This window comes from Electrophorus electricus, chromosome 21 (genome assembly GCF_041902795.1).
Source record: "Electrophorus electricus isolate QZ-2024a chromosome 21, ASM4190279v1, whole genome shotgun sequence".
Lineage (NCBI taxonomy): Eukaryota > Metazoa > Chordata > Actinopteri > Gymnotiformes > Gymnotidae > Electrophorus > Electrophorus electricus.
In genome coordinates, this window is record NC_137517.1 from 18,259,346 (window position 1) to 18,331,434 (window position 72,089).

General features: G+C 39.2%; 5 protein-coding genes across 5 annotated transcripts in view; 1 reads left to right on the top strand and 4 right to left on the bottom strand.

Moving 5' to 3' along the window:
• The first annotated feature begins 4,868 nt into the window (after positions 1 to 4,868).
• Positions 4,869 to 41,443, top strand: LOC145653021 (uncharacterized). The gene is made up of 7 exons (XM_081704895.1): positions 4,869 to 4,884; positions 7,574 to 7,609; positions 8,057 to 8,332; positions 10,577 to 10,852; positions 11,271 to 11,276; positions 40,226 to 40,327; positions 41,044 to 41,443. The coding sequence occupies exons 1-7, from the start codon at positions 4,869 to 4,871 to the stop codon at positions 41,085 to 41,087; spliced, it is 756 nt and encodes a 251-aa protein (XP_081561021.1). The 3' UTR covers positions 41,088 to 41,443.
• On the bottom strand, positions 18,526 to 27,668 carry LOC145643350 (Fc receptor-like protein 5). The gene is made up of 10 exons (XM_081704707.1): positions 27,580 to 27,668; positions 25,069 to 25,104; positions 24,488 to 24,763; positions 24,046 to 24,384; positions 23,469 to 23,747; positions 22,877 to 23,125; positions 21,001 to 21,279; positions 19,969 to 20,091; positions 19,789 to 19,863; positions 18,526 to 19,590 (listed from the first exon to the last, which is right to left on the bottom strand). Exons 1-10 carry the CDS (start codon positions 27,608 to 27,610, stop codon positions 19,517 to 19,519), a joined length of 1,761 nt encoding a protein of 586 aa, XP_081560833.1. The 5' UTR covers positions 27,611 to 27,668; the 3' UTR covers positions 18,526 to 19,516.
• Positions 41,444 to 45,602: 4,159 nt separating the features above from the next.
• On the bottom strand, positions 45,603 to 51,397 carry LOC145652896 (uncharacterized). Its single transcript, XM_081704722.1, has 8 exons — positions 50,096 to 51,397; positions 49,086 to 49,190; positions 48,888 to 48,962; positions 48,639 to 48,689; positions 48,352 to 48,414; positions 47,598 to 47,675; positions 47,324 to 47,383; positions 45,603 to 46,793 (listed from the first exon to the last, which is right to left on the bottom strand). The coding sequence occupies exons 1-8, from the start codon at positions 50,421 to 50,423 to the stop codon at positions 46,786 to 46,788; spliced, it is 768 nt and encodes a 255-aa protein (XP_081560848.1). The 5' UTR covers positions 50,424 to 51,397; the 3' UTR covers positions 45,603 to 46,785.
• A 25-nt stretch (positions 51,398 to 51,422) lies between these two features.
• LOC118240594 (Fc receptor-like protein 5) lies at positions 51,423 to 57,204 on the bottom strand. The gene is made up of 5 exons (XM_081704896.1): positions 56,855 to 57,204; positions 56,487 to 56,774; positions 53,673 to 53,951; positions 51,576 to 51,875; positions 51,423 to 51,451 (listed from the first exon to the last, which is right to left on the bottom strand). Exons 1-5 carry the CDS (start codon positions 57,147 to 57,149, stop codon positions 51,423 to 51,425), a joined length of 1,191 nt encoding a protein of 396 aa, XP_081561022.1. The 5' UTR covers positions 57,150 to 57,204.
• Positions 57,205 to 71,568: 14,364 nt separating this feature from the next.
• LOC145652893 (high affinity immunoglobulin gamma Fc receptor I-like) overlaps positions 71,569 to 72,089 on the bottom strand; it is a 5,787-nt gene continuing 5,266 nt past the window's right edge. The window contains exon 6 of the mRNA XM_081704719.1: positions 71,569 to 71,873. Coding sequence (XP_081560845.1) covers positions 71,830 to 71,873 — 44 coding nt within the window. The 3' untranslated portion in view covers positions 71,569 to 71,829. The remainder of the gene's footprint in view (positions 71,874 to 72,089) is intronic.

Here is a 72,089-nt window from a genome sequence, read left to right on the forward strand (position 1 = left end):
TTAAGGAAATTAATAAGCAGAAAAAAGTTTAGCTCTTGATCTAAAAATAGATTACCAACCCGTGAAAAACAAAATTCGTCTGATGACTAACAAACCCTATTCGCTATGGACTCAAGGAAACCTTTCACACATTCTGGGCTGGATTATAAACCTCTCACACGTGACGAGCTAGAAGCACCGTTCCCCGCCTACATTCACGCGGGGTTTTAGACCATGTTTATATATACGGATATTATACAATATCAGAGAGTAGGGGACAGTTTTGTTCCTTTGCTGAGATGTGTACATATATCTTATTATCGGGATGGTTGACAATGAGGCTTACAGCGGAGCCTGCCATAAAAATCCTTTTAATTTTATACACTACGACACAGTTTATCGCTCTCAATATCGACGGAATGCAGCATCCAGCAAAACCGTATCAACCCAATTTTCAGTCCGGGGATGTGGTCTGTGAATATTATTCATTAATTCAAGCTTCATGAAAACAGCTTAAAGATCAGGCTATGTCCATCAATCGGCAAGAATACGCTGCTGGATATACCCTTATAGCTTTTAATCTATCCCCAGATGATGATTGCGGGCAGCATTTGTCGTTAATAAAGCCGGGTAATATGAGACGGGAACTCAGATTTAAAGACCCGCTCCCGAGGACCATAAATCTCGTTGTCTACCCCAATTTTGACAGTATTTTGGAAAGTAACAATCGCCGCAACACACTCATTGATTATCAATAAAATAAATAACATGGACACCAGAGAGCTCACGAATGTAATGAGAAGCTGTCGTGATCTGGAGAGGATCTTTTGCGATATGGTTCCGTGCGACCAGCTGCCCAGGTTTAAGCTGAGACGATTCCCTGCTTATACATAGTGAACACTCACCCCAGTGACATGCTTGGAGAACCCTGGTTAGCTCTGCATCTCAACGACAAAACCTCAGGAGAATTTTTTGATTCATTAGGAAACTCACCAAGCTACGAACTTTTCCCTCATTTGACTTTAGTCGTGTAGACATTTTAAATTATTTTATTTTATTTTTTTTCAATATTTTAAAGCTTTTTTCTTAGGAATGTACACCGCAGGGGTCACCCAGGAAAACACGCTTGACCTAAGGCGAAGCTCTTCTGGCGTCTGAGCTTTCAAGTCAACAAATAAATACTCGTAAGGTCTAGAGGTGGCGTCTTGAAAACATTCCACAAAATATTTGGCATTTCCCGGATACATCTGAAAAGCCAATACGCTGATCTGTGACTTTTCTCCGGCGTTCTTAAATAAAATCATGTAGTTTAGGTTCCTGTGATGAGTATATTTTGTAAAAGCCTTTTCTACTTATTCGTTATTACTGGCGTTATTCATCAAATCTTCTAGAATTAGAAGGTTAGTCTTGCTGAAGGGAAACAGTTCATCATCACACAAAGATTCTAGTATTCAAAATTAATGTTTATTTTGTTCATCAGCTCATCATACAGAGGTGCCAACACGTATAACACCATACAATGTTATAAAGAACGTTAGACAATGTCTCATTCAAGTAATGTTTTGATGAAAAAAATATGTTCTGCTATTGCTAGGAATGCAAACGATACATGAAAATAGTACTTGCATTCTAGCATCAAAACAATGAGTTACAGACATTTTACAATTACACACACACACACACACAAAAAAAAATCCTATATACAATCAGATTCTTAATACCCATACAGCAGAGTCCTGAAATCGGGCAACAAAACAAGTTTGGCATAAACAATCCTGAATCTTTTCATTTGTGATTTGTTTTTCAAGAGAAAGCCTTTTTTTTTTTTATCTCTCACGATTTAATTTTGGGTGGACGTAAGTACTCTAGTGTGATGTGTGTTTTTCACACATTCGTCAACCAGATCTGTCAGAGATTTCAGGTTTACAAGTTTGAATAGTTTAAAGTGATACCTTTGGCTTTCATTGTTGTTTTACCTTTGAGTGTGTGTGTGTGTGTGTGTGTGTGTGTGTGTGTGTGTGTGTGAGTGTGTGTGTATATATGTTTGTGTGTGTGTGTGTGTGTGAGTGTGTGTGTGTGTGTGTGTGAGTGTGTGTGTGTGTGTGTGTGTGTGTGTGTGATAATCAGACCTTCTCTCATCACTGTAAGTAGTTACATTGCCATATATGGACACTGTTTGTTTCTGTACTCCAGCACACTAAATGTAAAATGAATCCACCATAACTGTTACCGTGCAGAACCTCGAGGGTATTTGCATCTACACTGAGTGAACCATACAGGAACCACACACCCTGTTTTCTCTAGTTTTTCTAATCAGAACGGTGTGGCTGTTCGGCTGCTTGTACAGTAGTCTACACCATGTGCCCGTGTAATATGTGTGTGGAAGACATTAGGAAATAAAATGATCTCTAGACACATTAACTCTTATTTACCATCACCTGTCTTGCTACTGACAGGTCAGACATCTCTACAGCAGCAGAACAGGGTTTTCTAACTCTGGAGGAATTATATAGTGACTGCTGTCCCTTTGAGGAACTTGGACTCAGTAGTGAACCAAAAGTCTATCGCACACACAACTTCATTTAAAAGCTTTTGATTGGTCACTTGTATTGTTTGTAATCAGGGTAATAAAAGCCAATACTATCACAGCCACTGCTACATGATGGAATATGATTTCTATATAACAAACATATTTTTTCACAGCATTTAGCAACACACAATTTTAACTGAGTACAGTTAACTGAGTATAAGTTGAGCCTTAAGGGTCTTGCTCAGGGGCCCAACAATGGTAACTTGGCAATGAATGTTGAACCAGCAACCTTCCAATTACAAGTCTACCTTAACCACTGAGCTAGATTTTCTCTTCCTTTTGTTTGATGTTCCAGAGAGCTGAAGACTGAGCTGAAGTTAAGGGGAAACAGAGTCAGCCATTTAAAATCTACCACATTAATAAGACTTAGAAAATCTAGCACACATTAACATTAACAACGATTATTATAAGAGAACCGAACACTGAGCGGTAAGCCGTCACTTCAACAGCATTTCGTACTTTTCTTGAGGTAAATCAGGATGTTATTTGGGTCGTGTAGCGCTAAAACGCTGTAAATGACGTTAGAGACGTCAGTTCATCCCCACGAGTTTGACTGAACGGATATAATCTGTATGGCGCACTGTGGTAAGAACAGGGTATTACAGGCGAGACGAGACAAGGCGTCAGTGGACAAGAGGGATATTTTTTTCTTTTTAATCAGCTAAAGCTATTGTGTGTCTACGGTGTACCAGCGTTACAGGCGTATTTAACTAAACAATATTTTCAAAAGATAATGAATAATATTATTAATATTATAATATGATTGCTGGTGCATAACCTGCTGGATGGAACTGGCTGAGAAAGACGCTTTACTGTTAACATTACTGTTAATAAAAGTCCCCATTAACATTACTGTTAATAAAAGTACCCAATAACTACAATGTTAAGAAAAAAGTCCCCATTACCTTCACCATTAATGAAAGTCCAGATTAATTACTATAATGGTAATATAAAAGCCCCCATTAACCATAATGTTAATAAAAGTCCCCATTACATTTACAAATAAAATACTCCATTATCTAAAAGTCCCCATTAACTATTTACTCTATTATCTTTACTATTAATTAAAAAAAACATTAACTATACCGTGTCCCCCAATTATCTATTTTGTAAATTAAAGTCTTGATTAACGATACTGTTAATAAAAGTCCCCAATTAACTATAATGTAAATAAAAGTCCCCATAAACATATACTGTTAATAAAAGTCCCCATTAACTATATTATTAATAAAAGCCCATTATAAGGAGCTTCTCTTGTGTTTCTATCAGCACTGGATCTGTGTTTGCTGAAGGTTCTCTGACTGTAACAGAGACTGGAGGAGGAGGAGGAGGAGGAACCAGGACCTGTACACATGTTAACTGTTAATAAAAGTCCCCATAAACATATACTGTTAATAAAAGTCCCCATTAACCTTACTGGTAATAAAAGTCTCCATTAATCTTACTGGTAATAAAAGTGCCCATTAACTTTACTGTTAATAAAAGACCACATTAACTAAACCAGTAAAAAAAGTCCTGATTAACTATATCATTAATAAAAGTCAGGGAATCAGGCCCTGTACACACGTCCGACCACTGAGTGAAACACACACCAGCTCTACATCACAGGGAAACAAGACGTGCTCACTCTTACAACACCTGTGTAAATGACATGAAAGGATTGGAATGATTTCATTATATAAAAGGCATCAAAATACTAAGACCTGTATGATAGAGTTGTACACCTGTAACATAGAGCTGTACACCTGTATGATAGAGCTGATGATATGTTCTATTCTAAGTTTTGTGAAGGGTAAATAGAAGGATATAAAATGTAGTACCACTGAGAGCCACAAGAGGCATCTCAGCACAGTGAGTTCAAGAGTAAATGGGGCCTCAAACAAGTGTCCAAATACTATCTTTAACATCAACCCTGCAGTTACCATCCATCACTCATATTTATGTACCTCTGTGTCTCAGAAACAACAACAAAGACTCTACAGAGATTATTAATACCCCAAAACATCCCCTGGATACACACACACACACACACACACACACACAGTCACACACACACACACACACACACTCACACACACACACACACACACACACACACACTCACATACACACACACACAAACACACACATGCATGCACAAACACTAATGCAACCAAATACGCACCCATACACACACACACACACACACACACACACATACACAAACACACATGCACGCACACACACACGCAAGCACAAACACACATGCACCCTAATACACACACGCACACACACATACAGAAATAACATAAATGGAGGCATGAGATCAGAGGGAGGTGAGTGTTGTGGTTTCTGTTCTATTTCAGCTGTGTAGCAGAGGCAGGAAGTGCAGGGTGGTGGGTGTTATGGACTGTTAGAGGTGATAAATAGTGACCTGCTCTCTACTTCATGTTACTGATACTCAGTGGTGTTTAATAATATTCATTTAAAGTGTGCAGAATCAGCCTTAATTCTCTTTTCTTTTACCTGCACATTCTCTTTTCTACTCTCCACAAACTTTGTGCTGAGTTTGCATGGATCTGGTGTTAAAGTGTTTAAAGTGTGTGTGTGTGTGTGTGTGTGTGTGTGTGTGTGTGTGTGTGTGTGTGTGTCTTTGAGATAGAGAAGTAAAATGTAAGATCATTATGGAAAGAGGAAAGAACTGGAACCACACAGTCTGAAAAATGGAAACCATGGCCTCTTCTTTCTCTCTCTCACTCTCTCTCTCTCTCTCTCTCTCTCTCTCTCTCTCTCTCTCTCTCTCTCTCTCTGCCCCCTCACTCTATGTCTATCTCTCAGTATTTCTCTCTTTCTCAGAAGTGTGCTTTGACTAGAGAACACAGGAAGTGATGAGTCTTTAACACACACAGTCACTCAGTTTGTCCATCATTACTGGGACAGTATGGAGCTCAGTCCACTCCCTGTGGTGCTCTGTGAGTAAATGTTCTCTTTATGTCTTCATTAGAGTCAGAGGTGCTGTATGAAGTTGGTAATGTGCAGGCTGAGGATCCTGACTGATGAGATTATGTTGGTTAGTTGTGTAGTTCCCTCAGGATGGAGGATCAGAGTTTCACTTCCATGTGCTCAGGTGTTCTCACTGTTTCCAGATGTGTTATGGAAAGGGTTCTGTTTGATGTACTGGACTGGAGAGCAGGAGGAGAAGTTCTTGTACATGTTTGTTCTCAAAATGGGAACAGACCAGTTACCAGTGTACTTCTACACATCAGTGTAGCTAATGAAACACGGAAGTGATATGGAGGCTTATGACTCTAGCAGATGAGTTTGTCAGAGTTTAACAGTAAGACCAGTGAAGAGAGGATTACAATGATCAACACTAGAGCTACTGAAACCATGGAGTAGAGTTTTAGAGGAGAAATAAACAGATTTAGTGAGGGATCTAACATGAGGTTCAAGTGAAAGTGTGGGGTGAAGAAGAACCCCAAGATTCATAACTACCTGCACAGGGTTGACAGCCATGACATCACTATCACTATAGAAACTTGACAGTCTGTATATTTGGGATTTGGATCATACCAACATAATTTAGGAATTGAGAAGTCCGTAGACTACAACAAACCCAAAGAATGACCACAGATATGAGTGGGAAAACCTACATGCTGTGTGGTGTTGAAACAGTTCAGTACAGACTACAAACAAACCCTGTAGAAAATCAGCAGATAACATCCACTGCTTGGACTGTTTTGTGTGTTTGTGTAAATTAATAACTACAACAGTGTGATGGAACAATGTAACCTACTGTGTATATTAAGATTTTAACAGACTAAATGTGTAAAAATACTGTAACTTCAACAAATGTAATGTGAGTAAACAATAAAGGAAGGTGATGATCAGCAGGAAATGACCAAAACATTTTTGTAATATAAACGGACACACTTATATTAAGAGAGGGAAGAATGATCTTGACCAACATAGTCTGGCTGTATGACACAAGAGAGACTCTTCATTTTATAGATATGAAAGGAAACCCTGTGACATGAACCACAACACACACAGCTGAACACTGACCCAGTAACTCAGCTGTAGCACCAACCTCAGTCTCGCTGCTGAACACAAGCTCAATTCACAGACAAAACCTCCCAACAAAGGACCCACTCCTCACACTCACTCAACCAGGAAAAACAACACCTACCACCCCTAACAAAGGACCCACTCCTCACACTCACTCAACCAGGAAAAACAACACCTACTACCCCTAACAAAGGACCTACTCCTCACACTCACTCAACCAGGAACACCAACACCTACCCCCTAACAAAGGATCCACTACCACACGAATATGTCATATTAGCAGAGAGACGGCGCACACACAACTCCACTGGATTCTTTTTCAGTGCTTCATGTTATCAGCAGAAATGGGGAGATGCAAAACAACAGTTCTACAGTCCTGGAACAGCTCACAAAACCTTTTATTTTCTCCCATTAATATGGCATGACTATTTAATAATTTAAGGCCATACATGAATCTCAGAAACAGATTCACAAATTCAGCAGATTAGCAAATCAGTGTCACGATCCCATCGCTGCATTCACCTGCTTTCTGTTTCTGTTTCCAGCCTGGATTTCATTTCCATGTGATTCCATGTGATGCCAGCAATAGTGAATCTGCTCATCCCACAGCACACACCACTGCCCACAGAAACATAAATCACAGACGCCCCTTTGTGTTCAAAACCTTCAGCACTCTAACATTCTCTAAACATGTTTTATCATGAAAGATTCATTTCTTTCACCTTTTATTGGAAGTTTGTGAAAACATCAGTCAGTTTCCCCATTCCCTTTGAAGCGGAGGTACGATGAACAATTATACACAGTGTTAACCAGCATGTTAAGATGGTTTTATTTAAATGAACAATTATAAATACTTTTTTTTTAATTGTGTCTGAAATGTTTTGCTCTGATGTGTTTTTTAATAAATTAATTATTTCATTGTTCATATTCATATGTTCCCTGTTTTTATGTTCATAGTGCTGACTTCATTTGTTCAAGCTGGACTTGCTCAAGGTGATTTATATTGTTTACTTTTTCTATATTTTATGTACAAGTTTGATTTATATGTTAATGTTAATCCACTCTGTGTAATATGATTTTAAAAACAGCTGTGAAGGTAAATAACTAAAGTGGAGTGTGTTATTGTTCTTTCTTCTGACATTGACTGTAATGTCCTTGGATAAAACCCAAACTGCCATTATTAAGTCTAGTCAGCTTTTTCATGAAACATGGAATGATGTCGTTAGATATTTTTGGAAAATTTGCTATTTAAAATTTATTCATTTACACCTTTACCATTTTATAATATGTATTTTATAATTAATGGATTTATTTAGTATTAAAAACATGTTCCGGACCAGACAACAGTGACATATGTGATAGATTTAGATTTAGATCTGTGCAATTTATTTGTTTTTAAAGTAACTGCATGAAGAATTCAAATGTTTAATGTTTCTGCAGGTCATCCTAAAGCTGTTGTGAGTGTAAGTCCTGATAATCACGTGTTCAGAGGAGAGACTGTGACTCTCAGATGCGACATACGGCTAGAAGGAGACACTGGGTGGACACACAGCTGGTATAAGAATAACTACAGTATCTACTCAAACGTCACATACAATCCATACATGATCAGCTCTGTTACACAGTATGACAGTGGTACATACACCTGCAGCGGGTACAGGGGAAGAGACTCTCAGAGCTCAGAGATCAGTAATACAGTTACATTAACTGTCTCAGGTGAGTTTGGACTATTTTTCTCATAGCGCATGATAAGACACTGTGATTTAATGAAAATTAAATTTGAACTAAATGTAAACCTTTTGTTCAAATAAACTCTTTGTAGTCAGTATCATAATACACACTGAGTCCACATGCATTCAGTCACTTGCTGAGGGCAAAACTGAAACTATAACTGTGCTTTTACACTGCTGTTACAAAACTGTTTAAGTGACATAAAAGAGCATCACAGTCCCAATTACAAGTTTCCCATTACTGGACAAAGTGTCCAAGGCGGTACTGGATGGAATAATTAAGTGACTCACACTCATGAGTTCACATTTTACTCTCCAATCACAATCAGATCCCACATAATCTCCAGATAATCTCCACAAAACACAGTGATTAACAGATTAGAATGCAGCATCATGTGTCTAACCTGTTTGTTATAATATATGTAAATACAGAGTAACTCCAGGAAGACACTGGGGGTCAGTCAGCTGTAACATGCAGTGTTCTCCATCTCTTTCCACAGATTTACCCACAACTACACTGACTGTGGAGTCTCAGAGTCCTGTGTTCACTGGAGAGTCAGTCACTCTGAAGTGTGAGGTGCAGGGTTATCTTTGGTGGGCATATCAGTGGTATAAGAAAAAAGCACAGAGTCAGTGGACTACAGTGTCTCAGTCTGTGTTTTACACTGTAAGCAGAGACACTCTCACCATCAATGGAGATGCTGTAGTTAATGGGGATCAGTACCAGTGTAGAGGAGCACGAAATAACAGACCAACAACATCACAGTACAGTAACACTGTTACCCTCACTGTACATGGTAAGATTACTGTAATTTAATAAATGTAATGTCTATTTTATTAACTTAAATTATTGTTTGTTAAATAATTTACACTATTTGTATTCAGCATCAAAATACATGCTCCATGTATTGTGTTTACTAGGCAAAAAGGAAATTATAGATGTACAGTAATTACAGTTACACTACATTGTATTAGAGCTGTACTGTAATTACAGTTCGACTGCATGGTATTACAGTTGTACCGTAATTACTGTTACATTACATGGTATTGGAGTTGTACTGTAATTACAGTTACACTACATGGTATTAGACCTGTACTGTAATTACAGCTACACTACATGATACTGGAACTGAAATGCAAACGTGCTTCTTTTCTTGTTACCTTAGTGTTCCGATGTCATTACAAACTTATAATGGATCTTAAAAGTGATGCACAAAATTTATAACAATGAGTGAGCTCTGTTAGAGCAGGTGAAACACTGAACAGGGCTGTACTGTGGTCCTACAGGACTTTTATTTTGACATCCCTACTTTAAAGGTATTTGTTTCCCACCTGCATTACAAGACCTGATCTCACTAATAGCGCCCCCTTCTGTGTTGAAGAAGAGAGTACACAGTGACCTTACATAGTCTGGAGCAGAGAGACGTGTACTTCTCAGTAACCAACACCCAGTGTTCAGTTTTAACAGGTTTATAAGCTTCCAACACATGATCATATTGAGAGGTGAACATAAAAGCAGAATTTAATTACTTCTACAATGGAGCCTGAGCTGGTTCTGAATGTGCAGTATAATTGTACAAAAATATTCAGTAGAGAGACCATCACACTTACATGTGAATGAGTTGGAGTGTAATCATGACCCAACCCCATCTCAAAGTCCAGAGGGGTAACAAAGACTAGGGAACAAGGAGGCTACGATAACACAAAGGCAAGGAGTGAAAACTTACGGGCTTTGCAAAAACATCAAAACACATTCAAGCCTAACAATGAACACCGGGATCAAGACAGGGTTTAAATACAAGAACCAAAAGCTAGAAACAAGGGACACGTGCAAGCAATCAAATGAGGGTAGGAGGAAAATTAAACTAAAGGTATGGAACCAAAACACACAAGACAGGGAAACCACGCTAGATAGAACCTGGGAGGGACTAATCATGACATTAACATCTACAGATATGAACTTGGACAATTTAAATAAAGTGAAAACAACTGAATTAATCAGAATATAAACAAATCTGACATAAACAGTTAATTAAAAGTCTGTTGATTAATCTACTGCTTCACTACTGCTACACCATGTTACTGAGAGTCTATTGTTTTTATTTTAAAATGTTTAAAATACTGAAATACTTCATCTATTTTTAATATGAGAATGTTAGTCATTTCATAGATATCTCTATGCACTCTGTCATTGCATATTTTGAACTGTGTGTTTCATCTCCATCCATAGTTAAACCCACACCTGAACTCACATCAAGCCTTACAGGAGCTGCACTGGTGGGAAACCCAGTGACTCTGCACTGTAAGATGGACCAGTCTGCTGGATGGAGTTTTTACTGGTCCAGACACACACAGAACCCTGAGAATGAGACCAACACTGCAACAAACTCCTACAACATCAGCTCAGTGGCGCCCTCTGATGGAGGCCAGTACTGGTGCAGAGCTGGTAGAGGAAACCCAGTCTACTACACAAACTACAGTGATGCAATCTGGGTAAACGTTACTGGTGAGGACCAGTTTACGGTCTATAACCACCATAGAAATAAAATGTATCAGTGATATTTTCAGCAAAAATATGAAATATCAGTAGATTGTCATTAGAACGTCATTAGATTGTCACTACATGTACTGGGAAGTCTTGGACATGTGCACATATTGGCCACTAGATGAAAGCAGTCAATAACATTTTAGTAGAAACAGGACAAACCAGATCATAAAATGTCTGATTTCCTGAATAACAGGAAGCTGTCAATATCTGCTACAGGACATGATTTATGTGCTTCTGAATTAATGGAATTATTCAACATTAAAACATGTACAGGACCAGACAGCAGTGACTTGTGTGGTAGATTTAGGTCTGTTTACTGGTGAGTATCAGTTGACAGACTATATTAATAGAAAACATGGTGTTGGTTATCTGTGAGATCTGAGTTGATATAATTATGCCTGACTGGACATTTTACTATATGAATCGTTATTATTCAGTCATGAAAGTGTTAAGCGTCCATTGTTGTTGTGTGATTCCCTTTTCTAGAAAACCTGCTCCTACAAACTCTTTGGATTTGTTACTCAGTTTAGTTTTAACTGTAGTAGAGCAAATATCCAGCACCACATAAATAACTCATCTCACTCACACACAGCCTTTATATTATTGCCCAGTTAAAATAAACAATGCAGCAGATTCTATGTAGTGTTGATATTACAATTTTTGTAAAGTGGTTGTGTGAATAATTAATTAATTAATTAATTAATTAATTAATTAATTAATTAAGTTATACAGCTTGTTTGCAGTGTGTCAGTTTTCTTTGGTTTATATTTTTATTTTTGTTTAATTTTATTTTTTTATCATTCCATTCCATTATGTTCACTTCCATGTTTCGTCATGTTGCTTCTCATTTGTAGCTGTCCATGTTTTCATCTGTGTTTAAAATAAACGTCTTTGTTCACACGGCTCACGTCGGTATCGCATCCCTCACCGTCAATGCTCCCCAGTGTCACAGAAGCACTGTAGCTCTTCAGCTGTGATTAATTCTGTGTGTGTGTGTGTGTGTGTGTGTGTGTGTGTGTGTGTGTGTGTGTGTGTGTGTGTGTGTGTGTGTGTGTGTGTGTGTTATCAGCTCTGTCCCATTCAGAAGCTCCATTCTCCATCCTCAGTTGGCTCAGTAGTCTACTGGCAGTCTCTCCATATCTGCTAATGTCCAACGTGCTGGGGTTCAAATGCTACAGAGCTCACGGTAAGAACTCTTCCTCTTAGACTCACACATTACACACACTGGAAGAAAAGAGGAGCCAATCTTACATTTGTTTGAATCTGAAAGCGGATCGTAAGGTTGGTCTTTCTTCTCTGCGTTTTTAAGACTTTCAACATTGTCATGACTCTTAATACCGCTAAGACAAGCAGGACACATGGCAGTAAAGTGTCTGTCATATGTAATCTATAAAAATCATGGTTTATAAAAGCAGCACATGGTCATGAAACCAGTAGTTAAAAACAAGAGTGAAGAGAACAATGACTGGAACCAGAAAATGTTACTTTAGGCAAGACAGCAAATACTAAAAGAAACATGAGTGTAAATACACACACTAACTAGAGCCAAACAACACACAGTCACGACAGAGCAGAGAGATCAATGAAAACAAAACAGTGCAGGTTACCATGGGAACCGCAACCACCAACAGCTTAAAGGTTTTATACATAGTTTATACTTTTGTAAACAGACATTAAAACTATTTTATATGCTGGTTTAATAAAATACTGATTTTCTCCCCACAATCATTGACAATGTCGACATGTTGCTTGCGTTGGAGACAAGACACGCTTTTTTTCCTTCTCTGAACTACAAGACCAAGACTGCAATAAACATTTATTAAATGATAATCCAATAACACCAGGGGGAGTTTTCTAACACTTACACTTTGCTTTCTGTGTTTAATGTTTTTCTACAGCTCTGACTGAAACCAGAAGCCAGAATGCAGTCTCAGAGGAGTGAGAGTCTAAAGGAAAATACTGAAGATGGAAGGACATTGTTCTGTTTGCTTGAAGTCATTTCACATGAGATTGAATGTTTGAACTCTGCTAACTTACTGCCAGCTGATAACCAGTTTATATGAAGCATCGTGCAGTAATGTTTTCACTTTTAAGCACATGTTACTATTGTGTGTCATTTATTCCAATGTTAGAATATTCTCATTTATTTTAATGATCTTTTACTTTGTTGGACTAGTTTACTTTTTTATGTTCTAGTTAAATAAATAGCAACCAAATAAATTGTGTTCATTATCATTACACTGATGTCAGATGAGATATTCAGCAGCCAAAGAAACACTAAGTGTATTTCATAACAGACTTTAGATTTTAAGTAATCAACAACTAGACCACAGATTAGTGTTTTACACATTACTTCACACTGACTCTCCTCAGCTCTAATGTGAAACTGGTGTAGTTCACTGGGTAGTGAAGTCTACCCCTGCTGTAAGATGGAGTGGCACTGATGATCAGATACATCATCCCAGTAAGGAAATTCAGGAGGAACTGGGGTGGGTATATTAGACATCCAGTGAACAGGCAGGGCTTTACTTCCATGTGTTGGAAGCAGGAAAAATTAGCAAGTGTAAGGATCTGAGAAACTTGAACAAGGACCAAACTGTGATAACTAGACAGCTGGGTAGAGGGAACATCTCCAAAGGGGGAGGTTCCAACAAACCTCCTTCAGTCTTTACATTTATGGCATTTAGCTGACACTTTTATCCAAAGTAACTTACAATTATAACTGAGGGCCAACCTTAAGGGCCAAGCTGAGAACGTTTTGTTTGCCGCACGAGAAAGACTGGGATGTGGACCTCCCCCTCTTTCTGCATCACTGCATCACTACCTGGTTTGGGAACTGCACCGTCTTTGACCGCAAGACCCTTCAGAGAATAGTGAGAACAGCTGAGAAGATCATTGGGGTCTCTCTGCCCTCCATCAACACGTTGCATCCGAAAAGCCACCAGCAATGTGGAAAACCCCATGCACCCCTCACACAAACTGTTCACCCTTTTGCCATCTGGAAAAATGTAACGCAGCATCCGGTCCATCACCTCTAGACTGTGAAACAGCTTCTTCCCAGAAGCCATCAGACTCCTGAACTCTGGCTAACTCCAATTCCAAACAAATGAACACTTCTATACACACACATACATACACACATGCTTATATACAGTCATGCACCCACACGTGTGCACACACACAAACACACGCTTGTACACAGTTGCACACACAGACATGCTTATACACAGTCGCGCACACACACATGCTTATACACAGTCGCGCACACACACATGCTTATATACAGTCGCACACGCACACACAGGTTTTGTAATGGAGAAGTTGCTGAAGTCAAACTTCACACACATATGCACTCCTTTTGCACTCTTGCACAGAGTAATGTACTAAATCAGTATTGTACTCTGAACTGTTCTGGCTGCTACCAGTGACTGCTATGTTCAGTACAGCATGTCACTGACTCCTATGCACAACCCACTTTACATATTCCCAGTACTGTGTACTGGTCAAAATAAATGCGCTGTCTGTTCATTGTGTATTGGTCCTGTCCTGCGTTTATTGTATGACATTATTGCACTGTATTGTATTGTTTGCACTCATGTAGTGTGTTGTCTGTTGCACTTGTTTTATGTTGGATCCATGGTCCTGGAGGAACATTGTTTCGTTTTTGCTGTGTACTTGTATATAGCTGAAATTACATTTACATTTATTGTTACATTTACGACATTTAGCAGACGCTCTTATCTAGAGCGACTTACAAAAGTGCTTTGTCATTTACTCATAGAATATCCTATTACAGTACAGTAGGGTAAAATTCAACATACCAATGAACTAGAATATTGTAGAATACAGGAATCAATGCTGATAACTAGAAGTACAAAATACATAAGGTCTATCATAAGGTCTATCTAACCTATTTGTTAATTCCAATAATATGGAGGCTTATGTCTGAAATTTATTAGAATATCCAGTGCTTCTGGTCGGTACAATATCTTGAGTTGTCCTACTTCAGAAAAGCGTTGACAGGAACGCCGACGTCTCTATAACCGATACCAATCTGTGCACGAGCACAGTCCGCGTGAGACTCTACACATTTGCTCGTTCTAAATCAGAACACTTTTTAAAGTTCCGCGGGAAATTAAAGCCTCTGCTATGAACCACGTGGCATGACACCAATGGCAATTTGAGTTTATGTTTGACCGGTATCAAGAAATAAAACCATTGTCATGTCTGTGATGAAACTGATCATGAAGTAAACATAACCGAAACCACAAGGTGGTTGATTATACAGTTACACAAATCAGTGGAAAGTACTGAGTCTAATGACTGAATTTGCACTTTGGTAAAGTAGGAGACTAACACTTGTCTAAATGGTGGCTGATGGGTAATTCTCCATATGTAGGAGATCATATCTATGTAAGTTCAAATGAGATTATTTCTTTATGTATTTGACCAAGAACCGTCATACATGTTATACAGTATAAGAACTGTGTGTTAAATATTTATGTGAAATGGCACATGAAATATTACATTGTATATCAAAGGGACCCTAAGTTATAAATGTTTTATAACAATTTTATCAAATTCATGAATGTTGCTTTACAGAACATTTGCATCTGGTCAAGGTACATGAAGCACATCTTTGCCTTTTGCATTAACAGTAAATAATAATAAAACAAAAGAAAACACCAATTAAATTATTTGAAATATAATCTCTAGAGGCTTGTATTACTAAAACATCAATATAATGATCGAACCAGTTAAAAGGGTTTCAGATGTTTTGTTTTGAGTCTCAGTGCCCTCACACACATACTGAGACCTGACAACCAGACCTGACAACAAAGAGGAAAGTGACGTCCACACACACACACACACACACACACACACACACACACACACGAGACCAGAAAACATGTGAGGAACCAAAGTTTAACCCAAGTGAGTTTAACGTGTGGTGGATAAATCCTAAACACACATCCAGTACCACAATCTGAAAAAGCAGGCATAGGTCAAAAATACCATGATGCTTTTATCCAAAACAACTTACAATTACGACAGAATATAACTTCAGTAATTGAGGGTTAAGAGCCTTGTTCAGGGATTCAACAGTAGCAATTTAGCAGTGGTGGGGCTCGAGCACACAACCCTCAAATTACAAGTCAAGTACCTTAACCACTGAGCTACCACTGCCTAAAGAACTAAAATATCAAGGGAGCCAAAGCAACAGTAACAGACAAAGGTAAGCTCAAAAACCTGTTAGACTGATAAAGACTTAAAGAACGCTTCAGCATTGTATCAGTAAGACTCCCCAACTAAACTACACAACAAGAAATGCTTAATCACACTAATACTAATTACCAAACAAGGGTGCAACACGATGGAGTGATTGACAAGGGGGAGGAGCTCAGTACTGTAGTGGGGCTGATCTGTGGTGACCAGAGGTAGTGTCCTCCTGAACCAGTGGAGTAATAGTAATAGTGGTGGTTCTGGTGTCATTAGTAATGGTGGGACAGTCCAGTTCTGTGATACTGACTGTGATATGTATTTCATATCCTTCAGTCTGTAGTGTTGAGTCTCACTGGGGTTGCCCACTAGAGAACATCATTGTCATGATTAGTCCCTCCCAGCTTCCGTGTTCCGTCATTGTTGAGTCGTTGTAGCAGTCCAGGGTCATATTACCAACACGGAGAGTACAGGGATACATGATTAAACAAACAAAACACACAAAGGCAAACAGGGGAAGCAGGCTATAACAAAGACTAGGAAACATGAAGGCACAGAGTACAAAGAAACACAACCACTCAGATAAACATGCAATGAACAGCATCGATACCAGGAACACAACAGGGTTTAAATACATGAATTTAACAAGGTAGAAATGAGAAACAGGTGTAAGCAATCAAACGAGGGGTGGAGAAAACGAAACTATGACATGGAACTAAAATACACAAGACAAGGAAAACATGGAACGAGGAAGATGGGAGGGACTAATCATGACAATCATCAGTATTAGGATTAAGATTAGGATTAGGATTAGAAATTCAGCAATGAAGAGTCCGGAGCTTGTGCTGATCCTCAGAGTCTGATGTTTATTTGTGCACATATAAAAACTTCAGATCAGATTTTTCTTCATCAAAAAGAAGGGTGCTAATCTAACAATGAGTAGTTAATTCAACAACAGAAGTGAGATCAGGAGGAGATGAAGAAGTAGGATAGACAGAGACAGGAGGAGAGAGGATGACAGAGAGAGAGAGAGAGAGAGAGAGAGAGAGAGAGAGGAGGATGATGGAGAGAGAGACAGGAAGAGGAGAGAGGGAGGATGACGGATAGAGAGAGGTATGAATGAATCCAGAGTCATCACCTCCTGAGAGTCATCACCTCCTGATCTTGATACCTCACAGACAGACACCACGGCACAGAAAAGTTACAGAGACATTTAGAAAAGTACAGAAATACAAACAAAATATAAAACTTAATAAAAAATAATCTCAAAATAAAACAAATACATATTGATTCCTTCACCCTAGTGAGGCTCACTACAGAAGATCACCCGGATTAGGGTTAGGGTTAAACCCTAGTGAGGCTCACTACAGAACATCACCAGGATTAGGGTTAGGGTTAAACCCTAGTGAGGCTCACTACAGAAGATCAACAGGATTAGGATTAGGGTTAAACCCTAGTGAGGCTCACTACAGAAGATCACCAGGCTTAGGGTTAGGGTTAAACTCTAGTGAGGCTCACTACAGAAGATCACCAGGAATCTCCAGGTCTTTAATTTACAAGGTGGTGCAGTTACATAACACTGCAAAAAAAATCTTGGATCAAAGTTAAAAAGTGGATCTTAATGTGTCTCTCTAAGTGACTCTAGTAACAAACACACAAAGATAAACAGTCGCTCAATCACAGAACTCATACACTCATCTCCTCTACAGTGAAGAAACTCCAACACCACTGAATCTGATTATCTTGGAATTTTTATGCTACAATCAGTACACTTCATATTTAGATTCACATGATAAAACACACAAACAAAACAATTATAATCTTATCAAGCATTTCTACACTAAGAGTGAATCTAGTATGTTCCTTATGGTAAAACTACACTTTCACTGTAAGAGATTTTACCTCCAACCTGTTACATCTTCATCTGTTATAAAACACCTTCCTGTTGTAGACATGAGTATCTGACATGATCATTTAAAATGTGTTTAAACTAAATAAATGAATGAACACTTGGATAAGAGGGTTTAAACTCCTGGTCTTGTAGAAGCTTGAGTGAGTAACACAGGAGAATGAACTCTGTTTCCCAGCAGTCTCTGCTGTTCCTCAACAACCTTGACAAAGATGATTTGAAAACATTCATTAGGATCAGTCATTATTTCTGTTTAATGTACATAGAATCACTGTCAGTTCAGCTCCACTCTGCCTGTCTTCTATTTAACAAAGCTGGCAGGTTCAGTTCTGTGCACATAAACAGTAAAGGGCTCTTACATGTTTCATGATTGTTTATTAATTATTATAAACCTGAGCAGAAGTCACTTTGCATTCAGTTTCACTTGAAATAAGGTTTAAAATGAACACTGGCTCCTTTTTCACTGAGTCATGTTTATTACAGTGTCTGCCCCCACACTGCTCTTCTCTAGTAGGGACAAAAGAGCCTGAAGTACACCACAGGAAGAACTCCAACCCTCCAAATGATTAAACACAACATGACCTGAATAACCTACAGTGGGTAACTAAGCACACAGTTACTAAGCAGTGAATCAAAACGTAGAATCTTAAGAGGTCTTCAGGTCAGCTGTATCTTGATGTGTCACTGCTGTAGGTGACTAAAGTTTCTCCTTTTCATGTACCTTCTTTTTTCTTTGCTTTCTGTTTTGGTTTCAGTTCGACCTCAGCATAAGTGACTTCACTGGGTCCAGCACCAGTGTCTGCAGTAACAGAGAACAAAACCAAAGCAAACACAGGCGTGACCTCCCACTGACCTTTAGTGTTCTAACCAATCAACCAATAACATCTCATCATACACACTTCTTTCCAACAATGCACTGCTGCTGCTTTTGGAGACCAGCATGTGTTTCCTTTGTCTCATGTGATGATTATATAGGAGATATATATAGTAGTATATATACAGTAGAGTGATGTAGATCAGACTGTATTCTCCACTGTGTAGTTATACAGACCCTGATACTTATATATACAATAGTGATGTAGATCAGACTGTATTCACCAGTGTGTAGTTATACAGAACCTGTTACTTATATGTATAATAGAGTGATGTTGTGTGTGAGTTGTGAATTAAATCCCAGTGTGAAGGTGATGTGGCTGTACCTTTATTCCTGCTTTTCTTGTTATGTTTCATGACCTGAGCATAAGTGACAACACTGAAATCGTCTGTAGGTTCATCTGACACAGAGTGCAGTTTGTTTATCACAGAGTACAGTGTGTTTATCACAGAGTACAATGTGTTCATAACAGAGTGCAGTGTGTTTATCACAGAGTACAGTGTGTTTATCACAGAATACAGTGTATTGTTTATCACAGAGTACAGTGTGTTTATTACTACAAGAGGTTTCTGGGCTTTACTGTATAGCTGCATTCTGACCAAGTCTTTCACTACTACACTCAGTGGGAAATGAAATCGTTACCTGTGCTGCTCCTGTCTGCTTGCTCAGCTGTGTCATATATGTGGGCAGCTTCTGGGGTTAAAGGAAAAGACCATTTAATAAATGCTAAACTGAAAGATTACTGGACACAGTAGAGAATGAATCACAAGTGATGAAGGATTATTTCAATTGTCTTAGAGAAGATAAAGCTTTAAGTTAATTGTTAATAAGGGAAGTTGTTGGTGTCTCATGGTCTGAGCAGTGTGCAGTGGTGTGACTGACACCCCTCACCTCCTGACTCTCTCTGGGTCTGATCTGATGTCTGATTGATGTCTGACTGACTCCCAGTACAGCGACACAGAGATTCTGCACCAGGCAACATGGAAATAAAAGAAAAGTGTTTAATACTGTAAACAGGTTTCATGATTTGTATCATAAAAACATATAATATTTAAACTATTCATAAATGACCTGCAGCTGATCTCAGACCTTTGTTGTTTTTGTAGCACCAAAGCAGGGTCAGTAAGATGAAGAACACGACCAAACTCTGTCCCACAGCCAAACCAACCAGGCCAAGAGAGGAGGAATCACCAGCTGAACTCATAGGAACCAAAACATCACATGAATCAAAATGATTTGTCACACGTCTCTGCTCAAGACTATGTAAGGTCACTGTGTACTCTCTTCTTCAACACAGTAGGGGGCGCTATTAGTGAGATCAGATCTTGTAGTGTACGGTGGAAACAAATGCTTTTAAATCAGGGGTGCCAAAACAACAGTCCTGTGTATTATTTTTAAGATCCATTATTAGTTGGTAATTATAATAACAAGAAATGAAGTAAGATTGCATTTCACAGTTATAATACCATGCAGTATTACTGGAATAAAAGTACAGTTACAGTATTTTTTTTACCCTTAATAAGTAAACACAATACATGTGGACTGAGTGTGTTCTGCTACTGTCTACAAAGAGTTTAAATGAGTAAAATAGATGTTAAACTCATGAAATGACTGTGATCTTACCATGTACAGTCAGTTAAACAGAGTTACTGTACAGACCTAAATCTATCACACAGATAACCAACACAATGTTTTCTATAATTATACACTGTAAACTGTTACTCACTAGTACACAGAACTAAATCTAAATCTATTACACAAGTCACTGCTGTCTGGTCCTGCAGATGTTTTAATACTGAACAAACCCATTAATTCAGAAGCACATAAATCCTGTAGCAGATATGACAGCTTCCTGTTATTCAGGAAATCAAACATTTTCTGATCTGCTTTGTCATTTTTCTACTAAAATGTTATTGACTTCTCCTCTCTAGTGCCCAATGTATGCACATGTCCAAGACTCCCCAGTACATGTAGTGACACTTTAATATTGTGCCAACTTTTACTAAGGGTTGATAAGTACTGATATTTCATATTTTTGCTGAATATGTAACTGCTAAATTTAATTTCTATTTTTTTAGTTAAAGAATGCAAACAGTTCCTCACCAGTAACATTTACCCAGATTGCATCACTGTAGTTTGTGTAGTAGACTGGGTTTCCTCTGCCAGCTCTGCACCAGTACTGGCCTCCATCAGAGGGCGCCACTGAGCTGATGTTGTAGGAGTTTGTTGCAGTGTTGGTCTCATTCTCAGGGTTCTGTGTGCGTCTGGACCAGTAAAAGCTCCATCCAGCAGGCTGGTCCAGCTTACAGTGCAGAGTCACTCGGTTTCCCACCAGTGCAGCTCCTTTAAGGCTTGATGTGAGTTTAGGTGTAGGTTTAACTGCTGATGGAGATGAAACACACAGTTCAAGATATGCAATGGCAGAGTGCATAGAGATATCTATGAAATGAGTAACATTCTCAGATTAAAAATAGATGAAGTATTTCAGTATTTTAAACATTTTAAAATAAAAACAATAGACTCTCAGTAACATGGTGTAGCAGTAGTGAAGCAGTAGATTAATCAACAGACTTTTAATTAACTGTTTATATTAGATTTGTTTATAATCTGATGAATTCAGTTGTTTTTCCACATTATTTGGGTGTGCAAGTTCTTATCTGTAGATGTTAACCTGAGAAGTCACTGAACATGTAACAGGTATAATACATACCATCTTAGCATACTCAACAAGCTGTTATAGACATGCTGTTAACATTCTGTAACTGGATTTTAACTGGACTTTGAGATGGGGTTGGGGTCAGGATTACACTCCTACTCATTCACATGTGAGTGTGATGGTCTCTCTACTCAATATTTGTGTCCATTTAGACTGCACAGTCAGAACCAGCTCAGGCTCTATTGTAGAAATCACACAGTACTTAAATTCTGCTTTTATGTTCACCTCTCTATAAGATCATGTGTTGGAAGCTTATTAAACCTTTGAAAGCTTTTTGAAAGCATCTAATAGTTTTGATATGAGAAGTGAACTTGAAGGAATAAATAAATGGAATGTATTACTTCACATGCAGCTCAGCTGAACCACATCTGGTAGGAGTAATGGTAGTGTTGATACAGTAGGAGTAACGGTGGTGATGGTACAGTAGGAGTAATGTGGTGACAGTACAGTAGGAGTAACGGTGGTGAAGGTACAGTAGGAGTAATGTGATGATAGTACAGTAGGAGTAATGTGGTGATGGTACAGTAGGAGTAATGTGGTGATGGTACAGTAGGAGTAATGTGGTGACAGTACAGGTGGTTCTTAAAGTCAACAGAAATGAACACAAAAGTTTTTATTGTCCAAAACATTCCCTGACAGTCCTAGTATTAAAATGGCCTCTAGTTTACAAATAGGTTTTATGCTATTGGGACCAGTTATCTACTTGAACACAGTTAAATGTACCAATATATCCAGCAATGTAACAGCATTTTATTTTTCTATAATAAATGAGTGTATTACATGTAGATTTAAGCCTTAATTAAAGTAACTGGATTCCATGTGAACGCTTTGTTACATTTATGTAAATACTGATTCACACCACAAGATGGGGATGTTTGATTTCCTATTTCTGCTGTGGATAGAATATGTAGAAAACATCTATTCTGTCTCTTAGAAAATGATGGGTAACAGTAACTTTACATGGCTTGAATGACTAAATGTAAGTAATGTATATCCATAGTCTCAAATACTCAAATACATATGAAAATACAAATATATAAACTGAAGAGAGTTCAGTCAGGGACAGGACATGGTGTTCATGGTGTTCACAGTAAACTCAGTACAAGCGTAAGTTCACTACATGGAGTCTCACCCTGCACTGTGGTGTTGACAGGATTAGTGCTCCAAGATTCAGAATTATAAAATGATTTTCTTGCCAACATACATCTGAGGCTCTGGTTAAATTGGTCTAATAATAAAGATGTGAAATCTTTAGATTCTGACCTCTGACTAAGACCCAGCTGTGTGGTGACTCTCCTCTCTCTGGGTGTTTACAGTAGTAGACACCCTCATCTGACTTTGAGACAGTATGGATGGTCATTTCTCCTGCAGTCTGGGTCTGGATGAGTGATCCATCTTTGTATAAATCAGCTCTGAGGTGTGATGTGATAGTGGGGTGAAGTAAACAGTGTAGAGTCAGAGGATCTCCCACAGTCACAGGATGGACAGAACTCTCCAGAATCACATCACCATCTAGAACAGAGAAATCACTTTAGTCATCTTTTACAGAGAGAAGGATTCCAGCATGAATACTGAATATTACACAACAGGGACACAGAACACACACACAATACACCCAATTATTGGAAAGCAGACTAACGTCTCTCTCTCTCTCTCTCTCTCTCTCACACCCACACACACACACACACACACACACACACACACACACTGAGAAGATGTTAAACAGCTTTTCTTATTAACTTGTTAACAGTTTTCTTAGTCAGTAACTGATAGTTCTATATATTGTGAACTATAATATAGTTATCAAACATTTCCTTTTCTCCTTAACTAGCGAGTGCACTACATGCAGACTCACTGTGCACTGTGATGTTAACAGGATTGCTGCTCCCTCCAGATTCAGACTGACACCAGTACACTCCAGTGTGGGATGTGTAAAGGGATCTGATGGTGCATGCAGATCCTGTAACTGATCCCCAGAGTGATGAACAATCTGACACCCTCCCACTGTGTGTGTATCCTCTCACTCTCCATCCAGTAGAGTCACTCTGTCCCTCACAGCTCAGTGAGAGAGAGTCACCACTAAAGTGTTGAGTTCTGCTGGGACTGATGATCAGAGAGACTGCAGGAGACAGACCTTAGAAACAGAAATTATACATCAGGCATTATTATTATTGTCTTATCATAGCAAAAGTGTAGTGAACACGTTTAACATGGACATATTACAACCAGTTTGATACCTCCTTTCATGATTGAAAACCACTAATGCAATCTAGTTAATAACATATAACTAAGCTCTTGATTGTGTGTGTGTGTATGACATTGATTGATGTTTCACAAACACACACACACACACACACACACACACACACACACACACACACACACACACACACACACACACACACACACACACTGCTGTTGTATGTCCTCACCAGTGATCCATAGTGGCTGTGTGTTGCTGTACTGTGTCTGATCGGCTGGTTCTCCTCTCTCTGCTCTGCACACATAAACTCCTGTGTGATGTAGAGCAGCAGGACTGAGAATGTAGGAGCCTCCAGCTCCTCTGATGCTGTCTGAGAGGAGCTCAACACAATACCTCAAATAGCCATGATTGTGTATTACTGGAGTTAAACATTCTCTGTAGGGAACAGCTCTGTACCAGCTGAATGTCCAGCCTGTAGAGGAGTGTCTGAGCTCACAGCTTAGACTCACTGAGTCTCCTTCAGTCAGCCAGCTCTGTGGAGACACACTCAGTACTGCCTGGGGTATCACTGTAACACAGCAAATACAAGTTATTGGGTGTTTAAAATCACTCACACACAATAACAACCTTGCTATGAATGTCTATTGGCTGAATTCACAGTCCAAACTCACCTGACACAGTTAATGTAACAGCATGACTGATCTCTGAGCTCTGAGAGTCTCTTCCCCTGTACCCGCTGCAGGTGTATGTACCACTGTCATACTGTACAACAAAGTTGAATGTGTATGTATTGGATGTGACGTATGGGTAGATACTGTTGCCATCCTTATACCATCTGTATGTCCACCCAGTGTCTCCTTCTCCCTGTATGTCACATCTGAGAGTCACAGTCTCTCCTCTGAACACGTGATTATCAGGACTTACACTCACAACAGCTTTAGGACGACCTGCAGAAACATTAAACATTTGAATTCTTAATTCAGTTACTTTGAATACAAATAAATTAAACAGATCTAAATCTAAATCTACCATACCAGTCAGTGCTGTCTGGTCCTGCACATGTTTTAATACTAAATAAATTCATTAATTATAAAATAAAATGCTAAATGTGTAAATTAATACATTTAAAATAGCAAATTTTCATAAATGTCTAATGACATCATTCCAACATTTCATGTTTCATCTAATAACTGAATAGAGTTAGTAATGGCAGTTTGGGTTTTAAATAATATATAAACAGAATATTAATCACCTTGAGCAAGTCCAACTTGAACAAATGAAATCAGCACTATAAACATAAAAGAGGGAACATATGAATATGAACAATTAATTAATTTATTAAAGAAAAAAACCTGACAGCAAAACATTTCAGACACAATTAAAATAAAAGTATCATTGTTAATTTAACCATGAACACCTTAACATGTTGGTTACCATTATGTATAATTGTTCATTTAAATAAAAACACCTTAACATGCTAGATAACGGTTTGAATAAATGTTCATCTAAACTCTATTTCAAAGTGAGTGGGGAAAATTACTTCTGTTTTCACAAGCACCCTAATTAAACAAAAGTGAAAGAAATGAATCCTACACGATAAAACATCTTTAGAGAACTTTAGAACACTGAAGGTTTTGAACACAAGGGGGCGTCAGTGATTTATGTTTCGCTGGACAGTGGTGTGTGCTGTGGTATGAGCAGATTCACTACTGCTGTTTTACAGTTCCACAGTGTCTGTTACTTATGGACATCCTATCCAGCATTCTCTAAGTGTTTAGAAGGTTATATGAAGAATGAACACACACTGTGTAACGTGGAGCGATAGAGAGCTGGACGCAGACACTGAGAAGAGCGAGATTTATTAAGGGCAAATCCAGAATCTGGGTCATTAAGACAGTCCAGGGTCATAGCACTGATACGAACAGATCCAGGAAATATATTAAACAGAAAGCAAAACACGAAAATTGGAAAATAAATCAACCGGCAAACGGAGAGAAAACAGGGTACAGATACACAGACAACAAGGCAGAACCCAGAACACTGACTGAATAAACGTGAAACAAGACAAGAGCTCAGACAACGGCTTAGTACAAACACAATGAGGAGATAACGGCTAGAACAACGACCAGCAAGACATTGAGGAAAACACTGGGTTTAAAAACATGACCTAACAAGGTAGAAACGAGGAACAGGGGAAACTAATGAAGGCCAGAGAACTAAACGAGGGGCTGAACTAACGAAACCAAAACAAGGAATCACATGGAGATGAAAACCAGGATGGGAACAAAAACAGAAAGAAGATGAATGCAGCGATGGGATCGTGACACTGATTCACTAATCTGCTGAATTTGTGAATCTGTTTCTGAGATTCTTGTATGGGATTAATTGTTAAATAGTCATGCAGTATTAATGGGAGAAAATAAAAGTGTTTGTGAGCTGTTCCAGGACTGTAGAACTGTTGTTCTCCATTTCTCCTGATAACATGAAGCTCTGACAAAGAATCCAGTGGAGTTGTTTGTGTGCCGCCTCTCTGCTAATACTACATATTCATGTGGTAGTGGGTCCTTCGTTAGGGGTGTAGGTGTTGGTGTTCCTGGTTGAGTGAGTGTGAGTGGGTCCTTTGTTGGGGAGGTTTTTTCTGTGAATTGAGCTTGTGCTCAGCAGAGAGCTCAGCTGAGTTACTGTGTCAGTGTTCAATTGTGTGTGTTGAGGTTCTTGTGAAAGGGTTTCCTTTCATATCTATAAAATGAAGACTCTCTTCCCTCAGGCTGAAAACTACCAGTATGTGTTGGTCATGATCATTCTTCCCCCTCTTAATATAAGTGTCTTCTTGTATATACTTTGAACCTCAAATACGGTTTGGCTTGAAACGCAATGGAAGACAAGCATAGAGATTAACCCCATGCTGATAGTTAGGTGTGACGGCCGAGTGCCACAGGGCAAGGAACAGGACATTCAGATCTGTCTCGATGTGGACAGACATTTATTAATCAAGAACAAACAAAAAACACTGTGGTACTCACATTAAACACGCAATGTAGTGTGATACAAACGATGAACTCTAAACATGCACAGAAACAAAAGCACAAACGAAAACATTAACATGTGCTAACAACTTCAAGTACATCTAACAATGACTGACAATGACCCCCCCCCCACACACACACAGGGAAACACAGGGAAACAAACACATAAATGAAACAAAGAACTGGATGCAGGTGTGGTTACAAACAAGACACAAGACACTGAACACAGTCAACAGTGAACTCTCCCTGCACATGACAGGATGTACCACATGACCAATGGAATGAGAGTGAACCGAGACATTAGGAATCTAGGGGGTCTTCTTCACCCCACACTTTGTAGATTATTGAAATCCATTCTTCACTGGTCTTAGTGCTAAAACTCTGACTAACTCATCTGCTAGAGTCGTAAGCATCCATATCACTTCCGTGTTTCATCAGTTACACTGATGTGTAGAAGTACACTGGTAACTGGTCTGTTCCCATATTGAGTACAAACATGTACAAGAACTTCTCCTCCTGCTCTCCAGCCCAGTACATCAAACAGAACCCTTTCCATAACACATCTGGATACAGTGAGAACACCTGAGCACATGGAAGTGAAATTCTGATCCTCCCTTCTGAGGGAACTACACAACTTACACACATAATCTCATCAGTCAGGATCCTCAGACTGCACATTACCAACTTCATACAGCACCTCTCACTCTAATGAAGACATAAAGAGAACATTTACTCACAGAGCACCACAGGGAGTGGACTGAGCTCCATACTGTCCCAGTAATGACGGACTGACTGAGTGACTGTGTGTGTTAAAGAAACATCACTTCCTGTGTTCTCAGAATTAATTATTCTCAGAGTTATTATAATGAGGTTATTTTAAGTGTCTTTACTATATGTGGTGTGTGTGCAAGCACATTTCTGAGAAAGAGAGAGAGCGAGAGGGGGGAGAGTGAGAGGAAGAGAACGAGCGAGAGAGAGAGAAAGAGAGAGAGAGAGAGAGAGAGAGAGAGAGAGAGAGAGAGAGAGAGAGAGAAGAGGCCGTGGTTTCCATTTTATATTAAGTGCCTCCAATGTTGGACACAGTGAGGCCATAATTATTCATCATAATTATTATAAATAATATTATTAATTTGAACTCATTTATTTAATGTAAATGTGTTGAATACACATTTGCAGGACCTCCATGCTGGGGGAGGGAACAGGAGGCAGCGCTGATCCACTTCTCTCCCCTGGAGCAGTTTGTCCTGCTCCAGCACACAAGGGTAGCAGTCAGAGGAAGAGCACTAGAGAATTCCTCAGGGTGTCACACAGGGACAGACACACGTGTTCTAGTATCAAGCCCTCATCACTCAGACACCACAGTAAGATGATCACACTCTAAACACTTTAACACAAGATCCATGCAAACTCAACACAAGGTTTGTGGAGAATAGAAAAGAGAATGTGCAGGTGAAAGAAGAGAGAATTCATTCTGATTGTGCACACTTTAAATGAATGTTATTAAACACCACTGAGTATCAGTAACATGAAGTAGAGAGCAGGTCACTATTTATCACCTCTAACAGTCCATAACACCCACCACCCTGCACTTCCTCCCTCTGCTACACAGCTGAAATAGAACAGAAGCCTCATCACTCACCTCCCTCTGAACTCATGCCTCCATTTTATTAATGTGTGTGTGTGTGTGTGTGTGTGTGTGTGTGTGTGTGTGTGTGTGTGTGTGTGTCCAGGGGATGTTGTTGGGTATTAATAATCTATTGTTTCTACTTCGTTGTTGATTTTGAGACACAGAGGTACATAAAGATGAATGATAGATGGTAACTGCAGGATTGATGTTAAAGATAGTAGATAAGTATTTGGAGACTTGTTTGAGGCCCCATTTACTCTTGAACTCACTGTCCTAAGATGCCTCTTGTGGCTCTCAGTGGTACTACATTTTATATCCTTCTATTTACCTTTCACAGAACTTAGAGTAGAACATATCATACAGCTCTATCATACAGTTGTACACCTCTATAATACAGATGCACAGCTCTATCATACAGGTGTACAGCTCTATCATACAGGTGTACAGCTCTATCATACAGGTGTATACCTCTATGTTACAGGTGTACAGCTCTATGTTACAGCTGTACAGCTCTAACATACAGGCCTTAGTATTTTGATGCGTTTTATAACCTGTTATTCTTCAAGGTGTAACTGTGATGCAAATGTTATTTGATTACATAATTACACTTTTATGCACTGCCTGGTCAAAAAAAAGGTCACACACTCTAAGATTTATTTGGACCACCTTTAGCTTTGATTACGGCATGCATTCACTGTGGCATCATTCCCACAAGCTTCTGCAATGTCACAACATTTATTTCTGTCCAGAGTTGCATTAATTTTTCCCCAAGATCTTGTATTGATGATGTAAGATTTGGACCACTGCCCAAAGTCTTCTCCAGCATTTCCAAAAAATTCTCAATGGGGTTCAAGTCAGGACTCTGTGGTGGCCAGTCAATGTGTGAAAATGATGTCTTATGCTCCCTGAACCACTCTTTCACAGTTTGAACCCAATGAATCCTGGCATTGTCATCTTGGAACGTGCACGTGCCATCAGAGAAGAAAAAATCCATTGAAGGAATAATCTGGTCATTTAGTATATCAGGTACTCAGCTGACCTCATTCTGTGGGCACATAACGTTGCTGAACCTAGACCTGACCAACTGCAGCAACCCCAGATCATAGCACTGCCCCCACCAGCTTATACGGTAGGCACTAGGCATGATGGGTGCATCACTTCAGCTGCGTCTCTTCTTACCCTGATGTGCCCATCACTTTTATTACCAGTAAGGTTAATGTGCACTTTTATTACCAGTAAGGTTAATGGGGACTTTTATTACCAGTAAGGTTAATGGGGACTTTTATTAACAGTTAACATGTGTACAGGTCCTGGTTCCTCCTCCTCCTCCTCCAGTCTCTGTTACAGTCAGAGAACCTTCAGCAGACACAGATCCAGTGCTGATAGAAACACAAGAGAAGCTCCTTATAATGGGCTTTTATTAACAGTAAAGTTAATGGGGACTTTTTTTAACAGTATATGTTTATGGGGACTTTTATTTACATTACAGTTAATGGGGGACTTTTATTAACAGTATAGTTAATCGAGACTTTTATTAATAGTATACATAATTGGGACATTTATTAACAGTATGGTTAATGGGGACTTTTATTAACAGTATGGTTAATGGGGGTTTTTATTAACAGCATAGTTAATTTGGGCTTTTCATTAATAGTATGGGGCTTTTTAACAGTAAAGTTAAATGGGGACTTTTTTATTACCAGTATAGTAGTTAATCAGGACTTTTATTAATAGTAAAGGTAATGGGGACTTTTTCTTAACAGAGTAGTAAATGGGGACTTTTATTACCAGTGTAGTTTATGGGGACTTTTATTAACAGTATAGTTAATGAGGACTTTTTTTAACAGTAATGTTAATGGGGACTTTTATTAACAGTAATGTTAATGAGGACTTTTATTAACAGTAATGTTAACAGTAAAGCCTCTTTCTCAGCCAGTTCCATCCAGCAGGTTGTGCACCAGCAATCAGCCTCACAAACACACCCAGACCCAGTGTTACTCACTACTGCCCCTCTATATCTGATGTATATTTGAATATTTGATGTCCTGTGTATAATTACACATTCTGAACCCAGACTTATTCAAGCACTGCGTCTATAAATCTTTAAATGATATAGTAGGGCTTAATTAGGCACTTTAATGTTAATGTTTAAATTAAACATTATTGTTCCATTATTGTCCATGGTTTCTCCCTCGTCAGAGTTCCTCTCTTTATCGAGATGTAGCTTATTCTGTGTTATACGATCGTTTCTGAAATTTATGAATGTTAAAGTGTTAAATGTTGACACTAACCTAACCTAGCTAACCTAACCTAGGTTGCCGGACCCTATTAGACAGCGTGTAACATTAGAGTAGGTGTGTTCAGCACTGTTATAACTCCATAAAGTGTTACACCGAGTTATGAATTACATTTACATTAACTGTATATCACACCTTTTTAATCAGAGGGAGATGTAGCTCAGTCCATGCTTTGCATGTATAAGGCTCTGGGTTCAATCTCCATACAAGCTTTTCTTATCGTTCATTATTTTTTTGAAAATGTATTTAGTTAATCACGCCTGTAACGCTGTAGACACACAATAGCTTTAGAAAAAACATCCCGCTTGTCCACTGACGCCTCGTCTAGTCTCGCCTGTAATACCCTGTTCCTACCACTAGAGGGAGACAGTGCGCCATACAGATTATATCAGTTCAGTCAAACTCGTGGGGATGAACAGGCGTCTCTAACGTCATTTACAGCGTTTTAGCGCTACACGACCCAAAGAACATCCTGGTTTAGCTCAAGAAAAGCACGAAATGCTGTTGAAACGACGGCTTACCGCTCAGTGTTTGGTTCTCTTATATTAATCGTTGTTAATGTTAATGTGTGCTAGATATTCTAAGTCTTATTATTAATAGTGTGGTAGATTTTAAATGGCTGACTGTTTCTCCTCAACTTCAGCTCAGTCTTCAGATCTCTGGAATGATAAAATAAAGAAATAGACAAGCTGTAAAATCACATATATGATCATGAACCTATTTATGTTCGTTATATAGAAATCATACTCCATTATACAACAGTAGCAGTGGCTGTGATAGTATTGGCTTTTATTACACTGATTACAAACAATACAAGTGACCAGTCAAAAGCTTTATAATGAAGTCGTGTGTGCGATGGACTTTTGGTCCACTACTGAGTCCAAGTTCCTCAAAGGGACAGCAGTCACTATATAATTCCTCCAGAGTTAGAAAACCCTGTTATGTTGCTGTAGAGAGACGTCTGACCTGTCAGTAGCAAGACAAGCGACGGTAAATAAGAGTTAATGTGTCTAGAGATCATTTATTTCCTAATGTCTTCCACATACATTACACGGGCACATGGTGTAGTCTACTGTACAAGCAGCCGGACAGCCACACCGTTCTGATTAGAAAAACTAGAGAAAACTAAAGAAGGGTGTGTGGTTCCTGTAGGGTTCACTCAGTGTAGATGCAAATACGCTCGAGGTTCTGCACGGTAACAGTTATGGTGGATTGATTTTACATTTAGTGTGCTGGAGTACAGAAACAAACAGTGTCCATATATGGCAATGTAACTACTTACAGTGATGAGAGAAGGCCTGATTATCACACACACACACACACACACACACACACACACACACAAACATATATACACACACACACACACACACAAACATATATACACACACACTCACACACACACACACACACACACACACACACCCGTACACACTCGCACACACACACATACACACACACGCACATACAGAAATAACATAAATGGAGGCATAAGATCAGAGGGAGGTGAGTGTTGTGGTTTTTGTTCTATTTCAGCTGTGTAGCAGAGGCAGGAAGTGCAGGGTGGTGGGTGTTATGGACTGTTAGAGCTGATAAATAGTGACCTGCTCTCTACTTCATGTTACTGATACTCAGTGGTGTTTAATAATATTCATTTAAAGTGTGCAGAATCAGACATAATTCTCTCTTCTTTCACCTGCACATTCTCTGTTCTACTCTCCACAAACTTTGTGTTGAGTTTGCATGGATCTGGTGTTAAAGTGTTTAGAGTGTGATCATCTTACTGTGGTGTCTGAGTGATGAGGGCTTGATACTAGAACACGTGTGTCTGTCCCTGTGAGACACCCTGAGGAATTCTCTAGTGCTCTTCCTCTGACTGCTACCCTTGTGTGCTGGAGCAGGACAAACTGCTCCAGGGGAGAGAAGTGGATCAGCGCTGCCTCCTGTTCCCTCCCCCAGCATGGAGGTCCTGGAAATGTGTATTCAACACATTTACATTAAATAAATGAGTTCAAATGAATAATATTATAATAATTATGATGAATAGTTGGCCTCACTGTGTCCTACATACACACCACACAGTAGAGACACTTAATATAAAATGGAAACCATGGCCTGTTCTCTCTCTCTCTCTCTCTCTCTCTCTCACTCACTCTCTCTACTCCTCTTCTCTCTGTCTATGTATATTTCCCTCTATTTCTCTCTTTCTCAGAAGTGTGCTCTGACTAGAGAACACAGGACTTGGCCTCACTATATCTAGTACTCACACCACAGACAGTCAAGACACTTAAAATAACCTCATTATAATAACACACTTTAATTCTCAGAATACAGGAAGCATTGAGCCTTTAACACACAGAGTCAGTCCTTAGTCCGTCATTACTGGGACAGTATGGAGCTCAGTCCACTCCCTGTGGTGCTCTGTGAGTAAATGTTCTCTTTATGTCTTCATTAGAGTCAGAGGTGCTGTATGAAGTTGGTAATGTGCAGGCTGAGGATCCTGACTGATGAGATTATGTGGGTTAGTTGTGTAGTTTCCTCAGAAGGGAGGATCAGAGTTTCACTTCCATGTGCTCAGGTGTTCTCACTGTATCCAGATGTATTATGGAAAGGGCTCTGTTTGATGTACTGGGCTGGAGAGCAGGAGGAGAAGTTCTTGTACATGTTTGTACTCAATATGGGAACAGACCAGTTACCAGTGTACTTCTACACATCAGTGTAGCTGATGAAACACGGAAGTGATATGGACGCTTACGACTCTAGCATATGTGTTTGTCAGAGTTTTTACAGTAAGACCAGTCAAGAGAGGATTACAATGCTCAACACAAGAGCTATTGAAACCATGGAGTAGAGTTTTGGAGGAGAAATAAACAGATTTAGTGAGGGCTCTAATATGAAGTTCAAGTGAAAGTGTGGGGTGAAGAAGAACCCCAAGATTCATAACTACCTGGACGGGGTTGACAGCCATGACATCACTATCACTATAGAAACTGGACAATCTGTATATTTGAGATTTGGATCATACCAACATAATTTAGGAATTGAGAAGTCAGTAGAATACAACAAATCCAAAGAATGACCACAGATATGAGTGGGAAAACCTACATGCTGTGTGGTGTTGAAACAGTCAAGTAGAGCCTACAAACAAACCCTATAGAAAATCAGCAGATAACATCCACTGCTTGGGCTGTTTTGTGTGTTGGGGTAAATTAATAAGTATAACGGTGTGATAGAATGTAACATACTGTGTATATTAACATTTTAACAGACAAACTGGGTAAAAATACGGCAATCTCAAAAAAATGTAACAGAAGTAAACAATAAAGGAAGGTGACGATCAACAGGAAATGACCAAGACAAACATTATTACCCTTAAGACCAACGCCTACCCCCCTAACAAAAGGCCCATTACCACATGAATCTGTTGTAGTAGCAGAGAGAACGTGCATACACAACTCCACTATATTCTTTTTCAGCAGAAATGGGGAGATGGAGAAAAACAGTTCATCCCGGTTTTGGTTTCGTTAGTTTAGCTCCTCGTTTAGTTCTCTGTCCTTCATTACTTTCCCCTGTTCCTTGTTTCTACCTTGTTAGGTCGTGTTTTTAAACCCAGTGTTTTCCTCAGTGTATTGCTGGTCGTTGTTCTAGCCGTTATCTGCTCATTGTGTTTGTACTAAGCCGTTGTCTATGGAAAGCCAAACATTTTGTATGGAAAAATATGGTGCTATTTTTCACTATGCTGTAAAATACGCTACAAAAACCAGATCAGTTCACTACAGATTTTAATCGGCTGATGAACCAGTGTTCAAGTTTGTTTATTTTGGGGATTTACATATGTGTTCATTCGTAAAAATACTAACCAGACACAACTAGCTAACTGATAAATGGCTGCAAAATAAAGCTCACCCAAAGATAGCTGTAGTTGGTCAGTCATGAGTTGCTTCTAGCACTAGACTGAAAGCCAGTCGAGCTTGTTGCCTAGCTAGCTATCAGAGGTGCGGGTAGTGTTGTTATAGCAACTGCTGACTTCAGACTTTTGTTCTGGTTAAAACTGAATGGAAGGGGTTATCCCCAGGTTAGAAGATGGCTAGTAAGAAATAGCCTTGTTCTTTAAAAACTATATAGATTTTAAGAGGAATAAAATCTGAATTGTAATTATCTATATGACACTGATCATCTTAATATTTAATTATTGGCACAGGCTTTGAGACGTTTGTTGAGAGAATCTATATACAATGTCCTTTCCCCATTCATTCTAGTCCATTTGGCTTGTCTGTTCTTCTGAGTTATAAAACATTACACTGGATTTTTTTAAAGATTGTTTGGTGTGAGCTCATTTGTTTTTCTGTTTGTCTCCCATTCTATGTGCTGTTCATGTGTGTTCTTGGTCAGGTTAGTCCCTACCACAGTGGAGTCACCTGCAAGTCAGAGACACTCCTGCTGTGCTTGAAAACAAATACCTCACCTGTATGAGCCCTCACCCTCCTGAAGAGACTGAAAGACTGGGCTGGAGATTTTACTAATTAGACTGTCAGCAGCAGCTTTATTGTGTCTGGTTTGTTGACTGTGTGTCCTGTGCAGTCCAACTACAGCAGTTTCACGCTCTGACATAGCTGTGATGGACTTAATTCTCATTGTCACTCTTTTTAGGTGATTTTACATTACTAGATGCTCACACATTACTCAATGAGCACTGGTTCAGCAGCCGATTAAGATCTGTAGTGAACTGGTCTGGTATGACCTTGTTCGTGAGTGAACGCGTTCGTCTATTGGCTGTCGAACCCAATAGGCAGAGCTCATCATACAATAAAATAGTGTTTTAAACGCCGTTGTAAGCACGCCAAAACATTTAGAGCCCTTAAAACGACGCTTTTTACGGCTTTTCAACTGACATATAAACGGTGTAAAATGCGGCGTTTTTAGATGGTTTTTGGCGCAGATTTTACAGCGTAGTGAAAAATGTTGTGGTGCAAAAGCGTCCAAAACAAATTTTACAAATAAAACGCGTTTCATTTGAGGATAATTTTGACCACTTTGCCTTGTTGTCTGTGTATCTGTACCCTGTTTTCTCTCCGTTTGCCTGTTGATTTATTTTCCGATTTTCATGTTTTCCTTTTTGTTTAATACATTTCCAGGATCTGTTCGTATTGGTGCTATGACCCTGGACTGTCTTACTGACCCAGATTCTGGATTTGCCCTTAATAAATCTCGCTCTTCTCATCGTCTGCGTCCAGCTCTCTATCGCTCCACGTTACACAGTGTGTGTTCATTCTTCATAAACCCTCTAAACACTTAGAGAATGCTGGATAGGATGTCCATAAATAACAGACACTGTGGAACTGTTACGCTTCCAACAAGAACAAGGCGAGAGGTAGAATGCAAAATGCAGGAGGCGGTTTATTAAATGAGGAAACACGAACGGTAAAATAAACAGAGGCTAAGGGGTGCTGAGAGTAATATAACACACGGCTGGACTACACAGAAAAGCAATGACAACAGCGGCAAACCTGACAGAGAGACGTAACTTACCATAGACCAACAAGCAGAAGACCAAACCACAGGGCTTAAATAAGCAAGACAATCAGACACAAAACAGATACGCGGGAACAGCTAAAACAAGGAGTGGAATAGAGGAACAGACAGGGGTGGAGAAAACGAAACTAAGGCATGGAACCAGGGAGAGCTGGAAGACAGGGAAACCGTGACATCAGGCACGGGAGGAGGGTGGCCATTCGTGACAGGAACTGTGACACAGCAGTAGTGGATCTGCTCATACCACAGCACACGCCACTCTCCTCAGAAACATAAATCACTGTCGCTCCCTTGTGTTCAAAAACTTCAGCGCTCTAAAGCTCTCTAAACATGTTTTATCACGACAGTTTAATTTCGTTCACTTTTGTTTAATTAGGAGGAATTGTAAAAACGGCAAAGTTTCCCCACTCCATTTGAAGCAGAGTTTAGACAGTATACTTGTTAAAGTAATAAACAGGATGTTATGATGTTTGTGGTTAAATGAACAGTTATACATACTTTTTTTAACTGTGTCTGCAATGTTTTGCCATCATGTTTTCTTTAATAAATTAATTATTTCATTGTTCATATTCATATGTTCCTCTTTTTATGTTTATAGTGCTGATGTCATTTGTTCAAGCTGGACTTGCTCAAGGTGATTTATTTCATATATTTGTAATGCTGAAGGGGTGGAGAGTGAACACACTTGCGAAGTGCCGATGCGTTGGATGTTATGCGAAACTGAACTAACCAGCGAAGCCATAATATAAGGGACGGAGGGGATAGAAAAACAATGTGTTTATTAACAGACACAGACTAACAATACTGACTAGAACAAAGAATAAACACACAAACATAAGAGGAACAGGCTAACAGAACAATAACAGACTAATACGGTGAGGGCAAGACTAAGTTAGACAAAATAACGTTAACTAAAGTTCTAAAGTTCAAAATATTACAGATGAGGGAACAGCAGAGAACTAAACAAGGAAAACAACAGACAGAGAGGGAAACTAAACATGAACGCAGGGCGAGGATGCGAGATTAAACAGGAATATACAAACTACATACGAGCAGGAACAAATGAGATCTAATGAGAGACAAACAGGGGCCAGAACAAACGACATATAACTAAACACACAGTGGCTAGAACAAAAGACATATAACTAAACACACAGGCGCCAGAACAAACGACATATAACTAAACACACAGGAGCCAGAACAAACGACATATAACTAAACACACAGGCGCCAGAACAAACGACATATAACTAAACACACAGGCGCCAGAACAAACGACATATAACTAAACACACAGGCGCTAGAACAAACGACATATAACTAAACACACGGGCGCCAGAACAAACGACATATAACTAAACACACAGGGGCCAGAACAAACGACATATAACTAAACACACAGGGTCCAGAACAAACGACATACAACTAAACAAAAGTAGGAACGGGCTTCACACAGGAATGTAATCAGAGACAAACTCGGAACAGCTGGACACAAAGGGGAGGAGACACGGAACCATGGAGACCAACAACAACCTGGAAGTGACTCGGTTGCTAGGGAAACGGGGAACGCGCATGTGACAAATTTAAACTCTTTTGTTCAAATAAACTCTTGGTAGTCAGTAACATAATACACACTGAGTCCACATGTATTCTGTTTCTTGTGCAGGGCAAAATGGAAACTATAACTGTGCTTTTACTCTGCTGTTACAAAAGTGTTTAAGTGACATAAAAGAGCATCTCAGTCCTAATTACAAATGTCACATTACTGGACAAAGTGTCCAAGGTGGTACTAGATGGAATAATTAAGTTACTCACAGTCATGGGTTCACGTTTTACCTTCCAAATCACAATCAGATCCCACATAATCTCCAGATATTCTCCACAAAACAGAGTGATTAACAGATTAGAATGCAATATCATGGGTCGAACCTGTTTGTTATAATATATGTAAATACAAATTGACTCCAGGAAGACACTGGGGGTCAGTCAGCTGTAACATGCAGTGTTCTCCATCTCTTTCCACAGATTTACCCACAACTACACTGACTGTGGAGCCTCAGAGTCCTGTGTTCACTGGAGAGTCAGTCACTCTGAAGTGTGGGGTTCAGGTTTATTATTGGTGGAAATATCAGTGGTATAAGAAGAAAGCTCAGAGTCAGTGGACTACAGTGTCTCAGTCTGTGTTTTACACTGTACACAGAGACACTCTCACCATCAGTGGAGATGCTGTAGTTAATGGGGATGAGTACCGGTGTAGAGGAGAACGATATTACAGATCAAGAACATCACAGTACAGTAACATTGTTACCCTCACTGTATACAGTAAGATTACTGTCATTTCATGAATTTAATGTCTATTTTATTAACTTAAATTATTGTTTGTTAAATAATTTACACTATTTGTATTCAGTAGCATAATACACACTCCATGTGTTGTGTTTACTAGGCAATAATGAAATTGAAGATGTACAGTAATTACAGTTACACTACATTGTATTAGTTATATATTGTAATTACAGTTACACTGCATGGTAGTAGACCTGTACTGTAATTACAGTTACACTACTTGGTACTGTAACTGAAATGCAAACTTACTTCTTTTCTTGTTATTTTAGTGTTACTATATCATTACAAACTTATAATGGATCTTAAAAGTGATGCACAACATTTATAACAACAAATCAGCTCTGTTAGAGCAGGTGAAACACTGAACAGGGCTGTACTGTGGTCCTACAGGACTTTTATTTTGACACCCCTACTTTAAAGGCATTTGTTTCCCCCCTGCACTACAAGACCTGATCTCACTAATAGCGTCCCCTTCTGTGTTGAAGAAGAGAGTACACAGTGACCTCACATAGTCTGGAGCAGAGAGACGTGTACTTCTCAGTGACCAGCAGCCAGTGTTCAGTTTTAGTAGGTTTTATAAGATTCCAACACATGATCTTATTGAGAGGTGAACATAAAAGCAGAATTTAAGTACTGTGTGATTTCTACAATGGAGCCTGAGCTGGTTCTGTCTGTGCAGTCTAATTGGACACCAATATTGAGTAGAGAAACACTCACATGTGAATGAGTAGGACTGTAATCCTGACCGAACCCCATCTCAAAGTCCAGTTAAAATCCAGCTACAGAATGTTAACAGCATGTCTATAACAGCTTGTTGAGTATGCTAAGATGGTATGTATTATACCTGTTACATGTTCAGTGACTTCTCAGATTAACATCTACAGATATGAACTTGGACACTCAAATAAAGTGAAAAACAACTGAATTCATCAGATTATAAACAAATCTGATATAAATAGAAGAAAGTTCAGAGTCAGTGGACTACAGTGTCTCAGTCTGTGTTTTACACTTTAAACAGAGACACTCTCACCATCAGTGGAGATGCTGTAGATAATGGGGATCAGTTCCAGTGTAGAGGAGCACGAAATGACAGACCAACAACATCAAAGAGCAGTAACATTGTTATCCTCACTGTACATGGCAAAATCATTGTTACATATTAATTTAATGTCTATTGTATTAATTTAAATTATTGATTTAAATAATGTAAACTATTTTTAGTCAGCAGCTTAATGCACACTCCATGTATTGTGTTTACTGGGCACAAGGAAATTAGCTGTACTGTAATTACAGTTACACTACATGGTATTTGTGTTTCATGTTAGTGTCACACTCCTAATTGTATTTTTTTTATCATTCCATTCCATTATGATCAATTTCATGTTTCTTCATGTCGCTTCTCATTTGTAGCTGTTCTTGTTTTCATCTGTGTTTAAAATAAATGTTGGTATCCCATCCATCACCCTCAATGCTCCCCAGTGTCACAGAAGCACTGTAGCTCTTCAGCTGTGATTAATTCTGTGTGTGTGTGTGTGTGTGTGTGTGTGTGTGTGTGTGTGTTATCAGCTCTGTCCCATTCAGAAGCTCCATTCTCCATCCTCAGTCTGCTCAGTAGTCTACTGGCAGTCTCTCCATATCTGCTAGTGTCCATCGTGCTGGGGGTCAAATGCTACAGAGCTCACGGTAAGAACTCTTCCTCTTAGACTCACACATTACACACACTGGAAGAAAAGAGGAGCCAATCTTACATTTGTTTGAATCTGAAAGCGCATTGTAAGGTTCGTCTTTCTTCTCTGTGTTTTTATGACTTTCACCACTCTGTCATGACTCTTAATACTGCTAAGACAAGCAGGACACATGACAGTAAAGTGTCTGTCATATGTAATCTATAAAAATCATGGTTTATAAAAGCAGCACATGGTCATGAAACCAGTAGTTAAAAACAAGAGAGAATAGAACAGTGACTGGAACCAGAAAATGTTACTTTAGGCAAGACAGCAAATACTAAAAGAAACATGAGTGTAAATACACACACTAACTAGAGCCAAACAACACACAGTCACGACAGAGCAGAGAGATCAATGAAAACAAAACATTGCAGGTTACCATGGGAACCGCAACCACCAACAACTTAGAAGTTTTATACATAGTTTATATTTTTGTATACAGACATTTAAAACTATTTTATATGCTGATTTAATAAAATACTGCTTTTCTCCCCACAATCATTGGCAATGTTGACATGTTGCTTGCGTTGGAGACAAGACATGCTTTTTTTCCTTCTCTGAACTACAAGACCAAGACTGCAATAAACATTTATTAAATGATAATCCAATAACACCAGGGGGAGTTTTCTAACACCTACACTTTGAATTCTGTGTTTAATGTTTTTTCTACAGCTCTGACTGAAACCAGAAGCCAGAATGCAGTCTCAGAGGAGTGAGAGTCTAATGTAAAATACTGAAGATGGAAGGACATTGTTCTGTTTGCTTGAAGTCATTTCACATGTGAGATTGAATGTTTGAACTCTGCTAACTTACTGCCAGCTGACCACCAGTTTATATGAAGCATCGTGCAGTAATGTTTTCACTTTTAAGCACATGTTACTATTGTGTGTCATTTATTCCAATGTTAGAATATTCTCATTTATATTGGTGATCTTTTACTTTGTTGGACTGGTTTACTGCTTTTATGTTCTTATTTTGTTAACTAAATTAAAAAATCGAATAAATTGTCTGCATTATCATTGCACTGATGTTGGATGAGATATTCTGCAGCCAAAGAAACACTAAGTGTATTTTATATCAGACTCTAGATTTTAAGTAATCAACAACGAGACCACAGATTAGTGTTTTACACATTACTTCACACTGACTCTCCTCAGCTTTAATGTGAAACTGTTCACTGGGTAGTGAGGTCACTACAAAGATCATAATAGCTTGGACTTACCTGAGACAGGTCATCAGGTGATTGTTAGAATGAACACCAGCAGCCACACCAGCTCTGTGAGGGTAAGATCACTCATCCCTGCTGTAGGATGTAGTGGCACTGATGCTCAGATGCATCATCCCAGCACAGTAAATTCAGGAGGAACTGGGGTGGGTATATTAGACAGCCAGTGAACAGTCAGATCTTTATGTCCATGTGTTGGAAGCAGGAAACATTTACAAGTGTAAGGATCAGAGAGACTTGAACAAGGACCAAACTGTGATGACTAGACAGCTGAGTACAAATTAAGCAATTGAGGTTTATGGGCCTTCTTCAAGAGCCCAACACTGGGAACCTGGCAGTGGTGGGGCTTGAACCAGCAGCTTTCTAACTACAACTCAAGCACATTAACCACTGAGCTCCCACTGCCCCAATATGTTATTTTTATTATGTTGTCATCTCCTGACATCACCCCTCTACAAAATAAACATCTCCTTATCTAGCATATCTAGCGCCTCCCTTCCTGAATCCCAGGGTGCTTTAGAAAGATTTCACCAAACCTTAAAGTCCAAGCTGAGAACGTTTTGTTTGCCGCACGAGAAAGACTGGGAGGTGGACCTCCTCCTCTTTCTGTATCACTGCATCACTACCTGGTATGGGAACTGCACCATCTTTGACCACAAGACCCTTCAGAGAATAGTGAGAACAGCTGAGAAGATCATTGGGGTCTCTCTGTCCTCCATCACAGACATCTACACAACACGTTGCATCCGAAAAGCTCCCAGCAACGTGGAAGACCCCACACTCCGCTCACACAAACTGTTCAACCTTTCGCCGTCTGGTAATAGGTACCACAGCATCCGGTCCCTCACCTCTAGACAGTGCAGCAGCTTCTTCCCAGAAGCCATCGGACTCCTGAACTCTGGCTAACTCCAGTTACAAACAAATAGAGTGCTGGACTGAATCAGCACTGTGCTCTGAACTGTTCTGGCTGCTACCGGTGACTGCTATGTTCAGTACAGCATGTCACTGACTCCTGTGCACAACCCACTTTACATATTCTCAGTACTGTACTGGTCAAAATAAAGGCACTGTCTGTTCATTGTGTATTGGTCCTGTCCTGCATTTATTGTGTAACATTATTGCACTGTATTGTATTGTTTGCACTCGTGTAGTATGTTGTCTGTTTCACTTGTTTTGTCTTGCAGCATGGTCCTGGAGGAACATTGTTTCATTTTTGCTGTGCACTTGTATATAACTGAAATGACAATAAAGCCTTATGAACCTTCGAAGTGGTCAGACATTAATTAAAATTTAAATTCAAAAGAACTGTGTTTTGATGTGGTGGTTGTTCTGGTTGAAACAGCACAAGTTTACACCTGGGAAATTATACGATGCTGTGTGTCATAAATAAACACAGGCCTTGACCAACCTGTCCCACACTGTAAAATAAAAAACAGTTCCTGCTTTTGAAGGGTAAATTAACAGTCGACAATGTCCACGTGGCTTTTTGTTAATGCTTTAATGTTAATGAGCCGCCCTCATACTGGACTAGATACGCATGCGCAGAAAGCCGTCCTTTTGCAGTTCGGATATCGTCTGGATGAATAGAAAGTAAATAGATCAGACAGGAGACAGACAAAGATATTACATTTTCGACCTGGGACGGAAATAATTTCAAAAGTATTTTATTTTATCGTCCAAATTTTCCTTAGTTAACAGTTCCCCTTGTTGAGGAAACTCATCGTATCTCCAGATATATTTAATGTGGCGTTTCACAATCCTTCCTAAATCCAGAGGATGCGTTAATATATGAAATATTTAAAGTATTTTTAAACATTATTCAGTAAATGTAATAACATATGTTAATTCCAATAATACTGAGGCTTATGTCTGATAGTTATTAGAATATCCAGTGATTCTGGTCGGTACAATATCTTGAGCTGTCCTACTTCAGAAAAGCGTTGACAGGAACGCTGACGTCTCTATAACCGTTACCAATCTGTGCACGAGGACAGTCCGCGTGAGACTCTACACATTTGCTCGTTCTAAATCAGAACACTTTTTAAAGTTCAGCAGGAAATTAAAGCCTCTGCTGTGAACCACGTGACATGACACCATTGGCAATTTGAGTTTATGTTCGACCGGTATCAAGAAATAAAACCATTGTCATGTCTGTGATGAAACTGATCATGAAGTAAATATAACCAAAACCACAAAGTGGTTGATTATACAGCTACAGAAATCAGTGGAAAATAATGAGCTTGATGACTGAATTTGCACTGTGCTAAAGTAGGAGAGTAACACTTGTGTGAATGGTGGCTGATGGGTAATTCTCCATATGTAGGAGAGCATATCTATGTAAGTTCAAATGACATTATTTCTTTACGTATTTGACCAAGAACCACCGTCATACATGTTATACAGTATAAGAACTATATGTGTTAAATATTTATGTGAAATGGCACATGAAATATTACATTGTATATGAAAGGGGCCATAAGTAAAGTTATAAATGTTTTATAACAATTTTATCAAGTTCATGAATGTTGCTTTACAGACCACTTGCATCTGGTCAAGGTACATAAAGCACATCTTTGCCTTTTGCATTAACAGTAAATAATAATAAAACAAAAGAAAACGCCAATAAAATGCTTTATTTGAAATATAATCTCTAGAGGCTTGTATTACTAAAACATCAATAAAATGATCCAACCAGTTAAAAGGGTTTCAGATGTTGTGTTTTGAGTCTCAGTGCCCTCACACACATACTGAGAAAACCACACCTGACAACAAAGAGGAAAGTGACGTCCACACACACACACACACACGAGACCAGAAAACATGTGAGGAACCAAAGTTTAACCCGAGTGAGTTTAATGTGTGGTGGATAAATCCTAAACACACATCCAGTACCACAATCTGAAACAGCAGGCATAGGTCAAAAACACCATGATGCTTTTATCCAAAGCAACTTACAATTATGACAGAACACAACTTCAGTAATTGAGGGTTAAGAGCCTTGCTCAGGGATTCAACAGTAGCAATGGTGGGGCTTGAACCCACAAGCCTCAAATTACAAGTCAAGTACCTTAACCACTGAGCTATCACTGTCTGAAGAGATAAAATATCAAGGGAGCCAAAGCAACAGTAACAGACAAAGGTAAGCTCAAAAACCTGTTAGACTAATTAAGACTTAAAGAACATGTCGGGATTGCAGACTACAAAGTAGCAGCAAGACTCCCCAACTAAACTAAACAACATAAGAAGCTTAATCACACTAATACTAATCACCAAACAAGGGTGCAACACAATGGAGTGATTGACAAGGGGGAGAAGCTCAGTACTGCAGTGGGGCTGATCCCTGCTGACCAGAGGTAGTGTCCTCCTAAACCAGTGGATCAGTCCATTTCTGTGATACTGACACTATTATAAAGTAATAGTGGTGGTTCTGGTGTCATTAGTAATGGTGGAACAGTCCAGTTCTGTGATACTGACTGTAATATGTACTTCAGTCTGTAGTGTTGAGTCTCACTGGCAATGACCACTAGAGAACATCATTGTCATGATTAGTCCCTTCCAGCTTCTGTGTTCCCTCAATGGCCAGTCGTTGTAGCAGTCCAGGGTTATATTACCAACACGGAGAGTACAGGGATACATGATTAACAAACAAAACACACGAAGGCAAACAGGGGAAGCAGGCTATAACAAAGACAAGGAAACACGAAGGCACAGAGTACAAAGAAACACAACCACTCAGATAAACATGCAATAAACAGTATCGATACCGGAAACATGAAAGGGTTTAAATACATGAACTTAACAAGGGAGAAACGAGGGACAGGTGTAAGCAATCAAATGAGGGGCGGAGAAAACGAAACTATGACATGGAACTAAAATACACAAGACAAGGAAAACATGGAACAAGGAAGCTGGGAGGGACTAATCATGACAATCATCAGTATTAGGATTAAGGTTAGGATTAGGATTAGAAATTGAGTAAAGAAGAGTCAGGATCTTGTACTGATCCTCAGAGTCCTGATGTTTATTTGTGCACATATAAAAACTTCAGATCAGATTTTACTTCATCAAAAAGAAGGGTGCTAATCTAACAATGAGTAGTTAATACAACAACTCAGAAGTGAGATCAGGAGGAGATGAAGAAGTAGGATAGACAGAGAGAGAGAGGAGGAGGAGAGAGGAGGATGATAGATAGAGAGACAGGAGGAAAAGTGATGGAAGGATGATAGATACAGAGAGAGACAGGAGGAAGAGAGAGCAGGATGATAGAGAGAGAGAGGTGTGGACGAGGCCTGAGAGTCATCACCTCCTGAGAGTCATCACCTCCTGACAGTCATCACCTCCTGATCTTGATACATCACAGACAGACACCACGACACAGAAGAGTTACAGAGACATTTAGAAAAGTGCAGAAATACAAACATAATATAAAACTTAATCAAAAATAATCACAAAATAAAACAAATACATACTGATTCCTTCACCCTAGTGAGGCTCACTACAGAAGATCACCAGAATTAGGGTTGGGGTTCAACCCTAATGAGGCTAACTACAGAAGATCACCAGGAATCTCCAAGTCTTTAATTTACAAAGTGCTGCAGTTACATAACACTGCAAAAAATAAAAATCTTGGCTCAAAGGTTAAAAAGTGGAGCTTAATGTTTCTCTCTAGGTGACTCTAGTAACAAACACACAAAGATAAACAGTCACTCAATCACAAGCTTCAGAACAGATGAAAAGACAGAAAGTCTGTTGGCAGTGAAGCCCCACAGAACTCACACACTCATCTCCTCTACAGAGAAGGAACTCCAACACCACTGAATCTGATTCTCCTGGAATGTTTATGCTACAACCAGTGCACTTCATATTTAGATTCACATGATAAAACACACAAACAAAACAATTCTAATGTTATCAAGCATTTCTACACTAAGAGTGAAACTAGTATGTTCCTTATGGTAAAACCACACTTTCACTGTAAGAGATTTTACCTCCAACCTGTTACATCTCCATCTGTTATAAAACACCTTCCTGTTGTAGACATGAGTATCTGACGTGATCATTTAAAAAGTGTTTAAACTAAATAAATGAATGAACACTTGGATAAGAGGGTTTAAACTCCTGGTCTTGTAGAAACTTGAGGGAGTAACACAGGAGAATGAATTCTGTTTCCCAGCAGTCTCTGCTGTTCCTCAACAACCTTGACAAAGATGATTTGAAAACATTCATTAGGATCAGTCATTATTTCTGTTTAATGTACATAGAATCACTGTCAGTTCAGCTCCACTCTACCTGTCTTCTATTTAACAAAGCTGGCAGGTTCAGTTCTGTGCACATAAACAGTGAAGGGCTCTTACATGTTTCATGATTGTTTATTAATTAATATAAACCTAAGCAGAAGTCACTTTGCATTGATATTCAGTTTCACTTGAAATAAGGTTTAAAATGAAAACTGGCTCCTTTTTCACTGAGTCATGTTTATTAAAAATCTTCCAACCACAGCAGCTGGTACTGACAGTAATGAATGAAGTGGAGATCAGTGAGCACGCTATGGAGTGATATCTGCTGACTGGCTTCAGCTCTGTTTCCTTCACTGTTAGCTGGTTTTGAAGGACTGGTTTAAGGTCTTCTTATGACCAGTTATAGTGTTCCTTTAGGTCTTTAGGTCCAGTAGTGGCTCGGTACAGCCTGGTAACTCTGAAATGATGCCATAGATCTTGGCTCTCTGACCTTTGTGTGAGTCCTGCCTCAGCTCTGAGTATACAGTGTCTGCCCCCACACTGCTTTTCTCTAGTAGGGACAAAAGAGCCTGAATTAGACCACAGGAAGAACTCCAACCCTCCAAATGATTAAACACAACATGACCTGAATAACCTACAGTGGGTAACTAAGCACACAGTTACTAAGCAGTGAATCAAAACGTAGAATCTTAAGAGTTCTTCAGGTCAGCTGTATCTTGGTGTGTCACTGCTGTAGGTGACTAAAGTTTCTCCTTTTCATGTACCTTCTTTTTTCTTTGCTTTCTGTTTTGGTTTCAGTTTGATCTCAGCATAAATGACTTCACTGGGTCCAGCACCAGTGTCTGCAGTAACAGAACAAAACCAAAGCAAACACAGGCATGACCTCTCACTGACCTTTAGTGTTCTAACCAATCAACCAATAACAGCTCATCATACACACTTCTTTCCAACAATGCACTGCTGCTGCTTTTGGAGACCAGCATGTGTTTCCTTTGTCTCATGTGATGATTATATAGTAGATATATATAGTAGTATATATACAGTAGTGATGTAGATCAGACTGTATTCTCCAGTGTGTCGTTATATAATACCTGTTATTTTATGTATAATAGAGTTATGTAGATCAGACTGTGTTCTCCAGTGTGTAGTTAAACAGAACCTGTTACTTATATGTATAATAGAGTGATGTGGATCAGACTGTATTCTCCAGTGTGTAATTATATAATACCTGTTATTTTATGTATATTAGAGTTATGTAGATTAGACTGTGTTCTCCAGTGTGTAGTTATACAGAGCCTGTTACTTATATGTATAATAGAGTGATGTAGATCAGACTGTGTTCTCCAGTGTGTAGTTAAACAGAACCTGTTACTTATATGTATAATAGAGTGATGTAGATCAGACTGTATTCTCCAGTGTGTAGTTATACAGAGCCTGTTACTTATATGTATAGTAGAGTGATGTTGTGTGTGTGTGAGGTTTGAATTAAATCCCAGTGTGAGGGTGATGTGGCTGTACCTTTATTCCTGCTTTTCTTGTTGTGTTTCATGACCTGAGCATAAGTGACATCACTAAGGTCATCTGCAGGTTCATCAGAGTGCAGTGTGTTTATCACAGAGTACAGTGTGTTTATCACAGAGTACAGTGTGTTTATCACAGAGTACAGTGTGTTTATCACAGAGTGCAGTGTGTTTATCACAGAGTAAACTGTGTTTATTACTACAAAAGGTTCCTGGGCTTTACTGTGTAGCTGCACTCCGTCCAAGTCTTTCACTGCTGCACTCAATGGGAGATGAAATCGTTACCTGTGCTGCTCCTGTCTGCTGGCTCAGCTGTGTCATATATGTGGGCAGATTCTGGGGTTAAAAGAAAAGTCTATTTAATAAATGCTAAGATGAAAGATTACTGGACACAGTACAGAATGAATCACAAGTGATGAAGGATTATTTCAATTGTCTTAGAGAAGATATAGCTTTAAGTTAATTGTTAATAAGGAAAGTTGTTGTTGTCTCATGGTCTGAGCAGTGTGCAGTGGTGTGACTGACACCCCTCACCTCCTGACTCTCTCTGGGTCTGATCTGATGTCTGATTGATGTCTGACTGACTCCCAGTACAGCGACACAGAGATTCTGCTCCAAGGCAACATGGAAATAAAGGAAAAATGTTTAATACTATAAAAGGTTTCATGATGTGTATCATACAAACATATAATATTTAAACTATTCATAAATGACCTGCAGCTGATCTCAGACCTTTGTTGGTTTTGTAGCACCCCAGCAGGGTCAGTAAGATGAAAAACACAACCAAACTCAGTCCCACAGTCAAACCAACCAGGCCAAGAGAGGAGGAATCACCAGCTGAAACCATGGGAATCAAAACATCACATGAATCACAAAATGATTTGTCACACGTCTCTTCTCACAGACTATGTGAGCTCACTGTGTACTCTCTTCTTCAACACAGTAGGGGGCGCTATTAGTGAGATCAGGTCTTGTAGTGTACGGTGGAAACAAATTCTTTTAAATGAGGGGTGCCAAAATAAAATTCCTGTGTATCACTTTTAAGATCCATTATAAGTTGGTAATGATATGAACAAGAAAATAAGTAAATTAGAATTTCACAGCAGTATTACTGGAATAAAGGTATATTTACAGTATATTTTTTACCTTTAACAAGTAAACACAATACATGTGGATTGAGTGTGTTCTGCTACTGTCTACAAAGAGCTTAAATGAGTAAAATAGATGTTAAACTCATGAAATGACTGTGATCTTACCATGTAGACTCAAGGAAACAGAGTTACTATACAGACCTAAATCTATCACACAGATAATCAACACAATGTTTTCTATAATCATTCACTCTAAACTGTTACTCACTAGTACACAGATCTAAATCTAAATCTATCACAAGTCACAGCTGTCTGGTCCTGCAGATGTTTTAATACTGAATAAATCCATTCATTCAGAAGCACATAAAACATGTCATGTAGCAGACATGACAGTTTCCTGTTATTCAGGAAATCAAACATTTTGCGATCTGCTTTGTCATATTTCTACTAAAATATTATTGACTGCTGCCCTCTAGTGGCCAATCTGTGCACATGTCCAAGACTCCACAGTACATGTAGTGACACTTGTAATCTAATATTGTGCCAACTTTTACTGAGGGTTGACAAGTACTGATATTTCATATTTTTGCTGAATATGTAACTGATAAATTTAATTTCTACGGTAGTTATAGACTGTAAACTGTTCCTCACCAGTAACATTTACCCAGATTGCATCACTGTAGTTTGTGTAGTAGACTGGGTTTCCTCTACCAGCTCTGCACCAGTACTGGCCTCCATCAGAGGGCGCCACTGAGCTGATGGTGTAGGAGTTTGTTGCAGTGTTGGTCTCATTCGCAGGGTTCTGTGTGTGTCTGGACCAGTAAAAGCTCCATCCAGCAGACTGGTCCAGCTTACAGTGCAGAGTCACTGGGTTTCCCACCAGTGCAGCTCCTGTAAAGCTTGATGTGAGTTCAGGTGTGGGTTTAACTATTGATGGAGATGAAACACACAGTTCAGGACATGCAATGGCAGAGTGCATAGAGATATCTATGAAATGACTGACATTCTCAAATTAAAAATAGATGAAGTATTTAAGTAGTTTATATATTTTAAAATAAAAACAATAGACTCTCAGTAACATAAGGTAGTAGTAGTAAAGCACCTGAACATTCAGTAATTTAATCAACAGACTTTTAATTAACTATTTATATCAGAGTTGTTTATAATCTGATGAATTCAGTTGTTTTTCACTTTATTTGGGTGTCCAAGTTCATATCTGTAGATGTTAATCTGAGAAGTCACTGAACATGTAACAGGTATAATACATACCATCTTAGCATACTCAACAAGCTGTTATAGACATGCTGTTAACATTATGTAACTGGATTTTAACTGGACTTTGAGATGGGGTTCGGTCAGGATTACAGTCCTGCTCATTCACATGTGAGTCTGAGGGTTTCTCTACTCAATGTTTCTGTCCAATTAGACTGCACAGACTGAACCAGCTCAGGCTCCATTGTAGAAATCACACAGTACTTAAATTCTGCTTTTATGTTCACCTCTCAATAAGATCATGTGTTGGAATCTTATAAAACCTACTAAAACTGAACACTGGCTGCTGGTCACTGAGAAGTACACGTCTCTCTGCTCCAGACTATGTGAGGTCACTGTGTACTCTCTTCTTCAGCACAGAAGGGGGCGCTATTAGTGAGATCAGGTCTTGTAGTGCAGGGGGGAAACAAATGCCTTTAAAGTAGGGCTGTCAAAAATAAAAGTCCCGTAGGACCACAGTACAGCCCTTTTCAGTGTTTCACCTGCTCCAACAGAGCTGATTTGTTGTTATAAATGTTGTGTATCACTTTTAAGGTCCATTATAGGTTTATAATAACATAATAACACTAAGATAACAAGAAAAGAAGTAAGTTTGCATTTCAGTTCCAGTACCATGTAGTGTAACTGTAATTACAGTACAGCTCTAATACAATGTAGTGTAACTGTAATTACAATATATATCTAATACAATGTAGTGTAACTGTAATTACTGTACCTCTACAATTTCCGTTTTGCCTAGTAAACACAATACATGGAGTATGTATTATGCTGCTGAATACAAATAGTGTAAATTATTTAACAAACAATAACTTAAGTTATTGAAATAGACATTAAATTTCTGAAATGACAGTAATCTTACCATGTACAGTGAGGGTAACATTGCTACTGTACTGTGATGTTGTTGGTCTGTCATGTCTCTCTCCTCTACACTGGTACTGATCCCCATTAACTACAGCATCTCCACTGATGGTGAGAGTGTCTCTGTTTACAGTGTAAAACACAGACTGAGACACTGTAGTCCACTGACTCTGAGCATTCTTCTTATACCTCCACTGATATTTCCACCCATCATAACCCTGAACCTCACACTTCAGAGTGACTGACTCTCCAGTGAACACAGGACTCTGAGACTCCACAGTCAGTGTAGTTGTGGGTAAATCTGTGGAAAGAGATGGAGAACACTGCATGTTACAGCTGACTGACCCCCAGTGTCTTCCTGGAGTCACTCTGTATTTACATATAGTATAACAAACAGGTTAGACACATGATGCTGCATTCTAATCTGTTAATCACTGTGTTTTGTGGAGATTATCTGGAGATTATGTGGGATCTGATTGTGATTGGAGTGTAAAATGTGAACACATGATTGTGAGTCACATAATTATTCCATCCAGTACCACCTTGGACACTTTGTCCAGTAATGTGACACTTGTAGGAGTAATGTGGTGATGGTACAGTAGGAGTAATGTTGTGATGGTACAGTAGGAGTAATGTGGTGATAGTACAGTAGGAGTAATGTGGTGATGGTACAGTATGAGTAATGTGGTGATAGTACAGTAGGAGTAATGTGATGATAGTACAGTAGGAGTAATGTGGTGATGGTACAGTAGGAGTAATGTGGTGATGGTACAGTAGGAGTAATGTGGTGATAGTACAGTAGGAGTAATGTGGTGATGGTACAGTAGGAGTAATGTGGTGATGGTACTGTAGGAGTAATGTGGTGATAGTACAGTAGGAGTAATGTGGTGATGGTACAGTAGGAGTAATGTGGTGATGGTACAGTAGGAGTAATGTGGTGATGGTACAGTAGGAGTAATGTGGTGATAGTACAGTATGAGTAATGTGGTGATGGTACAGTAGGAGTAATGTGGTGATGGTACAGTAGGAGTAATGTGGTGATGGTACAGTAGGAGTAATGTGGTGATAGTACAGTAGGAGTAATGGTGGTGACATTACAGGTGATTCTTAAAGTCAACAGAAATGAACACAAATGTTTTCATTGTCTAAAACGCTCCCAGCCTGTCCTAGAATTAAAATGGCCCCTAGTTTACAAACATATACAATGTCACTGGAACCAGTTATCTACAATATATACAGCAATGTAATTGCATTTAATTTTTTTTTATAATAAATTAGTGTATTACATGTAAATTTAATCCTTAATTAATGTAACTGGATTCCATGTGAACGCTTTATGTTACATTTATGTAAATACTGATGCACACCACAAGATGGGGCTGTTTCCTTGAGTACTTGGGTTACTGTCATTTGATTTCCTATTTCTGCTGTGGATAGAATATGTAGAAAACATCTATTCTGTCTCTTAGAAAATGATGGGTAACAGTAACTTTACATGGCTTAAATGACTAAATGTAAGTAATGCATATCCATAGTCTCAAATACTCCAATGCATATGAAAATACAAATATATAAACTGAAGAGAGTTCAGTCAGGGACAGGACATGGTGTTCATGGTGTTTACAGTAAACTCAGTACAAGCGTAAATTCACTACATGGAGTCTCACCCTGCACTGTGATGTTCACAGGATTACTGCTCCAAGATTCAGAATTATAAAATGATTTTCTTGCCACCATACATTTGAAGCTCTGTTTAAATTTGAAGCTCTGGTTAAATTAGTGTAATAATAAAGATGTGAAATCTTTAAATTCTGACCTCACACACAATCACCCAATTATTGGAAAGCAAACTAACGTCTCTCTCATACACACACACACACGCACGCACGCACGCACACACACACGCACACACGCACACACACACACACACACACACACACACACACACTGAGAACATGTTAAACTGCTTTTCTTATTAACTCTAGTTAACAGTTTTCTTAGTCAGTAAGTGATCGTTCTATATATTGTGAACTATAATATCCTGTTATCAAACATTTCCTTTTCTCCTTAACTAGCGAGTGCATACATGCAGACTCACTGTGCACTGTGATGTTAACAGGATTGCTGCTCCCTCCAGATTCAGACTGACACCAGTACACTCCAGTGTGGGATGTGTAGAGGTATCTGATGGTGCGTCTAGATCCTGTAACTGATCCCCAGAGTGATGAACAATCTGACACACTCCCACTGTGTGTGTATCCTCTCACTCTCCATCCAGTAGAGTCACTCTGTCCCTCACAGCTCAGTGAGAGAGAGTCACCACTAAAGTGTTGAGTTCTGCTGGGACTGATGATCAGAGAGACTGGAGGCGACAGACCTTAGAAACAGAAATTATACATTACGTGTTATTATTATTGTCTTATCATAGCAGGAGTGTAGTTAACACATTTAACATGGAACGATTACAACCATTGTGTTGATTGCTCTGATGACAGAAAATAATTTGAATAAAATCTGTTTAATAATATCTAGGTAGTGACATCTATCTAAGATCATGATTGTGTCTATTGGGGTAACATAACAGCCCGAGTACCACAGGGCAAGGAGCAGTACGTACAGACTCCCTTGATGGTGACACACGTTTATTAATACACCATCAAGACAACGGCACTCACGTATAACATAAACAGTGAACATGAATACAGCTACAGCTAACACGGACACCATGAACATTGTGACTATAAATGTGAATGTGAACATGAGCAAAGACTCACAACAACGCACACACCAACAAGGGTTTAAATACTACAAACATAACAAGACTGAACCAGATGCAGGTGTGTGCTGACAGCTGGCCGTGGTTACAAACAGGACGAGTCACAAATAGTCGACGAGAAACTCCCACTGCATGCGGCGGGCCATACCACGTGATCAGTGGGAAGGTAATAAAAAGAGTGTTTACAGGGAAAAGAGACTCAACATTGCATTAGACATGATAACATTAACCATCAGGGAGTACAGGCCAGAGCCCTAGTAGAGGCCTCTGCAGGCTTCAGTAAAGGATCATGGGTAGGTTTTGGTGGAACTCAAGGTAAGATATATGACCTCTCCACCAGACTCAGGACTGTAGAGAAAAACATCTTCTTTAGGACAAGGTCAAGAGAAGCCTTCTCTTGCAATGTAGCGGTAACAGCTTCCACCTGGTGTGGGTGTTGAATATCAGTTTGAATATTTAGGGTGTTACGGAAAGATGTGTATGTGTGTGTGTGTGTGTGTGTGTGTGTGTGTATGTGTGTGTGTGTGTGTGTGTGTGTGTTCCAGATTCACTGCCAGGATTTCCACCCTGTTTTCTACCCGCCACGTTCCTTGCCGGGTTTTCCAGCCAACTGTGTCGGCTATTTAAAAGGCCCTCCCACGAGAGAGGAAGAGGAAGACAGCGAGTAAGGAGACTGTGTGTTAGCTTGGAGTTTGTTTGGCTGTGATTGAACATTTGTATGACGTGTTGTGTATCACCTTGTTTTTCCACATTTTTGAACTTCGTCTTTGGCTTCGCCCCTCCTGCTTCGGTAGCTGTGTATACCTACATATATATAGATTGTGTAAAGAGTGTAAATATCGTTTGTTTGGTACATTGGTGTTGGACACTGGTGGTAAGGAGTGACTGCAGTTTTTGTTGGGTGTGGGTTTTGTCTGTTTGTGTCAGGAAGTTAAAAAGGTTTGTTGTATGTTTCTTGTGTTATTAGGATTAGTTAGGGTATAGTTTTATTTCCTTAGTGTGGGTTTTGGTTATTATTTTGGCCAGGGTCACTCCTGAAGGAATTGCACTAGTAAGATTATTTGCAAATCATAACCTCTGTACAATACACTAAAAAAACCTTCCATTTGTGCTTCTGTTTGTTTTGTTGCTGTTCATTTTATTCCACAACTTCTGTTACGTTAGACATTTGCACTTCTTTTTCCTTGTTACAGCCTCACAGCCTGACAGGGTCATAACAAGGTAATAAAATGATATTGTAAGCAGAAATATAGGGATGGTCCAGTATAAACTGGTTTCATGCTTGAAAGACCTCTGTAGGCTTCAGTGTAAATCCTCAGGAGGCCTCTGGCAGGCCTCTAGGGGCCTCAGTCGAGGGGGAGCCTTGCTTCAAGGACGGGACAGCCCGGCCAAGCACCGGAAGAAACAATATGGACATCACTGGAAGAACCAATATGGGCATCCGGTGATATAGAATATGATCGCCTTTAAAAAGTAGTAGTTCAGGATGAACGTAATGGTACCAAGAACGGGTTGGTGTAAGTAGTGAATTTGCATACATTGAATAATGTTTGGTGTGGAGAACAATAGTGGAACCTGGACAAGTATTATGAAAAAATAAAAATGGTGATGTAAGGGTCCTTGAAGAAAAGGTATAAAGGTGAGCCCACCTGAGACTGTTAGACATTCTCCAGATAATGCCTCGTTTATAACATTGAGCTCAGAATAAAGACGGGACCAGCGCTTCTCTTCAATTAATTCCAGAGTCTGCATCTTTATTTCTATTTAGTGTGTAGTGAGTAAACAGTCTTGAACTTAGGAAGCTCTAGGAACGACCATATGTTGATGAATGTTTGGTTTGGATGTAATGAAGGTGAATGCAACGCTAGTATGTAAAAGAAGGTGGGGTGAATACATAATTACTTCTGAACAATGTATAAAAATGTGTTTCTTTGTGTGATTGTTAGACATTCTCTAACATCTTTATTTTATATTTGAATGTTTAACTTTAAGACTAGCTGATTGGGCACTTAAGAATGACACTATGACACTGAATGTCTAATGTTTCATCCACACACACACATACACACACACACACACACACACACACACACACACACACACACACACACACACACTGCTGTTGTTTGTCCTCACCAGTGATCCATAGTGGCTGTGAGTTGCTGTACTCTGTCTGATAGGCTGGTTCTCCTCTCTCTGCTCTGCACACATAAACTCCTGTTTGATGTAGAGCAGCAGGACTGAGAGTGTAGGAGCCTCCAGCTCCTCTGCTGCTGTCTGAGAGGAGCTCAACATGGGGAACAGCTCTGTACCAGCTGAATGTCCAGCCTGTAGAGGAGTCTCTGACCTCACAGCTTAGAGTCACTGAGACTCCTTCAGTCAACCAGCTCTGTGGAGACACACTCAGTACTGCCTGGGCTCTCTCTGTAACACAGCAAATATAAAATGCTCAATAACAACCTTGCTATGAATATATATTGGCTAAATTCACAGTCCAAACTCACCTGACACAGTTAATGTAACAGCATTACTGATCTCTGAGCTCTGAGAGTCTCTTCCCCTGTACCTGCTGCAGGTGTATGTACCACTGTCATACTGTGTAACAGAGCTGATCATGTATGGATTGTATGTGGTGTGTGGGTAGAGACTGTAGTTATTCTTATACCAGCTGTATGTCCACCCAGTGTCTCCTTCTCCCTGTATGTCACATCTGAGAGTCACAGTCTCTCCTCTGAACACATGATTATCAGGACTTACACTCACAACAGCTTTAACATGACCTGCAGAAACATTAAACATTTGAATTCTTCATTCAGTTACTTTGAAAACAAATAAATTACACAGATCTAAATCTAAATCTACCACACCAGTCAGTGCTGTCTGGTCCTGCACATGTTTTAATACTATATAAATTCATTAATTATAAAATACATACACTAAAATGCTAAATGTGTAAATTAATACATTTAAAATAGCAAATTTTCATAAATGTCTAATGACATCATTCCATCATTCCATGTTTCATGTAATAGCTGAATAGAGTTAGTAATGGCAGTTTGGGTTTTAAATAATATATAAACAGAATATTAATCACCTTGAGCAAGTCCAGCTTGAACAAATGAAATCAGCACTATAAACATAAAAGAGGGAACATATGAATATGAACAATGAAATAATTAATTTATTAAAGAAAACACATGACAGCAAAACATTTCAGACACAATTAAAATAAAAGTATCATTGTTAATTTAACCATGAACACCTTAACATGCTGGTTACCGCTATGTATAACTGTTCATTTAAATAAAACCACCTTAACATGCTGGTTAACACTATGTATAATTGTTCATCTAAACTCCGCTTCAAAGGGAGTTGGGAAACTGACTGATGTTTTCACAAATTTCCAATAAAAGGTGAAAGAAATGCATCTTTCATGATAAAACATGTTTAGAGAATGTTAGAGCGCTGAAGGTTTTGAACACAAGTGATTTATGTTTCTGTGGACAGTGGTGTGTGCTGTGGTATGAGCAGATACACTATTGCTGGCATTACATTGTTACTGGGTCAGTGTTCAACTGTGTGTGTTGTGGTTCATGTCAAAGGGTTTTCTTTCATATCTATAAAATGAAGAGTCCCTCTTATGTCATACAGCCAGACTATGTTGGTCAAGATCATTCTTCCACCTCTTAATATGTGTTTTTGTTTACATTACAAAAAGCAAAGGGTTAATAATGTTTGTCTTGGTCATTTCCTGTTGATCATCACCTTCCTTTATTGTTTACTCACATTACATTTGTTGACGTTACAGTATTTTTACACATTTAGTCTGTTAAAATCTTAATATACACAGTAGGTTACATTGTTCCATCACACTGTTGTAGTTATTAATTTACACAAACACACAAAACAGTCCAAGCAGTGGATGTTATCTGCTGATTTTCTACAGGGTTTGTTTGTAGTCTGTACTGAACTGTTTCAACACCACACAGCATGTAGCTTTTCCCACTTATATCTGTGGTCATTCTTTGGGTTTGCTGTACTCTACTGACTTCTCTATTCCTAAATTATGTTGCTGTGACCCAAATCCCAAATATACAGTTTCTATAGTGATAGCGATGTCATGGCTATCAACTCTGTGCAGGTAGTTATGAATCTTGGGGTTCTTCTTCACCTCACACTTTCACTTGAACCTCATGTCAGATCTCTCACTAAATCTGTTTATTTCTCCTCTAAAACTCTACTCCATCGTTTCAGTAGCTCTATTGTTGATCATTGTAATCTTCTCTTTACTGGTCTTACTGTTAAACTCTGAGAAACTCATCTGCTAGAGTTGTAAGTGCCCATATCACTTTCGTGTTTCATCAGCTACACTGATGTGTAGAAGTACATTAGTAACTGGTCTGTTCCCATATTGAGTACAAATATGTACAAGAACGTCTCCTCCTGCTCTCCAGCCCATTACATCAAACAGAACCCTTTCCATAACACATCTGGATACAGTGAGAACACCTGAGCACATGGAAGTGAAACTCTGATCCTCCCTCCTGAGGAAACTACACAACTAACCCACATAATCTCATCAGTCAGGATCCTCAGACTGCACATTACCAACATCATACAGCACCTCTGACTCTAATGAAGACATAAAGAGAACATTTACTCACAGAGCACCACAGGGAGTGGACTGAGCTCCATACTGTCCCAATAATGATGGACAAACTGAGTGACTGTGTGTGTTAAAGACTCATCACTTCCTGTGTTCTCTAGTCAAAGAACACTTCTGAGAAAAAGAGAAACACTGAGAGATAGACATAGAGTGAGGGGGCAGAGAGAGAGCGAGAGAGAGAGAGAGAGCGAGAGAGAGAGAGAGAGAGAGAGCGAGAGAGAGAGAGGTGAGAGAGAGAGAGAGAGAGGGAGAGAGAGAGAGAGAGAGAGAGAGAGAGCGAGAGAGAGAGAGAGAGAGAGCGAGAGAGAGAGAGAGAGAGCGATTGAGAGGAGGCTGTGGTTTCCATTTTTCAGACTGTGTGGTTCCAGTTCTTTCCTCTTTCCATAATGATCTCACATTTTATTTCTCTATCTCAAAGACACACACACACACACACACACACAAGTACGCACTGATGCATGTCTCTCCCCTGGAGCAGTTTGTCCTGCTCCAGGACACAAGGGTAGCAGTCAGAGGAAGAGCACTAGAGAATTCCTCAGGGTGTCTCACAGGGACAGACACACGTGTTCTAGTATCAAGCCCTCATCACTCAGACACCACAGTAAGATGATCACACTCTAAACACTTTAACACCAGATCCATGCAAATTCAACACAAAGTTTGTGGAGAGTAGAAAAGAGAATGTGCAGGTGAAAGAAGAGAGAATTAATTCTGATTCTGCACACTTTAAATGAATATTATTAAACACCACTGAGTATCAGTAACATGAAGTAGAGAGCAGGTCACTATTTATCACCTCTAACAGTCCATAACACCCACCACCCTGCACTTCCTCCCTCTGCTACACAGCTGAAATAGAAACCACAACACTCACCTCCCTCTGAACTCATGCCTCCATTTTATTACTGTATTTGCATGTGTGCATGCATGTGCGTGTGTGTGTATGTGTGTGTGTGTGTGTGTGTGTGTGTGTGTGTGTGTGTGTGTGTTTGTGTGTGTGTAGGGGTGTGTGTTTTTGTGTGTATATGTGTGTGTTTGTGTTTGTATGTGAGTGACACGGAGGTATGTAAAGATGAATGATAGATGTTAACTGCAGGTTTGATGTTAAAGATAGTAGATAAATATTTGGACACTTGTTTGAGGCCCCATTTACACTTGAACTCACTGTACTGAGATGCCTCTCATGACACTCAGTGGTACTACACTGATATCCTTCTATTTACCCTTCACAAAACTTAGAATACAACATATCATACAACTCTATCATACAGGTGTACAGCTCTATCATACAGACCTTAGTATTTTGATTCCCGACAGAGCTATGAGCATGATTCTATACAAACCGATTCGTTCTTTTATACAAATATTTTTTTTTGGTAAACAAATTTCTAAAATGTGTGTTTGTTTGTGTGTGTATGCAGGTAATGCACTATAAACACAAGCAGAGAGGAGAGGCACTCTGGGTCAGACATTTTCATTGAGTACACACTCTACCCACAAACACTTCAGTACACTCCACCACATCTCCATGCATGTAGCCAGTACTGATGTGAGGGCTACAGGACCAAAGTCCTTTAATTCTCCAGCCCCTGTTATCTTTGTTAAGGGACAAACAGATGAAACCTTCCATGACCTGGACACTGTATAGATGTGTAATAAAAGCTGAAAGTGTTGTGTCATCACTCCTCTCAGCTGATTGGCTCACACTGGAAGAAGCCAGTCCCACAGTCCCTCAGGGTCATGTGACTATGTAGAATTCAATCTCTGACAACTGCACTGGGGATATTGTCACCTAAGGCCCCAACATCACTACTAAAATCCTACTAATGTCTACTGCTACTACTAATGTCACTGCTAAGAAAAGAGAAGACACAGGAGACAGAAATGGAAGTGTCTAAAATAAACAGTGTCCAAGTATGTGAGCACTGTATTAAAACAATATTAATTCAGACACTTCCTGTTTTTTTTGTACTGAATGGGGACTTTTATTAACAGTATAGTTAATGTGGACTTTTATCAACAGTATATTTAATAGGGTTTTTTTTAACAATATAGTTAATGGGACATTTTATTAACGATATATTTGACCTGAACTTTTATTAATGGTATAGGTAATGTGGTCTTTTATTACCAGTAAGCTTAATGGAGACTTTTATTACTAATAAGGTTAATGGGGACTTTTATTAACAGTTAACATGTGTACAGGTCCTGTGTCAGCAAACACAGATCCAGTGCTGATAGAAACACAAGAGAAGCTCCTTATAATGGACTTTTATTAACAGTATAGTTAATGGGGAATTTTATTAACAGTATATGTTTATGGGGACCTTTATTAACAATAAAGTTAATGGAGGACTTTTATTATCAGTATGATTAATAGGATCTTTTTTTATTAACAGATAAGTTAATGGAGACTTTTATTAACTTTTTTTTTTTTAACAGTGTAATAATTGAAATCCTTTATTAACCGCATAATTAATATTGGCTTTTATTAAGAGTATAGTTAATTGGGGACTTTTATTAACAGTATAGTTATATGGGACTTTTATTATTGGTATAGGTAATGTGGTCTTTTATTTCCAGTATGGTTAATGAGGACTTTTATTAATAATTAACATGTATAAAGGTACTGGTTCCTCCTGATGCTCCACCTCCAGTCTATGATACAGAGAACCTCCAGCAAACATGGCTTCAGTGCTGATAGAAACACAAGAGACGCTTTTTATAATTGGGACTTGCATGTGCGGTGCCTCCTCTGCGTGCCTGTGGTTCAGGAATGCCTGCGATGGTCTCTCTCATGCGCTAATTGAATGTCAGGGCCAGGACGGTGGGTGTGTTGCAGATTATCGATGGTAATAGCCAACTGAATGAAACTTGAATTGTCTGTAGATACTCCTTTACAGGTGAGCTCAGCATTTAAATCTCTCTGTAAACCTCTCTTAAACTCGCTCCAGCCACTGCCTGTGGCAGTTACACACAGATTTCAACTTTTGACTCATTGTTTTGCCACAATAAATGTGCCTCAAAGTAACCTGTGCACTGAAAAGTAGTTTAGTTTGTCTTGGGCAATTTTTCTTTTTGTGATACAAAGTTTCTTCCACTTCCAGTATGTAGGACCATTTTCAGTTTCTGTCCATTCACTTTAATGGTTTCTTTGCCCTCTGGATTTATAGAATAGACAAATTCCTCTGAATCCGCTGATGACTCGTTCAAGGCCCTTACTGGTTTCTCGGTAGTTTTTGTCTTGAGTTTCGGTCGACTACCTTTGTACTTCCCTTGTGTATTGTTTTTTTTTTTTTTTTTTTTCACACATACACATGCATAATGTCCAGTTTTTTTACAAAAAAGGCATTTCACCATTTTCGCTCCACATTCAGTTGCTGTATGTGTGGCAAGTCCACAACTATGACACTTATTAGCGCCATTACACTCTTCCTTTACGGAGTCGTAGGCTCCAGTTCACGCTTTGTCTTGCAGGTTCGGATTCAGATGGCGTACGTTTCTTGCACTTCAAGTGTAATTCACATAAATATCTTTGCTGTCTGATAATGGTAAGACCAGTTTTGATTCCATCTGAGCTGACTTGAAAATTCTAGCACTTGTTAGAGCCCTGACTAATGTTAATCCCTCTTCTTGTAAAAATCTGTTACGTAGTCTTTTATGCATACACTTTTCCACAAGCTGGTCCCTCAACATGTCTGATTCAAGTGTTCCAAACTCACATGATTTGGCTAACTCTCAGCGCGTTTACATAGGCATCAACAGTCTCATCTGGGGCTTGCATTCTCTGTCTGAACTTATGTCGTTCCAACACCATGTTCTTTGAAGGTGTAAAATATCCCTTTAGTATGTTCACTGTTTGCATATAAGTACCTTTCGCTCCTGGTAGGTTCGAGAAAATCCTCTGAACAGGTGTTCCAATACAGTGCAATAATGTAACTCTTCATACTACATCCTGAGCATATACTATTCCACTGGCTATTTTGAAAAACTACTCAACTGGATTCTTTTTCAGAGCTTCATGTTATCAGCAGAAATGGAGAGATGGAGAACAACAGTTCTACAGTCCTGGAACAGCTCACAAACACTTTTATCTTCTCCCATTAATACTGCATGACTATTTAAAAATTAATCCCATACACTAATCTCAGAAACAGATTCACAAATTCAACAAATTAGTGAATCTGTGTCACGATCGTCCCCTACCGGACGGTGCGGTTCCCACAGCGATGCATTCATGTGCTTTCTGTTTCTGTTTCCGTCCTGGTTTTTGTTTCCAGGTGATTCCTTGTTTTGGTTTCGTTAGTTCAGCCCCTCGTTTAGTTCTCTGTCCTTTATTAGTTTCCCCTGTTCCTCGTTTCTACCTTGTTAGGTCGTGTTTTTATACCCAGTGTTTTCCTCAGTGTCTTGCTGGTCATTGTTCTAGCTGTTATCTCCTCGTTGTGTTTGTACTAAGCTGTTGTCTGAGCTCTTGTCTTGTTTTACGTTTATTCAGTCAGTGTTCTGGGTTCTGCCTTGTTGTCTGTGTATCTGTACCCTGTTTTCTCTCCGTTTGCCTGTTGATTTATTTTCCAATTTTCGTGTTTTGCTTTCTGTTTAATATATTTCCTGGATCTGTTCGTATCAGTGCTATGACCCTGGACTGTCTTAATGACCCAGATTCTGGATTGGCCCTTAATAAATCTCGCTCTTCTCAGTGTCTGCGTCCAGCTCTCTATCGCTCCACGTTACACAGTGTGTGTTCATTCTTCATAAACCCTCTAAACACTTAGAGAATGCTGGATAGGATGTCCATAAGTAACAGACACTGTGGAACTGTGAAACAGCAGTAGTGAATCTGCTCATACCACGGCACACACCACTGTCCAGCGAAACATAAATCACTGACGCCCCCTTGTGTTCACAACTTTCAGCACTCTAAAGCACTCTAATGATGGTTTATCGTGACAGAGTCATGTCTTTCACTTTTGTTTAATTAGGGTGCTTGTGAAAACAGCAGTCATTTTCCCCACTCCATTTGAAGCAGAGTTTATGTGTTGAAGAAGAGAGTACACAGTGACCTCACATAGTCTGGAGCAGAGACGTGTGACAAATCATTTTGATTCATGTGATGTTTCGGTTCCTATGAGTTCAGCTGGTGATTCCTCCTCTCTTGGCCTGGTTGGTTTGGCTGTGGGACTGAGTTTGGTCGTGTTCTTCATCTTACTGACCCTGCTGTGGTGCTACAAAGCCAACAAAGGTCTGAGATCAGCTGCAGGTCATTTATGAATAGTTTAAATATTATATGTTTTTATGATACAAATCATGAAACCTGTTTACAGTATTAAACACTTTTATTTTATTTCCATGTTGCCTGGTGCAGAATCTCTGTGTCGCTGTACTGGGAGTCAGTCAGACATCAATCAGACATCAGATCAGACCCAGAGAGAGTCAGGAGGTGAGGGTTGTCAGTCACACCACTGCACACTGCTCAGACCATGAGACAACAACAACTTTCCTTATTAACAATTAACTTAAAGCTTTATCTTCTCTAAGACAATTTAAATAATCCTTCATCACTTGTGATTCATTCTCTACTGTGTCCAGTAATCTTTCAGTTTAGCATTTATTAAATGGTCTTTTCCTTTAACCCCAGAAGCTGCCCACATATATGACACAGCTAAGCCAGCAGACAGGAGCAGCACAGGTAACGATTTCATTTCCCACTGAGTATAGTAGTGAAAGACTTGGTCAGAATGCATCTAAACAGTAAAGCCCAGAAACCTCTTGTAGTAATAAACACACTGCACTCTGTGATAAACACACTGCACTCTGTGATAAACACACTGTACTTTGTTATGAACACACTGTACTCTGTGATAAACACACTGCACTCTGTAATAAACACACTGTACTCTGTGATAAAAACACTGTACTCTGTTATGAACACACTGTACTCTGTGATAAACACACTGTACTCTGTGATAAACACACTGCACTCTGTGTCAGATGAACCTGCAGATGACTTCAGTGATGTCACTTATGCTCAGGTCATGAAACACAACAAGAAAAGCAGGAATAAAGGTACATCCACATCACCTTCACACTGGGATTTAATACACACCTCACACACACAACATCCCTCTATTATACATACGTAACAGGTTCTGTATAATTACACACTGGAGAATACAGTCTGATCTACATCACTCTATTATATATATATAAATAACAGGTATTATATAACTACACACTGGAGAATACAGTCTGATCTAGATCACTCTACTGTATATATACTACTATATATAGCTACTATATAATCATCACATGAGACAAAGGAAACACATGCTGGTCTCCAAAAGCAGCAGCAGTGCATTGTGGGAAAGAAGTGTGTATGATGAGATGTTATTGGCTGGTGGGTTAGAACACTAAAGGTCAGTGAGAGGTCACGCCTGCGTTTGCTTTGGTTTTGTTCTCTGTTACTGCAGACACTGGTGCTGGACTCAGTGAAGTCACTTATGCTGAGGTAGAACTGAAACCAAAACAGAAAGCAAAGAAAAAAGAAGGTACATGAAAAGGAGAAACTTTAGTCACCTACAGCAGTGACACACCAAGATACAGCTGACCTGAAGAATTCTTAAGATTGTACATTTTGATATCACTGCTTAGTAACATTGTGTGCTTAGTTACCCACTGTAGGTTATACAGGTCATGTTGTGTTTAATCATTTGGAGGGTTGGTGTTCTTCCTGTGGTCTAATGCCAGCTCTTCTGTCTCTACTAGAAAAGACCAGTGTGGGGGCAGACACTGTGTACTCAGAGCTGAGGCAGGACTCACACAAAGGTCAGAGCTCCAAGAGCTATGGCATCATTTCAGAGGTACCAGGCTGTACCGAGCCCCTACTGGACCCAAAGACCTAAAGGAACACTATAACTGGCCATAAGAAGAGCTTAAACCAGTCATTCAAAACCAGCTAACATTAAAGGAAACAGAGCTGAAGCCAGTCAGCAGATATCACTCCATAGATTGCTCAGTGATCTCCACTCCATTCATTACTGTCAGTAGCAGCTGCTGTGGTTGGAGGATTTTTAATTAACATGACTCGGTGAAAAAGAAGCCAGTGTTCATTTTAAACCTTGTTTCAAGTGAAACTGAATATCAATGCAAAGTGACTTCTGCTCAGGTTTATATTAATTAATAAACAATCATGAAACATGTAAGAGCCCTTCACTGTTTATGTGCACAGAACTGAACCTGCCAGCTTTGTTAAATAGAAGACAGGTAGAGTGGAGCTGAACTGACAGTGATTATATGTACATTAAACAGAAATAATGACTGATCCTAATGAATGTTTTCAAATCATCTTTGTCAAGGTTGTTGAGGAACAGCAGAGACTGCTGGGAAACAGAGTTCATTCTCCTGTGTTACTCCCTCAAGATTCTACAAGACCAGGAGTTTAAACCCTCTTATCCAAGTGTTCATTAATTTATTTGGTTTAAACACATTTTAAATGATCATGTCAGATACTCATGTCTACAACAGGAAGGTGTTTTATAACAGATGGAGATGTAACAGGTTGGAGGTAAAATATCTTACAGTGAAAGTGTGGTTTTACCATAAGGAACATACTAGTTTCACTCTTAGTGTAGAAATGCTTGATAACATTAGAATTGTTTTGTTTGTGTGTTTTATCATGTGAATCTAAATATGAAGTGTGCTGGTTGTAGCATAAACATTCCAGAAGAATCAGATTCAGTGGTGTTGGAGTTCCTTCTCTGTAGAGGTGATGAGTGTATGAGTTCTGTGGGGCTTCACAGCCAACAGACCTTCTGTCTTTTCAGCTGTTCTGAAGCTTGTGATTGAGTGACTGTTTATCTTTGTGTGTTTGTTACTAGAGTCACTCAGAGAGACACATTAAGATCCACTTTTAACCTTTGAGCCAAGATTTTTATTTTTTGCAGTGTTATGTAACTGCAGCACTTTGTAAATTAAAGACCTGGACATTCCTGGTGATCTTCTGTAGTGACCCTCACTAGGGTTTAACCCTAATCCTAATCCTAATCCTGGTGATCTTCTGTAGTGAGCCTCACAAGGGTTTAACCCTAACCCTAATCCTGGTGATCTTCTGTAGTGAGCCTCACTAGGGTTTAACCCTAATCCTAATCCTGGTGATCTTCTGTAATGAGCCTCACTAGGGTGAAGGAATCAATATGTATTTGTTTTATTTTGTAATTATTTTTGATTAAGTTTTATATTATGTTTGTATTTCTGCACTTTTCTAAATGTCTGTACGTCTTCTGTGCCCTGGTGTCTGTCTGTGAGGTATCAAGGTCAGGAGGTGATGACTCTCAGGAGGTGATGACTTTCAGGACTCATCCACACCTGTCTCTCTCTCTATCATCCTCCTCTCTCCTCCTCCTGTCTCTCTCTCTCTATCTCTTATCCTCCTCTCTCCTCCTCCCATCTCTCTCTCTCTCTCTCTCTCTCTCTCTCTCTCTCTCTCTCTCTCTCTCTCTCTCTCTCTATCCTACGTCTTCATCTCCTCCTGATCTCACTTCGGTGTTGTTGTATTAACTACTCATTGTTATATTAGCACCCTTCTTTTTGATGAAGAAAAATCTGATCTGAAGTTTTTATATGTGCACAAATAAACATCAGGACTCTGAGGATCAGTACAAGCTCCTGACTCTTCATGACTGAATTTCTAATCCTAATCCTAATCTTAATCCTAATACTGATGATTGTCATGATCAGTCCCACCCAGCTTCCGTGTTTCGTGTTTTCCTTGTCTTGTGTTACTTTAGTTACATGCCGTTTCTTTTTCTCCGCCCCTCGTTTGATTGCTTACGCCTTTCCCTCGTTTCTACCTTCTTAAATGCATGTATTTAAACCCTGTTGTGTTCCCGGTATCAATGCTGTTCATTGCATGTTTATCTGAGTAGTTGTGTTTCTTTGTACTCTGTGCCTTCATGTTTCCTACTCTTTCTTATAGCCTGCTTCCCCTGTTTGCCTTCGTGTTTTGTTTGTTTAATCATGTATCCCCGTGCTCTCTGTGTAGATAATATGACCCTGGACTGCTACAACTACTGGACAACGAGGGAACACAGAAGATGGAAGGGACTAATCATGACAATGATGTTCTCTAGTGGGCATCCCCAGTGAGACTCAACACTACAGACTGAAGGATATGAAGTACATATCACAGTCAGTATCACAGAACTGGACTGTGCCACCATTACTAATGACACCAGAACCACTACTATTACTTTATAATAGTGTCAGTATGACAGAACTGGACTGTTCCACTGGTTCAGGAGGACACTACCTCTGGTCACCACAGATCAGCCCCACTACAGTACTGAACTCCTCCCCCTTGTGAATCACTCCATCGTGTTGCACCCTTGTTTGGTGATTAGTATTAGTGTGATTAAGCTTCTCTTGTTGTGTAGTTTAGTTGGAGAGTCTGACAGGTTTTTGATCTTACTGTTGTCTGTTTCTGTTGCTTTGTCTCCCCAGATATTTTGTTAGTTCATGTGGCAATGGTAACTCAGTGGTTAAGGTACTTGACTTGTAATTGGAAGCTTGTGGGTTCAAGCCCTGCCGTTGTTGGATCCCTGAGCAAGGCCCTTAACCCTCAAGTTGTGTTCTGTCATAATTGTAAGTCTCTTTGGCTAAAAGCATCATGGTGTTTCTGCTGATGTGTGTTTAGGATTTATCTACCCTGCATTTCATTCTCAATCGGGTTAAAATTTGCTTCCTCATATGTTGTCTGGTCTCGTGTGTGACATGCATGTCACTTTCCTCTTTGGTGTGGTTTTCTCAGTATGTGTGTGAGGGCACCAAGTCTCAAAACACAGCATCTGTAACCCTTTTAATTGGTTGGATCATTTTATTGACGTTTTGGTAATACAAGCCTCTAGAGGTTATATTTCAAATAAAGAATCTTATTGGTGTTTTTTTTCCTTTTATGATTATTTACTGTGAATACAAAAGGCAGAGATGTGCTCTATGTCCCTTGACCAGATGCAAAAGTTCTATAAACCTAAACTTGATAAAATTGTTATAAAACATTTATACTTATGTCCCCTTTCATATACAGTGTATTCTTTCATGTTCCATTTCACATAAATATTTAAGACATATACATGTATAACATGTATGATGGTGGATTTTGTTCAAATAGTAAAGAAATAATGTCATTTGAACTTACAGTGATAGGTAATTCTCCAAAGTAGGAGAGCATATCAGCCACCATTTAGACAAGTGTTAGTCTCCTACTTTAGCACAGTGCAAATTCAGTCATCAAACTCATTATTTTCCACTGATTTCTGTAGTTGTATAATCACCCACCTTGTGGTTTCAGTTATGTTTACTTCATGATCAGTTTCATCACAGACATGACAATGGATTTTATTTCTTGATACCAGTTGAGCATAAAGTCAGATTGCCATTGATGTCATGTCACATGGTTCATAGCAGAGGCTTTAATTTCCCGCTGAACTTTAAAAAGTGTTCTGATTTAGATCGAGCAAACGTGTAGAGTCTCACGCGGACTGTCCTCGTGCACAGATTGGTAACGGTTATAGAGACGTCGGCGTTCCTGTCAACGCTTTTCTGAAGTAGGACAGCTCAAGATATTGTACCAACCAGAATCACTGGATAGTCTAATAACTTTCAGACATAAGCCTCCATATTATTGGAATTAACAAATAGGTTAGATAGACCTTATGATAGACCTTATGTATTTTGTACTTCTAGGTATCAGCATTGATTCCTGTATTCTACAATATTCTAGTTCATTGGTATGTTGAATTTTAGCCTACTGTACTGTAATAGGATATTCTATGAGTAAATGACAAAGCACTTTTGTAAATCGCTCTAGATAAGAGTGTCTGCTAAATGTCGTAAATGTAACGATAAATGTAAATGTAATTTCAGCTATATACAAGTACACAGCAAAAACGAAACAATGTTTCTCCAGGACCATGGATCTAACATAAAGCAAGTGCAACAGACAACACACTACATGAGTGCAAACAATACAATACAGTGAAATAATGTCATACAATAAGCACAGGACAGGAACAATACGCAATGAACAGACAGTGCCTTTATTTTGACCAGTACACAGTACTGGGAATATGTAAAGTGGGTTGTGCATAGGAGTCAGTGACATGCTGTACTGAACATAGCAGTCACTGGTAGCAGCCAGAACAGTTCAGAGTACAATACTGATTTAGTACATTACTCTGTGCAAGACTGCAAAAGAAGTGCATATATGTGTGTGAAGTTTGACTTCAGCATCTTCTCCGATACAAAACCTGTGTGTGCGACTGTGTATAAGCGCATGTGTGTGCGCGACTGCGTATAAGCGTGTGTGTGTGTATAGAAGTGTCCATTTGCTTGGAATTGGAACTGGAATTAACCAGAGTTCAGGATTCTGATGGCTTCTGGGAAGGAGCTATTGCACAGTGTAGAGGTGAGGGACCGGATGCTGCATAACCTTTTTCCAGATGGTAAAAGGGTGAACCGTTTGTGTGAGGGGTCTTCCACAATGCTGGTGGCTTTTCGAATGCAATGTGTTGTGTAGGTGACCGTGATGGAGGACAGAGAGACCCCAATGATCTTCTCAGCTGTTCTCACTATTCTCTGAAGGGTCTTGCGGTCAAAGACGGTGCAGTTCCCATACCAGGTAGTGATGCAGTGATACAGAAAGAGGAGGAGGTCCACGTCCCAGTCTTTCTCGTGCGGCAAACAAAACGTTCTCAGCTTGGACTTTAAGGTTTGGTGAAATCTTTCTAAAGCACCCTGGGATTCAGGAAGGTAGGTGCTAGATACGCTAGATAAGGAGATGTTTATTTTGTAGAGGGGTGATGTCAGGAGATGACAACATAATAAAAATAACATATTGGGGCAGTGGGAGCTCAGTGGTTAATGTGCTTGAGTTGTAGTTAGAAAGCTGCTGGTTCAAGCCCCACCACTGCCAGGTTCCCAGTGTTGGGCTCTTGAAGATGGCCTGTAATCCTCAGTTGCTCAAGTTGTACTCAGTCATAGTTGTAAGTTGCTTTGGATAAAAGTGTCAGCTAAATGCCATAAATGTAAAGACTGAAAGAGGTGTGTTGGAACCTCCCGTTCTGGAGATGTTCCCTCTACCCAGCTGTCTAGTCATCACAGTTTGGTCCTTGTTCAAGTCTCTCAGATCCTTACACTTGCTAATTTTTCCTGCTTCCAACACATGGAAATAAAGCCCTGCCTGTTCACTGGATGTCTAATATACCCACCCCAGTTCCTCCTGAATTTCCTTACTGGGATGATGTATCTGATCATCAGTGCCACTCCATCTTACAGCAGGGGTAGACTTCACTACCCAGTGAACTATACCAGTTTCACATTAAAGCTGAGGAGAGTCAGTGTGAAGTAATGTGTAAAACATTAATCTGTTGTCTAGTTGTTGATTACTTAAAATCTAAAGTCTGTTATGAAATACACTGAGATAGTGTTTCTTTGGCTGCTGAATATCTCATCTGACATCAGTGTAATGATAATGAACACAATTTATTTGGTTGTTATTTATTTAACTAGAACATAAAAAAGTAAACTAGTCCAACAAAGTAAAAGATCATTAAAATAAATGAGAATATTCTAACATTGGAATAAATGACACACAATAGTAACATGTGCTTAAAAGTGTAAACATTGCTGCACGATGCTTCATATAAACTGGTTATCAGCTGGCAGTAAGTTAGCAGAGTTCAAACATTCAATCTCACATGTGAAATGACTTCAAGCGAACAGAACAATGTCCTTCCATCTTCAGTATTTTCCTTTAGACTCTCACTCCTCTGAGACTGCATTCTGGCTTCTGGTTTCAGTCAGAGCTGTAGAAAAACATTAAACACAGAAAGCAAAGTGTAAGTGTTAGAAAACTCCCCCTGGTGTTATTGGATTATCATTTAATAAATGTTTATTGCAGTCTTGGTCTTGTAGTTCAGAGAAGGAAAAAAAGCGTGTCTCGTCTCCAACGCAAGCAACATGTCGACATTGTCAATGATTGTGGGGAGAAAATCAGTATTTTATTAAACCAGCATATAAAA

Excerpts from the sequence above, each read along its gene's own strand:
- LOC145653021 (XM_081704895.1), top strand. Across the intron at positions 8,333-10,576 it reads AGTTACATTAACTGTCTCAG|TTAAACCCACACCTGAACTC; the intron begins GTGAGTTTGGAC and ends CTCCATCCATAG. Across the intron at positions 40,328-41,043 it reads CAAATGCTACAGAGCTCACG|CTCTGACTGAAACCAGAAGC; the intron begins GTAAGAACTCTT and ends TTTTTTCTACAG.
- LOC145643350 (XM_081704707.1), bottom strand. The coding sequence starts at position 27,610 with ATGGAGCTCAGTCCACTCCCTGTGGTGCTCT. Across the intron at positions 25,105-27,579 it reads TCCACTCCCTGTGGTGCTCT|TGCTGATTTCATTTGTTCAA; the intron begins GTGAGTAAATGT and ends TTATGTTTATAG. Across the intron at positions 19,864-19,968 it reads AGGTCTGAGATCAGCTGCAG|AATCTCTGTGTCGCTGTACT; the intron begins GTCATTTATGAA and ends TGCCTGGTGCAG.
- LOC145652896 (XM_081704722.1), bottom strand. The coding sequence starts at position 50,423 with ATGCACTCTGCCATTGCATGTCCTGAACTGTGTGTTTCATCTCCATCA. Across the intron at positions 48,690-48,887 it reads GACCCAGAGAGAGTCAGGAG|AATCTGCCCACATATATGAC; the intron begins GTGAGGGGTGTC and ends TTTTAACCCCAG. Across the intron at positions 47,384-47,597 it reads GAAAGCAAAGAAAAAAGAAG|AGAAAAGCAGTGTGGGGGCA; the intron begins GTACATGAAAAG and ends TGTCCCTACTAG.
- LOC118240594 (XM_081704896.1), bottom strand. The coding sequence starts at position 57,149 with ATGTTTAATGTTTCTGCAGGTCATGTTAAAGCTGTTGTGAGTGTAAGT. Across the intron at positions 56,775-56,854 it reads TGTTACATTAACTGTGTCAG|AGAGAGCCCAGGCAGTACTG; the intron begins GTGAGTTTGGAC and ends GCTGTGTTACAG. Across the intron at positions 51,876-53,672 it reads TGTTAACATCACAGTGCACA|ATTTACCCACAACTACACTG; the intron begins GTGAGTCTGCAT and ends CTCTTTCCACAG.